Source organism: Spea bombifrons, chromosome 3, assembly GCF_027358695.1.
Source record: "Spea bombifrons isolate aSpeBom1 chromosome 3, aSpeBom1.2.pri, whole genome shotgun sequence".
Classification (NCBI taxonomy): Eukaryota; Metazoa; Chordata; class Amphibia; order Anura; family Pelobatidae; genus Spea; species Spea bombifrons.
Window position 1 is genome coordinate 69,082,181 of NC_071089.1, and position 52,221 is coordinate 69,134,401.

The 52,221-nt window shown below is 39.1% G+C and overlaps 3 protein-coding genes across 3 annotated transcripts; all 3 read right to left on the bottom strand.

Moving 5' to 3' along the window:
• Nucleotides 1–19,381: 19,381 nt before the first annotated feature.
• FAXC (failed axon connections homolog, metaxin like GST domain containing) lies at nucleotides 19,382–29,840 on the bottom strand. The gene is made up of 6 exons (XM_053458603.1): nucleotides 29,401–29,840; nucleotides 26,939–27,074; nucleotides 23,239–23,435; nucleotides 22,445–22,662; nucleotides 20,568–20,684; nucleotides 19,382–20,287 (listed from the first exon to the last, which is right to left on the bottom strand). The coding sequence occupies exons 1-6, from the start codon at nucleotides 29,661–29,663 to the stop codon at nucleotides 19,998–20,000; spliced, it is 1,221 nt and encodes a 406-aa protein (XP_053314578.1). The 5' UTR covers nucleotides 29,664–29,840; the 3' UTR covers nucleotides 19,382–19,997.
• Nucleotides 29,841–30,921: 1,081 nt separating this feature from the next.
• Nucleotides 30,922–36,262, bottom strand: COQ3 (coenzyme Q3, methyltransferase). Its single transcript, XM_053458606.1, has 7 exons — nucleotides 36,129–36,262; nucleotides 34,800–34,890; nucleotides 34,133–34,282; nucleotides 33,621–33,720; nucleotides 32,660–32,902; nucleotides 32,057–32,216; nucleotides 30,922–31,971 (listed from the first exon to the last, which is right to left on the bottom strand). The coding sequence occupies exons 1-7, from the start codon at nucleotides 36,199–36,201 to the stop codon at nucleotides 31,784–31,786; spliced, it is 1,005 nt and encodes a 334-aa protein (XP_053314581.1). The 5' UTR covers nucleotides 36,202–36,262; the 3' UTR covers nucleotides 30,922–31,783.
• A 1,770-nt stretch (nucleotides 36,263–38,032) lies between these two features.
• On the bottom strand, nucleotides 38,033–46,330 carry PNISR (PNN interacting serine and arginine rich protein). Its single transcript, XM_053458596.1, has 12 exons — nucleotides 46,168–46,330; nucleotides 45,258–45,360; nucleotides 44,326–44,508; nucleotides 44,010–44,245; nucleotides 43,452–43,629; nucleotides 43,049–43,230; nucleotides 42,779–42,919; nucleotides 42,566–42,665; nucleotides 41,986–42,039; nucleotides 40,666–40,833; nucleotides 39,122–40,157; nucleotides 38,033–38,937 (listed from the first exon to the last, which is right to left on the bottom strand). The coding sequence occupies exons 2-12, from the start codon at nucleotides 45,343–45,345 to the stop codon at nucleotides 38,907–38,909; spliced, it is 2,397 nt and encodes a 798-aa protein (XP_053314571.1). The 5' UTR covers nucleotides 45,346–45,360; nucleotides 46,168–46,330; the 3' UTR covers nucleotides 38,033–38,906.
• Nucleotides 46,331–52,221: the final 5,891 nt, after the last annotated feature.

Genomic DNA, 52,221 nt, shown 5'->3' on the forward strand with positions numbered 1-52,221 from the left:
CGGGCTAGCAGCCTGCAGTCACAGTAGCAGAGACATTATGTGCAGATAGGCCAGGATCCATGTGTATGATAGTCAATGTGTATGCATGTCTGTACCAAGCCATCTCTGAATGAATGTGCTTGTTCCTCTTAAGTGGCTTCCTATCTGCATATGCAAAAGTATGCAAGTATACATATTATGCCACTGTGTGTCTATGTATTTCAGCTAAGTGGCACAGAGAAGCAGTATTTCTTTTTACAATGTGTTGTCTAATATATTACTTGTCATGTATGGCCGTCCATCTAGCTTTCATTCAGGGTTCTAGGAATAAAACCTGCATGACAATCCCCCCCGATTTGTCTATAGTCCTCTTCATGTCATATTAAATATAATTCCTGGGAATATAAACATTTTTTTTTATATTATCCTGTTGTAAATTTAAAACTAAAGCAAAACACAAAGGCATGTATACTTTAAAAATGTTTAGATTTTAATACACAGTAAATTGAAGACAGGGTCTAAGTAAGGTTTGAGGTATTGACAACAGAAGTAAAGGATAACGAGAAGGGATGAAGAACTCTAATCTGCCATCACGTTCAATGTTATTACTTGCCAAGAGTCCATTAAACTAGAGTCAATTAACTTGGTAGAGTTCTACATGCGAGTGTTATCTGTTCTTCCTGTGACCTCTCTGGGTATAGCTCCACCTCTACATATTAGCGCCCTCATATATTTAATTCTGCTTAGTTATTGGAAAGCTGTGTACCATGTATCAAAAAGTTAAGTAGACGTATCTTTAAAAAATTGGATTCAAGGGTGACCAGATTTCCCTCTTTTTAGGGAACAGTCCCCCGATTAAGATTTTTGTCCATGTTTATTATTTGTTCTCATTAGTGTCCCCTGAACCCCTATTAAACCTTAACGGTATTTCATTATTAACTTTATAAACTTTAACTGTTTATTAGTGATTCATTATATAAAAAAAAAATCTGTAAAAAATATAGTAGCAATAAGGAATTTGAAATCAAAATATGTACTTTAGCATACTTACCAGATGTCAAGGTTAGATTAATTATTGTGAATGGAGGATAACACAAAATCAGGCCTCATTCACATATGTCACATTCTGTGCTGACAGACCACAACTAAATGGTGGCAGCTAGGTAGAAGATCCTTTAATACTTGCATAAAAAAAGTCCCCAGACTTTACGTGAAAATCTGGCCATCTTAATTGATTTGCATATCATCAATATGACTTTGTTAAAGTTATATGCGCAGGGCAAAGAACAATATCACAGATCGCATTCTTTTTTCTCCATTCATTCACAGTGAATCGACTGTTAATGTCCATAACCTTTCTTAAATAGATTATCTTCACATAAAGCACTAGCCTGCTGTAGAGATTTGAAATTGGAGAAGCATGCTCCGTCAGGCGCGTGTGCCAGAACAGCAAGCCTCTTTAAATACAGGCTTCTTTAAAGATCACATATTACACAATCCACCGACATTTCTCTGGTTGTTTTTTTTTTTTCCTCAGATTCAGAAAGCCCCAGAAATATATTCACAGATGTTCCCTTGTTTATTTGTTGACTCTGTGTAATTTGTTTGCCCTAATTTGTTTTTGTCTACCCTGGGACTTCTCTTTTTAATTTCCCTTTCTCTGTTTACCACTCTTTGTAGAGCAGCGGTCTGTTAAGCTGTGAGAGGCACATGCCAAATTAAAAAAAAGGCACTGCAGATTGTTCTAAGCATCGGCTGCCCCCGTGGGCCTGAAGGCCTTGCTTGAAGCCTGCACCTGCTCCTCCTCCTGAGACACAGGGCTCCTGATCTTTATCCCCTGCCTTTAAGCTGCCTGATTCCTATTATCCAAAGTCAAACAGCGTTCTCTACATTCACGCCTCTAGCACTTGGCATGAAATTAATAAGGCTGGCTGATATATTTCCCTGGAAGCCTGCCAATCTTTAACAGTGGTGTTAGATTAAAAATGTTGGCATGGTTAATGAACATGGAAAAACAAGAGCCAAAAGTTTTTCACAGTAATGCAAAAATCCTCTAAAAGGAAGGAGGTGAAAATAAAAGAACATCAACTTTCTTCTCCTTTTGTTCTGTGACAGTTTTATTGTGGAGAGACAAAGATATGAGAAATAATGTAAAGTAAATTGTAATATATATATATACATACATACATTATACAACACTCATTCGCAGACAAAGTGACCAAATAATGTGGGCACTGGACTATAATTGGACATCTAATTGTATCTAATACTTTGCCGCTTGGGCCCTGGAACTGTACAATACATAATTTCTCATAATTGTGTAATCGTTGACTTCAGTAATAGCTTTTATTTATCAAATACTCCAAATATCATACATCTTATATAATTTCTTTCCTACCTGATGCTATTCATTGCAAAAGTTAAGTTCTTAACTACTTCCAGGCCCACTTAAGTGCCCTGCTGGTAACATGTAGGGTAGGATGAGAAACTCTGCTATAAAAGACAAGTTCTCCTATGTTATTGATGTCTATGCTAGGGTAACAGAGTATTGTCTAAAATCCAGATTGCATGTCTTAAGGTACGAGAGGGAATTGTTAGTTCATTCATTTGCATTTGATACTTGAAGTGCCAAGGGAATGATGACAGTATCCCATCCATGCACCTTCTCTAGCACTGACAGAGATGCCTGTAAAATAGTAGTATTTAAAGATGGTTTTTGCTCACTCGGGTACATGCATATTATTTTAAGTGACAGGCACACTTAATTTACATTGAATGGGTTAAATATGTAAGCAGGAGGTACAGTTTAGATACTTTTAATATTGAAGTTCAGCATGGCATCATTAACCCAACTCACGTATACATAAATTACTTTCCAAAAAATTAGATTTTGCCATATTTATACATTTCATATGAGGCCAAACTGGAAGCTTCCAAGCTGATGGGACCATTTGAGTAGCAAAGTGTTAAATAATGCCTATGAACAACAGTACTCCCATTAAAACATTTAAAGCAGTTATAAGTATTATTTCTTCTCCAAATGTTTAATTGTATGCTATTCTGCATTATATTGTCTTACATTTTTAATGGAGTGTAGTCTCTCAGTTATGTAATAGAGTTTCCTGTAAACCTCCTTATATGATTGTATATGGTTGTCTCACAAAGCAGATGGCTGGAAGTCAAGCAAGTTATCACTCATTTATACATTTCTTGTATTTCTTGTAGAACCCAACAGAACTTTAGCATAACCCTGATCATTTCTTTGTATCTTAGGACTATCGTGACCTTGCTCTTCGTTCTGCTACTTTACTTCTGTCCTTTCAATCAGTCATACACAGTCCTCTATATTTATTCTCTGGAAGAGGTTAGTACAATTAATTAACTAATGCATGTCAGTGAATAAGATTGATTATCTATTTTGCATGTACATGGAAATAACATTGCTTTGTTTATTAAGGAGCTGAAATGTCAGATGAGCACCTAATATATTTTACATTTTATTATATTAGGAAACCAGTTACAATAAAGAGTAAGATTTATACAGTATACATTTGTATTTTGAATATACCGTTATAATATTTATACAAGGTAAGCATACATGCTCCTATGCATATTGCATAAAAAAATGTACAAGAAACAAAATTTGTGAATATCAAAATGGAATGCTTTGTACTGTTTAATGAAATATGTAATGATCAAAAATACAAAAATGGCTGCTGAAATTAATCAATGTACAGCAAACCTATCCAGCCACAAGTCTTCTATAGCCAATTGCCAACTAAACCCGTGGAATACTGGAGTTCTTGGCAGATGTCCCTTTTTTGTCCTGACTGTAAGACTACCCACATCTAGATGGTTCTTTTGATGGGTCTTCTTTTTGATTATTGTTGCAATTTAAGGATATGGCTCTCAACTTTTTACTCCTCTATAGTCATCACGACACTACGTGCTGGGCTTCTCTTAGAATTTACTTTGTTTACTGCAACTTTAGTTTCTGGTCATTTCTTCAGAAGCTCTCTGTAGCGGGTTTTCTGTATTGTTACTGCCCATTTATTTATGCTGTGCCTGCCTTGACCTTGGATTGTGAATGTCACCTTAGATGTTGTCCTCTTGCATTAGATGTTTCTACAGTAACTCTTCATGCTGTAGGAGGGTAGCCATGGAAAACAGACATATAAGCCGAGAAAACAACTATATTTATCTATTATTAAATCAAACAAAATCAAAGTTGATATACAGAATATAATATGATCTAGCCATATTATGGCCTATTAATATGATTAATATGAATACCATATGTTCATATTGGATGGGTAATATAATAATAATGTAGAGAAAGGTGGTCTAGTCTTTTAGGACATGATATCTGTCTTATTCCTGTCCCTGCACTAAGCATATTTTTCTAAACCTTGACTTCTTTAATGTCAATTATGGCACCTTATGAACCATAGGGAGGCCCAGGCATGAGGTGATCTGTTTCAGCTATCGTCTGAAAAGGTCCAGAGCACCATCCAATAGGTATAAGCTTCCCTTACTCAGCTGCACATATGTAGTCAGAGAGTTGGCCACAGCTGTGTAGAAAGGAAATGTGTCTGTTAACCCATCCCTTTGGAAATTTGGAGCTAAGCCCACCAACTGGAATTTAACACAAAACAATATTGATATCTCTGCCACCATTCACATTTTGTATTAATCAGGTAATCAACTTTGGGAATAATTCATTGAATTGAAACAATATATGGAAGAGGTCTTCACCAGGTGAAGAACAGGTTTACTAGTATCAGACACATGAAGCAGTTTCTTGTTAGGTAGTAAGGTTTAGTTGGTGCCAGGTTTAATGTACTATCTTTAGAATGAGCCATAAATCTACTCCATCAAGAATGATCTGTGTTCCTACCTCCTCCTCCTCACTCTGCATCTAGCTTCCTGTCATTTATATCTATTGACGCCCTATGATTTGTTCACATTTGGAAGAATATCACGGACTACTCTAAAACATTTATTGGGAATCCTATTATTCAATTCATTATTTTACCAGGGAATAAAGGGGACAGGATTTCATTAAAGTGAGAGTCATTCCAGTTATTCTCTGTCAAATGTCTGGAAAATAATATAGTGCGGTACATTTAACATCATGAGTGCTAGATGGAAGTTCCCTTCCAAAGCCCAAACGTAATTATTAGGTTCCTTCAGCTATAAACTATAATAAGTAAAGCATGTATTATTTAATCACTGTATGATCACTATGATTTTTATATATATAAATATATATATATAGATATACACTTCATAAGTTTGGGGTCACTTAGAAATGTCCTTGTTTTTAAAATGAAACTCAAATTCTGTCCATTAAAGTAACATCGAATTGATCAGAAATACAGTATAGATACTGTTAATGTTGTAAATGACTATCGTAGCTGGAAACGGCTGTTTTTTAATGGAATATCTTCATAGGCGTACAGAGGCCCTTTATCAGCAACCATCACTCCGGTGTTCCAATGGCACATTGTGTTAGCTAATTCAAGTTTAATCTTAAAAGGCTAATTTATCAATTGAAAAAACACTTTTGGAATTATGTTTGCATAGCTAGATATTATCTTGTTTTCCATAGTGTGTGTGTGTATGTGTATATATATATATATATATATATATATTATAATTGCATCAACTAAATTAAAATAATATAATGTAAAACAAAGGACGAGCAAGTAACCTTTGTTAAAATCGCAGCAGTGTCTCATATTAATCATGATATACAGCATTGACAACAATTTTCTCATTCAGGGTCAGCAGGATCCTCTGTTGAATTTAATTTGTGTTAACCGGACATAAAAATAATTTCCATCTTTCTATGCATATTTTATAAACACCATCTATATATTGTCATATATGCATTCTTATATTGCTTTACTCATTCCTTTAATGGAAAACAATTTGACACGTGAATGGTGAATGAACCATTTTATTTGATCCTACACTTATTTGTACACAAAACACAAAATTGTTCACAAAGTCACTTCTGTTATTAAATCCAGTGCTTGACACTGAGTAATCATCATACAATACAAGAATTAATACAAGTGACAAACGCACGTGGCACATAATACAATTAGATTTTTATTTTTGAACACTGGCATATGTGTCACTGGCATTTATTATACGTAAATTGCTCCAGTACATGGTGAATTTTCTCTAATGAATAACATCATGGCTATTTCTGTAACAGAGCTTCTATAGCCAGGAACAGCAGCTGTCACCTCTCCACCAGGTTAATGTACCTGATCCATCAAACTCAATTACAATAAGAAGCGGAACTGCAGCTTTATGGATGAGGTCTCTCATTAGGTCTGTCAAAACTTTAGCCCAAATTTCAGAAATGGCTGGATAAAAAAAGACCAAAAAAGTTTCAGCTTAATAAATAAGGAGGAAAATAAAAAAGTACAATTTAACTACAGAGTGCAGTTTTTCTGTAAACCTAAGCTTCCCTTAAATAAAATATACATTCTCAACTGGAGCAGTTTTTGGTTGTGTGTTTTTTTTTTAATACAAATATATAGAAAACATATTTGGTTTTTTTAATACCTTTGTTGCAATAGAAACAACATTGTGATAAATAATTAACATAACATAAAAAAATAAAATGTCCACATAGTTCAGATTAAATGAGTATTCTAAGCCATTCATTTTATTTGAGAAATAAAATAGCCCTATAGGGCCACTTTATGCTGTACGTGTGTGGATATTAGAGTTAGGGGGAGTGTTAGTGTGTGTATGTTTAAGTTGATGGGGGTGAATAACTACTGGAGTTCATTTGCCAAGCAACAGATCCTTCTTTCAGTAGAAGCTCATCAAAGCTGGCACTTCATAGTACACAATGTGAATTAATTAGGTTTAGATGTGTGTTCCTTATATACATAACTGTGCGCTGTTTTCACAGTTAACCATTTCTTTTCCTACACCCATATTTGAGTTATAATAAATTTATGCCTTTGTCGTATAAAACTTGTGTTGTCCATGCATTTAGTTTCGTGTTGCTTACAAACATATTAATCGGTAGCTGTACAAACACATTTCTCCCAGTGGGAGTGCTGTTTTTTCTTCAGTATCATGTTTGCAAAGTTTGTTTTATGCTATAACAAAAGGCGTCTTTTCTCTTTGTTCAAACGCTCCAAGGACTGTAGCTGAAGCGATATTTGTATTCCTCCCAATTAATGTAAAACATAGTACCAACAAATGCATGCATTATTTTCCAGGAAAATGTTTTACATAAATGTGGGTTCACCAAAAACAAGAACACATTTATAAAAAAATAGGTATTATTACTTTAATAGTGAATTTTGTTTCATAGTGAAAAATAGTAAGATTTTTTTGGAAAATTTGCTCCTTTATATTTGATTCCACTAGCGTAACTACAGGGGTTGCAGCGGTCGCAACTGATACAGGGCTCGTGCCTCAAGGGGGTCCAGTGAGACCCCTGTGACCCCTTGTTTCTGTCTCCTTATACCGATTCACACCGGTCCTGGTGGGAAGGGCCCTTTCTAAATTATTTTGAAGCGGCATGTGGAGACAGAAGCGTATCGCGTTCACATAACATTCAGTCAAGTCACCCCATAGTGAAATCGAGGCTGCCCGCACAGAGATAAAGCTGCAGGAGCAGTGAGAGGTAAGCAGGGGTGTGGGTGGTTTGTTTGTATGTATGTATGAATGGTGTGTGTGAGCATGGATGTGTACTTGTGTGTATGAGCATGAATGTGTAATTGTGTGTGTGAGCACGAATTTGTAGGTTTCTGTGTATGAGCATGAATTTGTAGATGTTTGTGTATAAGCATGTATGTGTAAATGGGATGAGATCCAGTGTGTGTTAGAATGAATGTGTGTGTTAGTGAGTACGAGTAAGTGAGTGTAATTTGTGTAAGTGTGTAAGTGTGTTTACATATGTGTGCAAGAGTGTATGTTGTAAAGGGGGAGCAAGGGGCAAAGAAAGCACAGACCAGCTTCTGTCTCTGCCGACCACTTCCTCTTCTGCTTGTTTTTGATCAACTATGTTTTCTCTTTCATGTTTTATCTTCTATGGTCTTTTTTGTCTGTATGTACCCGGACATCCTCCAATAAGGGGACATCACCAGAAGCGCCACCATTTTCAGAGAAGATAGAAGATGAAGAACAAGAAGATGCGGAAGTGGTTGGCAGAGAAGGTACGGAAACATTTAGAGAGGGTGGAAGAATCAAGAGTGAATGATAGCGAATGTGGGCACCGGGTAATTAAAAATCCCCCCCCCCTGATTTTTGTCCGAAGCGAAAGGGCAGGGAAAGTAATTTGTTATATTTGTCCAAATAGTATTTGGCCCAGTTGGATATGTAAAAAAAAAAGACCAAATAAATCATGCTGGCGTGATCTCTGGCCCATTGTTAAATGTTGCATAACATTACAGTACAAAAATGTTAAATACTAAGATCAGCCTTCTATAACCTCATCCCTCCATCACCTAATGTGTTAATGTACCACCTACAATGGCATGTAATCATGTATTAGTTGACTTAAAAATGTATATTGTCCCACTCCACATATTAACTGTTGAAACTCTTTGTCCCCTCTTCTTAGTGGCATCTAGTTGTGGGAGCAAGTTACAGCTGACACTTGCTGAAAACAAAATTGTTATAAGGAGATTATGTACCTAGCATAACATTAAGGCAGTCCGTAAACTATTCATGCTTAGCTTTCATGGTTAACTGACATCAGCATGGCCCCTCGGTACTGCATTAGCTCTCTAATCTACTTCTAACCATCCATTATCCCCCCAGTTTGCAGACAGAAGCCCTGCTCTCATTTGGTATTGCTGTACGAGAGCCGCAGGAGCAGCAGGATATGTTGGTATAGCTTGGCACGACATGTGTTTATTTCCCCTTGCTTTCTTCTTGTTTAACACTACTTAAGCCTTCTGCTGCTGGTGGGATGTGAAATACTTCCGTCTCAGCTCACCTCTGTATCCATATGAATAAACCTGCATCGCTGGCTGCCGTACAAAACATTTCTCCATCTGTATCAAAATTTTAAATTACAAACTCAACTCAGTATTTTTCCAGCTATCTGTGTATGCAAAGAACGAAGGATCGTGTTATTTTTTTAATAGAATTTAAGCTTCTTGTTCTTGAAAAAATGAATGACAATCTACATTTTTTTTACTATTTTATTGCAAAAAAACACCATATTTTGGATCTTCACACACATACTTCAATCCATGAATACATAGTCCATAAGCCATAGTCTAAAACTAACTTTTAGTAGAGGATAGTGGTTAAATGAATAACTGACATAGCATTGCCCAAAGTGTCTTGTTATGTCCCCAGCATAACAACATATTTTCAACAATGCTATGTTTTCAACTTTGTGGAAACAGTTTGGGAAAGGCCATTTTCTTTTCTAGCATGACAATTCCCCAATGCTCCATAAAGACATGGTTGGATGAGTTTGGTGTGGAAGAACTTGGCCTGCACAGAGCTTTGACCTCAACCCCATTAAACACCTTTGGGATGGACTCGAAAAGAGATTGTGAGCCAGGCCTTTCCATTCGACATCAGTGCCTGACCTCACAAATGCTCTAGGGGATGAATGGGCACAAATTCCCAGAGAAACACTCCAAAATCTTGTGGAAAAAGCCTTCCCAGAAGAGTAGAAAGCATTATAGCTGCAAAAGGTAAACTTACTACATACTAATGTCTATGTTTTTGGAATGCAATGCCATAAAAGTCCTTGTTGGTGTAATGATCAAGCTTTCCCAATACTTTTGTCCATATAGTGTACTTGTGATTATCTATTATTTATGTGTAATAAACCAAATATTTAGGTTTGGAATTTTATTTTATTCTGTGATGCTGATACTTACCATAGGGTTAGTATGGGTAACACATTCACAATTCTTTACCCTTATCCATTTGGAATGGTTACATTAGTTTACGTTAAAAGGCTCACGCATATTAAATGTGTGTTACGATTGATTGATTAAATATGCACAATTCCTTCACGGATATGCCCATGGGTGGCATGTCTGCTGGCTTTACGTTAGCATACATCATTACTCAATTATTATTGCTTGATTTCTATCGATAGATCAATCTATCTAGCTAGCTATCTAATCTTTAAAAGGGTTTGTGTATAGACACATTTCAGTGTGTGTAATCATTGAAAATCTGTTAGTTTTTATTTATGGACCCAATTATTTAGCTATTAGCAAACTGCCTACAGGAAGCTTAATTGGCTCGGTTGTGTTTCGTCACCATTTACACTAATACCCACACAGACACTTGATGGATGCCAGTTTCTGGATATCCACAGCAAGCAATGAGCAACAGAGATACTTTTATATTTCCTGTTCCCACAAATTAATGCTTGCATTTGTTGTCATTGGGTAGTAAGTTTAAAAAAGTAATTTAAGAAATTAGATAATATAATCTTCTTTAAATCATGTATGTCTGCAAAAATTACATTTTGATATAGAGGATAGCTTGCTGAAAGTCTCTCCCATGGGACATTAACAACGGTCCTCTGTAACAGTAAGCTTCCATGAAGGAAGCGTGAACGTCGTGTTCCCAAGTGCCATTAATACTCCATTTCAACACTGGGGGTGCTGCTGAGTCCATCAACAACAGAGATATGCATTGCTCAGTCAATGAGTCCAAATCAAGGGTTAAAAATAACATTTTGTTTTCTTTTTCTGTATGGAAACATTGGAGTCAAGCCAATTGGTATAACAATATCCTTATCGGTAGATCTGTCTCACATCAGTGTATTGCTCTTAAAATTGCGTAATGATCACCACCTTTGTTTAGTTGTCCATTTTATTTTTTCGGTGCAACTACAAATAAATGAGAATTTTAAGCAACAATAAAGACACGCATATAATGTTAATGTAATACGTATTTTTTGCTATACTGCACAAAAAAATATTTCATAGTTCTTAAAAAAAATACAAATTAAAATTAAAAAGACGATATTAAGTGTAGGTCTGTTGTACTGTAACCAAGAATAGGTAACGCAGTACAATGCGCATCCCACGTCTAACCAATGAAAGGGGAGAACCTTTTACCCCACTCTCTAGAAATGCTGTCCACAACACAAAAGTGTTTAACCCCTTAAGGACAATGGGCGGTCCCTAAACCCATTGAAAACAATGCATTTTGAGCCCATATTTGTACGGGCTTTGTCATTAAGGGGTTAAAATAATAATGTTTAGCACCACTTCTGTTTTCTGTACTATGGCCCACTCTGCTTTCTGACTTTGCATGTGCCAAAGGTTCTGGTAGCCAAATTTGAAGTGACCAAGAGCATATCTGCCTTTCTAGTAGGAACAAAAGAGATCACGGTGAAGGTTATTTCATTAACAACGATTACACGACTCTAAATGCATTGACCAATATTTTTCTGGTTCACACATTTTTAACTTAATTGAAAAAATGAGGGACCCACTACACATAATTAGAAGAATAAACAGAATCCATAAAAGAACAAATTAGCTGGATTTGGTTTCCCTCGCTGAAATTAAGAAACCTTACAGCCAATTAATCCAATTAACCTATAGACTCAATGCCTTCCCTGATCCTGGGAATAGTTACCATATCTTTTTTGGATCATTATATGATCTTTACTCTAAATAACTAATTTGTTGAGGGGATAGAAACATGTATTTCTGCTTTGCACCTGCCTTAGTACAAAGTTGAAGATAAGACAGATATGTTAAAGTAGTGATCAATCAAACATATGGTATATTTCACATGATCTATTGAAGCATCAAATACATATTCTTCTGTGACAGCATCTTTGAGTGTTAGATGTATGGGAATGTTTGAAGAGCATGTTATTATTATGAATGAGATGAGGTATATCTACCTGTACACAAGGGGTCATCTTGTGAAGTGCTGGATTTCGAACATGCTCTGAAAAACTTCAAACTTAAAACATGAGTAGCAAGCCTGCATATATTTTTACATAGATAGAACACCATTTTTTTTTCAATAGATTTTTTGTTTGTTTTGGTCCTAGATGAACTATGTTTTTAATTAAATAATAATAAACAGGGCCAGCCTAGACGATAAAATATGCAGGATTGCACTGTGAATACGTTTAAGTGAACAAATTGATTCTTGCATATCCAGGGACTAAGTGAGGGATGCAAAAATGTTACTGAACTGTTCTACTCGTTATATTGATATAAAGCATAGGAGGATGCGCAACCTTAAAAACTTTGTAGTAAATGAGTTCCTCGTAGAAAAAATTGTTGGCATTACTTTGCAGAACAGAGTCTTTAAACATGGCTAAGCAATCAAATGCAGAAACATAGTAAGAAGCTGACACATTTTTACATTACCTAGTTAGTTGCAGTCTTCTGCTGCCATCTAATGGTGTCAAGCAGAATAACATTTTCAGTAGATCAAAAAAAACTAAAATAAACAATATATATACAGTTTAAAAAAAGACATCTTATGTGTATAGTATAGGCATGGGGGGGCAACCATATTAAATTCATTTTTGATCTGCATGATTATTGCGCCTTTTCCCTTTTGTGTGAGGATAAAAGCAGAACTGATTTTCTAGAACAGGTACCAGGTCATCAAATATTCAAACATGTCAACCCAAAATAACTTATTAGCTAGATGCAAAGCAGCAGAGGGGTTGACTCTTTTATATTTGAGCAAGAATGGAAAAATGGGAATATTAGTGGGTTCTAAGATTTGATAGACTTAAATCGGTGATGTTCCAGTTTGTTTGAATCCACTTCCCTAAAAACAATGGGTATTCATTACTGAATTCAAGGATGTGGACCAGGGCTCCTTTTAGAGGATGGAGATCATCATTACAAAGAAGATCCATGAAGCATTACTTATGATAAAACTGTAAGTGTGTAATGTGATTGCACAGAGCTGTGGAATATGATGGCTGTATATAAAACAATAAATAATTATGTGATGATACCAGTCTTACTGGGGCCTTGGCTCCCTTAAGCATCACCATTGCTGCTCCCTTCCCTAGCTGGCTGGACCCTTGCACCTCTGGAGGTCCTGAAAAGCACTGTAATTTTGCTATTTTGTAAATTGTGAAAACCCACCCAAAAGCTAGTTGAAACATTGTTAAGGGGTTTCCATTAGGAGGTGCAGCTGACCATAAAGACAATGAGATTGGTTGATTTTAATGAACCAATAATAAACCAACCGATCAGATAACTGCCTACTTTTGCTCCATGCATACAGAGAACCAGTGCCGGCAGCTGGGATTAACATTTATTGTGGAAGGCTGCACTGTGCCAATTCCCCTGTTGTTTCCTGCATCTGCTGGCATGGACCTTAGTCAGGTTCCATCACGTCACTGTTCTTACAGTCGCCTTTACAGATTTACTTTTAGTAGCAGGCATAAAGGAGTCCACGTAACAGTGGTTAAGGAATGATCAACTCTTTTTTGCTCTGCATAGAAATATACCAACAGCATGTCATTGATGAGGTCTAGAAGTCCAAAATATAGTATGTTTGGGCTTATTATCCTTACATACAGGAAAAATACCAACAGCATGTGATTAATGAGGTCTAGAAGTGGCCAAAATATGTGTTTGGGCTTATTATCCTCACATACAACCTCACATTTTGGATGCAGAGGGATCAGTATGATAAAATGCTTCCAGGTAGGGACAGCATACGTAAAATTATTAAGATTTGTATGTTCTAGGTTGAGCTGGTTCTAGACAACTTTGCACTATTCTGTTCTTTTTCCTCTGGTTCACATCAATAGAATGACAATAGAATTGAATAGAATGACAAATGTTCTGCTAAAAATACAGAAACCTCTACCAAAGAGATCTTTATCTCTTTATCTACTTTATTTTGTTTTACAAATAGAATATGGTTTTTGTACCCATACATTTGCACCCACAAAAGATGTGAATTCAAGCATGATTTTATTAACTATTTCCTTCTTTATCCATTTTTTTTTATTTTACGATCATCTAATTTAGAAAATTAAAAGTATTCAGTATTTGCTAGTCTTTGATATTGAGCGCAGTATCTCATTTGGCCACTGGATGTCAGTATAATTCTATAATATGAATTTTCTGCAAGGTAGAAGTCCTAAATTATCTTGGCATTCAGCTTTATTTTTATAATATCTTTTCTTTTCTCAGTATAAGTGCATGCTATTTTAATAGCTTCTTGTGTCTACTTTAAGGGAGCTAGCCTAAGATATAACGATAGCAGTAACCATAAGTGGCCCATATCAAAAGGCACTGGCCCACCAGGCATTTGCAACACTGTCTTTCCAGTAACCCGGCTCAATTCAGGTGCATTATGTTCTTTTTACTTATCGTATGATATTACAAGATACATCATGGACCGCAGAATAATTCAATTATATATTTTGATCCAGACTTTGCATAATGTTACTCAAACACAGTACTACTCATAGTAGTTTAGTATGTATATTCTATATATTTATATCAAGTATACATCAACTATTCAATCTATAAGTTGCCGTATAAATTTGCATGTTATATACAGGAAAAACGACCCACGATTCAAAATACAAGTTTGGTTAATATATACATTTCTAAATATGGCTTATTAAAAACTATTGACACTAGTGCTAAACACTGTTTCTATTTCATTTAAATTAACCCCTTTCACACATCGACAATTAAAATACCAAATATATGACTGTGTTGGAAAAAGTGGCCAGAAAAGTATTATCCCAGTTAGATTATATGACAAGCTTCATTGCAATGTTCTCTTATTTGGTTTTGGGAATCATCTGCATTGGCAGATCTAAAAGAAATTCTGGAAGAAGCAGAAAAATAACCAAAAAATACTAAATTTCCATTCGCTCTTTTAGTCACACCACCCAGAGTGATGACTTTTTGCACTGAAACATATAAACAGGAGAAGTTGTACTGTTGTAGTATTGGAGCCCCTGTTCTCCTGCTACATGATTAGGCTTAAACAAAGAACAATAAATGACACAGTATTTTTTTATCACCAGCAAACCTCTGCATAGTTCCCATTAATGTTTTTTTTAATGTATTGAATTAATTAAAGTCACACTCCAGCCATCATATGCGCATTAATGCAAATGATAGCTAAGAGGATCCTGCAAAACACCCCATATGCATTTTCCCCTTCCCTTTCCCTTTCCCTTCCCCATCCATGATGCGTGGAAAGCACCCCCTACTAATTTCAATGGGAATGTTTTCCTGCCACTGATTGGCTGCTTCAAGCAACCAATCGGGGGCAAGAATCATCAGATCATGGTGAAGTAGGGAATTGGCAGCTGCAGATGTTACTTCAGATAAGTACTTTTTTGAAGAATTAATATTAAAGTACTCACCTTTTATCTGAAAATCCGATTGGTGTCTAGACATGTGGTTGCCTAGTTTTCCAGTAGACAATGTCACAGAAAGTATGCATGGCTACAGACATTTCACTCTGGGTTGTCCAGGGAGTAGCTAGCCAAGCTTACTACAAAATATTTGTCTGTACATATTTGCCTAGTGAATTCTCTATCATACATATAGGAAAATGTATATTGTTGTATTAGCCCAAGAGAAAATGTTCCCGTTCCATCTGATTCCGTCTGAAGAAGAGACCTCCATGTTCACCCAATAAAAGGGCTTCAACTCCGAAATGTACATTTAAAATATTTGGCTCCTCTAAAAGGGACTACCAATGCTTTTTCTTCTGATACATTGTTTTGGGAACACTCCACTGTTAAAGTGAATGTTATTTTAGTCTAGATGTACCTCAGATTTTTGCAAACAAGAAAAAATAAATATGAGAATTAAACATCTGTATAATGTATAATGAAAAGATGGGAAATTATTACTCATGTTACTAATTATTGCAAAAATTAATGCAAAAATGTGTTCTAATGCCACAGGCACAATTTATGTTATTAAATAAGATGTCAGCTACAAATGCTCCGTAACAGCAAATACAAATTAGAAAATCAGCACTATATGGAAAGGCACACTTATGTTGTTATCAACAGTAAGCATTTTGTGAATGCATTTTTTTTTTATTATAAAAGATGCCAATCTTATATGTGACCTTCACACACTGCACACCACAACAGATACAGGTTCACAGAAATATATTTTTTTAAATATGAGTGTTCTTTTTTACTTTGATCTAGAATTTTATAATATGGGTATTAACCAATACCCATATTATATCAGGAGGGGCAATTGGACAGCCCAGGCTGGTCCAGAATTCAGGTTCATGTTGGATCAGCCCTCTAGCAGAGGTAGGAACGCAATAACGCAACCCCGCAGTAAAAGGAAGGTTTCTCACATACTGTGCACAAGCAGCTAGAAAGAATACTAGATAAAAAGAATAAGTGAGTGGGTGGGTAAGGGAGTTAGGGGGATAAGTGAGTATATAATGTGTAAATTTATGTTGGAGTATGTGTGTGTAGGCATTTATGTATGTTAGAGCGAGTGTGTATGTATGTATGTAAGCATGAGTGTGTATGTGTTAGCATGACTGCGTATGTTTAACTGTGTATGTTTGTTAACATGAATGTGCATGTGGGACAATGTTCATGCGTGTTTTAGAGTAAGCATGTGTATCTTTTAGCATGTGTGTGTGTGTGTGTGTGTGTGTGTGTGTTTAGTGTGAGTATGTGTGCCAGGGCATATGTTAGTTACCAGGAGGGCTTTATCAGCCGGATACAGCTGAAAGTAAGGGATTCATCGGTTTAAGCTTTAATGAGACTGTAAACACTTTAAATTCTCCATTAAACAAAAAATAAACCTTACTTATATTGAAAGTAAAGTTTGCACAATCATTATCTAAAGAGATTCAACAGAAGTGCAAACTTACTTACTTAGAAATGCATGCATTCTCTCCGTCCGAGTTGGACATTGACAGTACAGGACATCTACCATAATGTGCATAACTATGTTTAAACTGAAGTCTCCATGCGAAGCCCTGATTCCCTGGATCAGTTTCTTCCTTCTCTGAACATGGGAGCAGCATTTGGCCATGTCCACCCACTAAAGGTTGTCTGGGGCTAGAATTGCCGCTGTCCCAAAAGAGGGAAAGCGCGATGTAACACCAAGAAGAATACATTGTGCAGGTATTAAAGGTTTTTTTTTCTATATTTCATTCATAGTTTAAACTAGATATTATGATGAGAAGGATCCCTAGTGATATTGTTTCCATAATTCTAGGGACAAAAGTATTGTTATGCCAACATATAACATATTACACAAATTTAACATTTGTGTAAAAAATATTTGTTGCTAAGAACAAATAAACAGACCCAGGCATATCATCTTATATCAACATACATTAGCATGCACTCCTGGAACCTGAAGACAAAATCAAGGCGGTATGATTGTGGTCATACCATATGGTGGTCCCCATTTTTAGGGGAAAACATCTTGATTAAGACTTCTGCACCTACTAATTTTTTGTCTCCTGAAAAACTCTTAAGCGTAAAGGATATTGCATTAAAGGGTTCAAGCATCATCAACCATAAGCAATGGCATTATAAAAACCCCACCGAATATTTATTATATTGGATATCACCATTAAATAACACATTAGCTATACAAGAAGTTGAGAGAAAATACAAAGCTGCAGTTCCACATAAGCAAAACATTAGTTGCTTTCTCAAGTATGGCAAGGAAATAAACCACGGCAGATCTGTCGATTTATTCTTTCTTCTTAAGGTTTAAGTGATACGTAATCTGTTTACGTTTCTATGAAGAAAAACAGTACCTGCTTGCCACAAGGCAATTAAGTGTTTCTGGAGAAAAGTATGAATGAAGCGAAACTTTCTATGTGATTAAATAAGTATTTCTGGACAGGGTTTAGGCATTCAACATTACTAGGGATGATGTCTCTAAAGCTATGTTTAGTAAGTGTTAGTAATAGCACATTTAACCATAGTTACCCAATGTTCCAGTAAGGTTAAGGGATGGAGATGAAAGAGGGATGCACACGCCACATCCATGTAGTCACATTCTGTCCTGATTGTGATATACATTCTGTGACGGTAACCCTTTAAGGCTCATGACCCATGGGGGTATGTTTGAGTTTAGGAGGGGGGCACTGGTGGATTCCTGGGGAGACTCCTTACTTGCCTGCCCAATCCCCTTATGTCTAAGGCAGACCAGACAGGGCTCTTTTAATGTTACATTAAGCTTGTGGTGGTTACAGAGAGGGAGGTCATTTGGGAACCCTGGTTTTATTATTAATCTTTAGGACCGAGGTTTACCCAGCTGCGGTTATGGAACTCGGGGCTGGCTACCTGCACAGACTATTCCAGGGAGATTTCCAACATTATCTCTCAGGGTCCTGACGTCAGATTGCTTCGCTTTTTGGATCATAACATCATCGGGTCCTGAGCTCTCCATTGCTACCCCTGGATTGAGGCCACTCTTTCGGGACTCTTTTTCGGGTGTGAATTGCTGGCTATAGAACTGTACGGAGGCGCTGGCTGTTTGGTAGTTGATGGAATAAAACTCCTGATCTGATCTTGTTTGGTATATAAATATCTGTTTACTCCTACACTAAGTTTCAGCTAGTGCTTTGGGGGAATATGAAGGGTTAATCCCTTGAGCAATTAAGCTTTCAACGACTAGGAAGATTTCTACGGCAGAGCTACTCAGTCCAATTACAGGTCCTGTCACACATTCCTGGAAGGTCTCTGGGTTTGACCCGGAGGCTCCGGGTGAAGCGCTGCTTCCACCACTTCCGGGTCACTCTTCTCTTGCTCTAGAGCATGCCTACTCTCCACTCAGCCCTGACCATGTCAGCAGTTAACCCCGCTCATCACATAGCTAACTTCTGCCTTTGTGCTTGGCTAGCCCTGCCCCCTCCCTAAGCCCCTCCCCCTCTAGAGGGAGAGCGCCGGATAGCTCACTCAGGGAAGTTCCCAGGTATGCTTATATAACTGCATTGAACTGTCCCCATATTTTGCTAGAAATATCTGGTTGGCTTAAAGAACTTAATTTGCTAAAATAATCTTTCCCATAATTATAAAAAAAAAATATTCATATAGTGCTTTTTATGTGAACTAAATATCACACTCACAAGTATACAACATTATTTTCCTGAAAGAAAAACATACTGCATTGTTTTCTTATGAATATTCATTAAGAATATTAAACATAGATTAAACATTTGCCCCACAAACCATACACTAGGTGGTCATATAATTAGGTACTCTTGCACCAGGCTTTGCTTGTCTCTTGGATTCGGTATGCAAAATGGAATACTTTACCCGGCTGACAAGACATGAAGGTTAAAGTATGGATGCGCATTAATCTTCCAGTCTACCCAACTATATTCCTAACCCCTTCCATAGACTGTAATGCACGACATAGACTCAAAGAGAGGTTATTTTCACAACACATCGAACATGATCGTTTGTGAAGTCTGTATCTATTTCATATACTGTATAATTAACAGATTTCATTGATTAATGAACATCTAACAACTCTCATGTGCCTACAGGTGATCTGTACGTTGACTCAGTAACTACCATGCACAAAACACCAATCTGTGAATAGTATTGGAACATTTTGAAATTAATTTTTTTTTTTTTTTGGTCAGGTGGCATTCCTGCTACAAATATATTTTTCACTGATATCATATGAAAGTGCAAGTTAAACATTTACTATTGATAGCACACTCATAACATTGACGCTCTGATATAGTGCCACAGTAACATCTGCTTATTCACATCCCTCACAAGAAGCTTAAATAGGGCAATCTAGGCTTATTTGGAAAAATAACCTTCTATTATGATAATGTTTTAAGCGCTTATACCTAGTTTTAACTCATAAACCGTTATAATAGTCAACCATTATTCAATATAATCAGTATTTCACAAAGCCTACGGGATACGAGTCCAAAATGTTTTCCCAAGTAGAAGTAAGGCTTCTTGAAATCAATGACATGTGCAAAACCTGGATAATTAAAATAAACTAACTAATCTATGCAGCTGGCCTCAGCTCTTGGAAAGAAGGCAATGTGCTCTACTTCAATTGTTCATGATCCGTAAACTCATCCATGTCCACATCCGAGTCAAACAGAGATTGACCTGTGAAATCAGTGTCTGGTGTTTGTGATATACTGTTCTCGGCCCCATCATCTTCAAAGGTCCCTGTCCTTGAATAAAAGCTGAAGTCGGGCAGTGGGGTTTGGGTTTTGCTGTCCTCACTGTTATCGTCTGTTTCATAAAATGTGTTATCGTTGTCATCGTGCCATTCTGGCCAGAATTTCCTTCTGATTCTTTCACAGTACATAGCTAGGTTGATGAGTTCACCTGCAAAGGTATAAATAAAGCCTTTGTTGGTCATCATACTTTTTTTTGTCAACAGTAGAACTCCAAGATCATCAGTTTTCACAATAAGAACCACTGTGACATTTTATGCAGTACATCGAGGTGTGGTCTTAGTCGAGGAAAACTTTGGTCAACATTTGCTGTTTGGATTGCAAAACTAAATTAAGTCAAAGAACAAATGGTCATTGTATCATCTTTAATACTTGCAGAAGTACATATCAGAACAAAAATACATTTCATTCTAAAAACAATTTGTATTTACCTTTGATTAGTCTCTCAGGCCTTGTCCCAGGTAAGGTCCACATGGCTTGAGCCAGATGGCCAAAAACTGTAGCATCTAATGTTGAAACCTTAGGTCCCATGATGTATTTCTTATCACCTGTGTACAATACAGCATGATCTTAATTTAGTTCATCAATGTACTGGTGGTTACATGTGTATTTGTTTTTCTGATATAACCTTATTGGTTATTTAAGAGAAGAGTTAATAGAATAACACTAATGACAACTAACATTAGAAAACAAGACATGTTCATAAATAGTATGGAAAGATAAGGCCCTACTTCAAGTGATTTGTAACACATATGCAAACTTTGAGAAGAAATCCTCTTTGACTCAACATCTCTCTGAAGAAGGTCCAAAGGGCTTACTGAATTGGAGATCAGATATAGGTTAGAATTATGTTATTTGCTTTAGGGTTAGATATACAGAACAAGAGACAGCTAATGAGCATTAGGATGAGAGTTTACACAGCAGTATTAGAGTCTACACAAATCCCATGACTAAAATTATCCAGTGGTGGCATCAGATGGAGATGGACAACCTGGTGTTGATTCAAGCCCAATGTCTTACTCGACCCAGCATGCCAGCAAGGGAGAATGGAGATAAGTTGGAGCAGTTTCTCCATTTATTCCCTTACTGATCTCACATGCACCCACCCATATACTTGTGTATGCGTGTCTCCAAATGGTGAATCGGATCCTTCTACATCTACCTGACGCACCTCTAAAATGATAATTTGAATATGGCTTCAGCATGCGAGTTTTAATTAGGTATGCTATTAAATGGGTTAAGGTATTTTCCTTTCAGCTATGTTGTATATTTATTTGGAGCATTTTTGTCTCTCAGCATCTTGCCAGGAAACATGGACTAAACAATACATAATATTTTACTTTTATAGTGTAACATTAGATTTAGTATGATCCACATTGGTTATCAGTATGAGTAAAAACAAACTGCACAGTAACCAAAAGGAACCATCCACGTAACATATGTGCAGTAAATTTGAAACCATTTTGCTCATTTTCTAGTGGTCTTGACTGGCTATAAAGCACACAGGGATGTTTGGCCCTTTTTAAATTGCTGACAATATATAACCACATATAATGTGTGACAATATATAACCATATATAATGTGTGAGCATGTTAGTGTATGCATTGGAGAATGTATGTGGAAGTGTATGGTGTTAGAGTGAGTGCCTGCTGTTAATGAGAGTGTGTGGTATTGTATGCTGTTATTAAGAGTGTGTGTGTGTGTGTGTGTAAGCATACGGTGTTGTATAGATTGTACATGTATGTTTACGTATAATGTTAGCATGTGTGTATGATAGCTTTAGTGTCGGCATACATATGTGTGGATGTTGGTGTATTTTAGCTTGAGTGTGTGTTCGCATGTGCTGTTAAAATGGCCAGTTATAGTATGTTACGTTAGTATGTGCGTGTTTTTCCGTAGGATACTGCACTCATGAACCACTAATCCCAGATTCAATGTTGATACAAGAAGTGATTTAGTAATTTTGGGTGTCGATTCATGTAATGATAACTTTAAAATGTTATGTTGCATCTCATTTATGCAACTGCACAGTGCTATACATTATATTTAAGCACTATAAATGAAAGTAAATGCATTAGAGGGCGCATTCACAGACATTAAATATGTGCCTTCTTCCAAATTCTATGTAAGAACGCATGTAGAAGTTGATATTTCAGGATGAAAATAGACAATACCAGGGCATAATGACAGCTCAACCGACAAAAATATTTAATTTATCTGATCTCTTTTTCAGTTCAGCAAGATGACTTCATGCATATATCCCATAAGTTGAAGATGAGATAAGCAAGTTAAATGTTTAAGTGTTACCCAGAAGCCCAGCCAATGATCTCATGTCCTTTTCCATTAGCATGTAAATTTCCTCTTCAGAGAAGCGTCCAATGCCTTGCCCATACATCTCGCGTTTGACAATGCCTTTCGTAAGATGGCACAGAATCCACTTTAGTAAATCACTTAGTGGTCCAGTGATAGAAAGCATTTTCTGGGTCTCGTGGAGGTTGTCAACCCACTGGCAATATGCCAATGTCCTGTAATAAAAAAATAATAATATTACAAATATAAATATTTAAAAAGTCGCATCGACAAGGAAAATTGCGCTTTTTGGCTTGTTCCTGCAGAAATTCCTGCTAAGGCGGTGATAACGATGAAAGAAGCAGAAAGTGTCCCTCAGTGTTTAATAAAAATGAGTGGGGTGTGTAGAGTATATCAACTTAAGTTCTTTTCTGCTCTGGGACATTTAGAAAAACCTTGTTCTCACATTTTAGTTCCCCCAAGGTATACATCACAAGTATTGAAGTGATGAAGAGAATTCTATGACTCGCAACATGCTCATTGGGGATTTTCCATGGAAGTGAGTAAAAAACCCAGGATTTTACAGTAACTCCTGCAAACCATGACAGAATCATCCCGATTGAAATGTAATTTTAGAGCACAGTCTCCATATGATGAAATGGGACTAGGGGACGTTTAAGTAAATTAAAGTTCCCACCTTGGTACACCTTTCCTAAATACCCTTATGGAAATATCCTCTCACTCCGTATTAGTTAGTAAGTTCAGCACTTAGAAAATGGGTTTTGTAGAACATCGTTGTGCCGCGAACTCACCAGTAAAAGTGTTCTTCAACCATTTTTGTGACTGCCCTTGATACAGCTCTCTCATGTGGACTGAGGTTTTTGTTCAAATTAACACCAAGTTTCTCCTCCAAAAAGTCAATAATAAATTCAGTACCAGATACTCGTTTGTGGTTATATTCAATCCAGGGCATTTTCCCTTGAGGAGACAATTTCCCATCAAAGTAGTTCTGAAATACATTGCATTGAACAAGTCACATGAAACAATTCTATTCATTTGGAGGTATACACTATTTAATGTTAGAAAAACAGATTAAATATGTTGTTTAAAGCCGCTTATTGTGAAAAGAGGCCTGCAATCTCAGCAGGCACGAAAAGTGATATACATTTATAGGGCCAGTCCTAGACTAAGTGGCCCCCCAGGCAAGAATATTCTCTTTGCCTCCGTTATTCTTTTACAGAGCAATATTTTTTAAGGCCTAGCAGGATTGAGCAGTGAAAACGTTGATTATGGGGCAGGGCAATTGTTTTCTATGCAGGGGCATGCTGAGTACACAGGGTGCATTATACCCAGGCACAGGAAGAATGCTCTGCCCCTTACTCTGCTCCCTGCATGTCACTCTGCACACCACCTTTCTGGTTCACTGTCACACACTGTAACACCATATTGTAACACACACACACACACCCATACGCTAACGCGCTATACATTGTACACTAACATACACACTAACACCGTACACTCCACATAGTCTAACACTGTATACTGACAACCTCCTCACACAGACATTCAAACACCACACATTGACTCTAAAAAATGTACACTGACCCCCCATACTCATTCTAACACTGTACACTAACAAACACCCCACAAACTTGTTCTAACACTGTACACTGCCACAAACACCTACTCATTCTAACCCTGTACACTATCACCCCCACACACACTTATTCATTCTAACCCTATACACTGTCACCCCCCCCACTCTAATTGTAACAACTGTACACTGACAGTCTATCTCTCTCTCTATATATATATATATATATATATACATATTGTTCCCTTTGTGTGTTCTGCACACATACACACATTACACCCAGCTACATATCGTGCACGTAGCCCTCTTAAGAGCAGCTCTCGTGAGCTGCTGTTCTTTTACTGCCGGGTCACGTAACATTGCGTTAAAAGGGCACTTGGGTGCAGTTCACCCAGCGCATCTGGGTTTCTTAAAGGCGTGCTAGGGACCCTGTGCATCTAGATACTTTTGAACTAGAACTCTCAGCTACAGTATGTGAAGATTACAGCATGACAATTTGATATGTTGTGATTTTCCTTAATGGTTCTAAGACATTTTGATAACACATTTGCGCATCATTGTATCTCTCACTAGTAACCGGATAAACAGGTCAGAAACTGACTGATGTCAAGAGTAACCAGAGATTAATGTCCTTCTCATAATTAAATGGGCAATGTGCATTTACAATAAGCACATGGAGACCAATCATAACAATGGTGAAAACAGCTGCCCAGTGAAACAATTTTGCTATCAGTTTTGTCCCAACCAATCAGAGCAGTTGGCAACTGTGGTTAGAACCTATTCATATTACCCAGTATATACCTGAAGCCTTGCAGTCTCCCTTGACGTAAATATCAATAGAAAATGCAGTGTAACCTCCATCAACTTGGAGCAACAAGTGGACAGCATTATACAGACACTACTGTGTACTCCATTGGCTGCTTCAGAATCCACTGCCATTGGATGCGGAATGGATTATACTTGTTTTTCATATTGTTAGAATGACCCATTTCCTTGCACTGAAGGTGAGTACTGCAGGCTTTGCTGACCTTCAATGGATGTTTTTTATGTAAAACAATTGATGCTAGAGGAGGCCCTGCCGACGACCAATAGAGTTGCTCTTACAGACTTTTAACTCCTGACGTCGAAGCCAATGGTCTCCCTAGGCTAAGTTTTGCCATCAGGAGTTAAAGGTCCGTACGAGTGCCTTCATTGATTGATGCCAGAGGAGCTCCCTGCTGGGGACCAATACAGTCGCTCTTACCGACCTTTAAAATGTAACTCCTGGCACCAAAGCCATTGGTCTCCCCAGGCCACGTTTCTCCTTGGTGTACCTTGCCCTGCACTCTGAGACAACCGCTCTAAGCCACTTGGCTTCAGAGGAACGGGGTTTGGGTTCCCCTGGCAAAGGGCAGGGCAAGGTACACCTCGGAGGTATTTGGCCTAGGGAGACTAATGTCTATGGCGCCAGGGGTTACAGGTCTGCAAGAGCGACTCTATTGGTCACCGCCAGGGGGCTCCTCTGGTATCAACCAATGAAGAGAAGCTGCCCTTCATTGGTTGATGCCAGAGGAGGCCCCTGCTGGCGACCAATAGAGTTGCTCTTACAGACCTTTAAAATCCTGGCACCAAAGCTGCTGCGTACTTTTACTGCGTTAACTCTGTATTAATCCCCTGCTAGAAAACTGTCAGAATGCAACACAACGAACACAAAGAACATACAACAATATTCACCCGAAAAGAACAAGGGAACGGGTGAATATGAAGGGGTTTTTTTTCCATGAAGATGAAGACGAAGTCAAACACATAGTCCACTAGTAACCATAACTGGGAACTCTCCAAATTTGACATTTCCAGGTGAGGTGCTGCTTCACAAGGTCTCCAAGTCTAGGCAAGGGAGTGGCATTTGATCATGCCCATCCCCCCACCCACTTTTCCTCCTAATTCTATGTAATATAACAGTCACTTCTTTAGGACTGAAAAATACCCTACTGAGCTCCATTACTCAGTTCCAGTTACCTACAGACACAAAGTAAGGTGTAGGTGTTGTGCTGTCATGTGGGAAGGGGGCGTTTAACACCATGAAATATACCAAATGGCAGCAGACATTTAAAAAAAAAATCAATATTTAAAATACTTTACTGGTGCGGTTCTTTTAAAATCTTTCCTTGCTCTTAGCAGTCTTATGGATTGTGTATTTTCATCATTTATAATTCATAAAAGAAAGACTCTGAAAATCCATTATCTACTTTCCCCTCTATTCACCTCATAGATTTCTTTGATATCCGTATATGAAACAGGCGGGTTTTTTTAGAGAAGTCGGTGTCTCCCAGCCAGGGCTGTTCTAAGATTAGAGTAACACAAAAACAGCTGCATCGGCCACAGAAAGGATCGGCCAAAGAAGCGTGTAATGAAATGTAAATGTATAACTCTAACCTTTACCGGACCCACAGAAACACTTGTGCTTAAGAAGTTGAATCTGATGTTCAAGAGGTTACACATATCTAAGATTAAAATCCTGTAGAGACTTTTGCCACTGGCTGAAATATATATAAATTGCAAATATGGATGGTCTCTAACAGTCATACTGAAATTGCTGCGTAACACAGAGGAACGCCTAGGGCATCCATGATATTCAACAAAAAAAGGTAATTGTGTTCCTGCAATGAAGAAGAAGAAGCCAGGTACATTCAGCTGAACACAATATGACTCTGGATGTTTGTGGAAATACGCAGGGAATGACTGCAACCCAAACATACAATTTCAAACAGATGCCGTTTTGTAATTGTTGATTTTGGGATAAGACACACCAGTACATCCAAGTGTATTTTGGGAGCTCACTAAATGCAGATTTTAAATTATTATTGTTCCCCAAAAACAACCGATAATATATTAATAAACAACCAATAATATGTGCTTGTGATATAACATTTTACCTGATATGGTAAGTCAGCCATTCTTAAGTAAGTTTCCATTTTAAGACAGAAAGGAGATAAACTAGGGACTCCGCTGTTTGGCCGTGAAAACTGATGGAGAATGATTGCATCTTTGGAATCAACTTCTTGTTCTTTTCTGAAAACACATAAAACATAGGAATCAAAGGTAAAGGCAATAGGAAGGTAGTATGACTGTGAGTCCTTCTTCCGATGACACGTCCTACATTTAATTTACTAAAACCAATGCTGTCACTCAGAGTGACCTTCAATGCGTATAGTATATTGCGGTTCTTTTTACATATCTACTTTCATTTAAAAAATGTAATTATTTCTTTGGAAGAGAAGAAGAAGAGAACTAAACTTCTAGATCACTAGTGCACACAGTATGGTCAAACTGAATACAACTCGTACAATACAAAACCAGCTTAGAATTCAATCAGACACAAAAGTACAGGCTGTCCATCTGCTCAACATTTTGTAACTCAGTATCCTGACTGAATTAAGTAGGACCCTCTCCTGGTATCTGAATTACAAGATTATATGTCCTCTTCCAACATGTCAAATGCATTATATTATGTTTCATCTATAGTGCGAGAAACATTTATTAGTGTACAGTGTTCCTTAAGTGGTTTCTAGCAAAATCCAAGAACACAGGACATTTTCTGAGCTCTAATGCACCACAAATTAGCATTAATATAGATATTACTTATTGTTTTCTACTAGCGAATGTGTATGTTATCTTATTTTATGTTGGTGAAGGTGTAGTAAATATTCATGTTTTCCTATGTTTTTCATTACCTGTTGTTAATGAACAGTTAGAGAAAATAAACATGCTTTCCAGAAACCTTTCCAACAAGATCTAAGCAAACATAGAGAATGGTGGCTTAGCTGTCTGGCTTCTGAGGTCTTTCACCTTTCAGCACCATGGACAGTGGGTGGGACATGCAAGGAGCTCTTACCCCAGGAAAGTCCTACTAGTGGAACCTGAGCGTTCTAGGAGGGCTACCAGTATGGCTACTCCTTCAATACGGGGACTAGTAGAGGTAGTAGTGTCTCAGGGATCAGAACCAGGCTAGAATTGCTTTATCCAAAGCAGGGGTTTGCCTAAGTCCTGTTTGTGGTCCTTGACGCCTGGAATATGACACTTGCTAGACAACAAAGCCTTGGATCCCTATGACACATTTCTTCTTCTTTACTGAACACTATATGGCAATTCAGACATTATTGTTTCAGATATGCAATCACCATCATCATATCAACCATCAGCTACTAAATCCCACACATTAATCATAATTAAACAATTAAACCATACTCAGTACCCCCCATGCTTCATAACTCCCATCACATCAAGCTTGATACTGGTTTCTCCACCCACTGTTGTTTACAGAAGAATTGATAGATGGAGCATAATGGGAAGGGTGGTTCCCAGCAACAGGATTGCCACATGATGCCCAGTAATGAGTTAATGTTTGAATCAAGAATGATTCATTGAGAAGGGCTCATAATACAGCAAAGCACATCAACAAATATCATAAAACCTGGCATGCAGCAACACATCAGATTAACTGTCTTTTATTAAAGGAAATAAGACAACAATGCTTATAGAGAATTAAATCTATAACATGCAGGGTGTCTCTTAAGGCTATGTTTAGTGTGGCATCAAAGTAAATGATGTGTGGGAGGCCAAGTCATCATTTTCTTTATGACCAGAGATGGGACAGACTGAGTCCTATAGTCTCAAGACCGTAACAGCTTATAGGGTTTTAGAATTTGATGAGAGACCCATTTGGCCCACGTAGTCTGCCCATTTTTCTTGTAATGCAACCTTGATCAGTCCTCAGTCTCATCTTAGGCTCAATGAATGCCTGTATTTAATACAAGTAAAGGAAGTACCTCCTATGAGGTCATCAGTGAAGAGAAAAATGGCAGCTTACAGAGAACTTGTTATGGTGGCAATGCTCTAATATATTTGAAGATCGGATTTGCTTTCAGTTCATTTTACAGCAATGTACACATCTACAACTATGATAAAACACCTACAAAAGGGTAACATGTATACATTAATATGGACATTGTATAGTTTTCAAGAGCCTTCATTGAAGCATCTTGTCCCATCACTTGTTGTTTTTTGTCTGAATTAACAATTGGGCAATACATTTGGCCTGTTGTTTACAAAGAAGAGGGCAAGTCGTTGGGTTTTAGCACCATGTTTACACAAGCAGCCCCTACACACAACCTCTGTACCCTCAGTAGGTATTCTGCTGACATGGCAGAGGAGAAGCCCTTCACTGCTTTAGCACACATAGGCTCAATGTCACAAATCAACACCAAACCTAAGGCATGGAGATCCAGGAACCGTGTTCTGGGTGTCACCTTGAAAGGGTTAGAATCAATAAAGCAGGAATCCATGAAACATAAAAGGGATCTGGCCCTGCAGGAACCCTATCCTCCTGCATTCTCACCTGATTGCAAGCAGCTCGTGTAAGAGGTAGGCGGCAGCAGCCAGCAAGGCCCCCCCAGTCAGATAGAGGGTTTTCTTCCACCAGGAATCAGATCCCAGCCCGGACATAACGCCACCGTAATCCTGCAAAGGGAAGGCGATGATGTCCCCATAAAAGGCGTATTGCTCGTCTGATCCCGCACACCAGCACAGAGAGAGGCTCTGATTCCGGCTCAGATCAACCACGCAAGACCTGGACGAGACCAGACCAACACCCCAGTGCATGCTGCGCTCTGTCCTCCTATCCCGCACCCGGAACCATGCATGTAAAACGGGGGGAGAGTGGAGAGCAAGCAGGCTGCTGGGGGAGCCCCGTGGAGGGCGCTGATCTGCCGATCAGGAGCGGGGGTACCGGGAGGAGGAAGCGGCCAGCATCATATGGATGCTTCTCCTCCCCTCCGATGCCTGATCTCCGCTTCCTCTTTGTGCTGCGCTGATGTCATGTCCCTGAGAAAGGATGGATGGGGGGGCTGTGTCTCACCTTCCACCCGCTGCAAGGATCATGTACAGTAACCCATGACAGATCATCTGGGAGAATTCACTGATTGCTGGGCTTTCATGATCAGTAAATATTAATTTATGTCTGGAACTGTGTAAATGGAAAGAAATATAATATACCATGTAATTGTAAAAATATTTGAGTTTATATTCAAAATCCAACTAAGTATTGATGTACTCTCAAAAAAACAGAATCCACCAGGCTTAGTTTAAGTTGAAACTAGCTGTAAAGTTGCATATTTGTTGGTTCCCAGTCCTTTCCATCATGTACTTTCCCCAAGTGGTGCCAGAACTGATAAGCTTCCACCACAGAGGGACAGGAAAAAAAGTCAAACCCTGGAAACAGCATGTCTGGCCACATTTTAAATTGCTAATGGGTTTGCTGTAAAGTTTTACAAAGAAATAAAACTTAACTGGCTATTTTATTTAGAAAAATGATATTTACCCAGTTTGACTTTACACATCTCCTGCTGTTATTTGGACTTTTAAAGCCACATCAGGAGAGGAAAGAGGGGCAGAGGGACTTGGGTCTCAAAGAGGGGATATGGCTCCTGAAGAAAGACGCTTGGGAAGAACGAAAGGTGTCTCCTCCAAGTGGTATAAACATAAAGGTTTCCAATAATGATAATTTAAAGGCACCCTCCAGCACCTGAATGGTCCCTTAAAATGTACTTATGCTCCCCATTGAAAATGCATGGGGGTCTTCTGCAGAATCACTGCATTTGCAGCTTCCACCCATAGGGAGATAAGTTTGGTTGACCTCTAGTCAGCTCCAATACTGCATTTTTGTGGGTCCCACTTGTAAAATATGCACTTGCACCTGTGTTGTCCCCCTAGCTATTTTTTTCCAGCCAAACACATCTCTATGCATGTCATATACTACTAACCGCCAATCAGTTCCAGCGCTGACTTGGGATCTATTCAGACCCCCACGCGGGGAAAGTGCTAACATTGATTTCATATATTGAAATATACATTAATAGGATTTGGCAAATGCACAAACCTTTAATAAACATTTGCCATTACACTTACAGAATATTAACAGTGCATCTATACCGTATGCATAACCCACATGATATGCGTACGATCGGTGACCGTGAGCAATAACGGGAACTGTCTCCATCATAACTAAATTCATTAAGACCAACTATAATTGTGCATTTTGTTTAGCAATCTCAGATTCAAACTAAGCATTTTCAGAACATTTACACTGATTGACAGGCAAAAAAAAAGAAAAAGGTACAGGTAGGTTTCACACATCATGTATTTGGCATGTAAAATACATAGTCTCCTGACACACACAATATATATAATTCAAACACAAATCTAAACATCACCTTTTCAGCATATGTAATATACTGCAGCCAGAAGAACTATACCATGTAAAATTGTTACATCAATAATGTAAAAATGCCAATTGTTGTTCAGAGGTGTGTACTTTGTACAAATTCTTTCCTTTTGTCTTCTTATAAGCAGAGGGGAGGGTGGTTGGGGAAGTCATTTTGGCTTTATCGTGTTTGAAATGCAAACATAGGATAGCACACATTATATTAAGTAACTCTACTACATTGTAGGTATACCATACTCCCCCTTGGCAGTAGTCAGATGTTAAAGATAAGTATATTAAATTAGTAGATTCATTACTACATAGTACAGATAAAGCCAGCTTAGGGTGGCAGAGATTCTTGGGCAAACAGTGAGCACTAGTTAGGCCCATGCTGATTATATACTAATTGGATACTTTTTGTTTGGACAGATGGCACACTGGTCCTATGTCTGGTAACCATCATACACCTCCCGTTGAGTTCATCGAGGCTTTGCTGATGAATGCCGTGACCAGGAAAACTTCACCCAGAGGCTTCTGCTGCCTTTGGCCACTCATCTTTGTTTTCAAGGTCTACGCCTGTAGGCTCTTCATCGGCAAGCGTTTTTACCGCGTGCATTGCGTAGTTAATGCTTGTGTCATCAATCCAGCTCCACGACCCAGAAAGGGGATTGTACAAAATCCCCCTTAGTGTCTCTACAACATAGCCATCTGTTGGGATGATACAATGTGTAAAGTCAGGTACACAGGATATTTGATAAAGTATCAGTGTGCAAAAGGCAAAGGCAATACTTACTTGATTCTAGTATTCGTTCCAGCTCCACGGGAGGGATAAACTTCTCCCAGTCGTGAGTGCCCTTTGGCACGATGCCCATAATGTTTTCAGCTAGCACAATTGCTAATGCATATGATAGTTTGGTTTTGTTGATGGTGGTAATTATAAGAGACCCGCCTGGCTTTCAGAAACAAAATGATACATTCAATTACAATCATCTCTTCAAGTAGCTCAAGTGATTTGAAAAAATACTCTGCAAACTCCCAACATGTTCCAATCCCAAAAACCTGCTTATATGGATCAATTCTATCTTTATTGAAGCCACCCCTCTCTGTCTATTCCCCATAGAAAATCACAACTAGATTATGTCTCTTGCACAGTTTAGTGACAAGGATTCCTGGTCCAGTTCTCTTTCACTGACCATTCAAAAAGTACTACAAGAGATGTTCCTGCTATAAGACTATGTGTGTGTCTTATAAATGAAAGTAGAAGAAAATCAGGTAATGAGCTTGATGCTGGCTCTCAGTGAACACCCAGTCTTACAAGATCAGGTATGAAATCCCCTCTTCCTACTGTAAGTAAAATATACAAAGAAAAAAAATCACTTGCACGATCATGACCTACCTTTAAAATCTGGAAGCAGCTCTGGATAAAAGACTCAATATCAACCACATGCTCCAAAACCTCAGATGCCACAACTGCATCAAAGCACTCCCTGTTTCCTTCCACTAGTTCCTCCAACCAGCAGGACTTGTACTGGATCGCTTTGTCCAGGATCGGGTCAGAGGATTTGTGCATCTGGGCTGTTCTAATGTTATCCTCTAGGGGATCTATTCCCGTAACAGCGGCTCCTAGCCTGGCAAGAGGCTACAAAAGACGTCTTGTTAAACATGAGAAGGCGTGCCCTGTTTTAGTAGTTTCAATGCACACACAAAATGTCACAGCAATATTTTATAACGTATAAAGAGTGAACATCTATTACAGTATACGTAAATACGAGGAGAATAGTTCCATCAGCAAGTAATTTGACCAGCAGGTTCCCAATGACGCCAAAAATATATTTACATTTCTTTAATATTTTTGGAATAATACAAAACAAAATAAAAAAAATAAAAAAAAACATTTGACAAACTAGAGATAAAGTTATAAGAACAACAATTTCATTAAATCACTGCAGGAACCAGTTAATGGGAACAGTGCTGCCTAAACAAAGGCCTCCATACAGGTACTTTAATATCTAGGCTTCTGGGGAGGACTGGCACCTTTTAGCCCTCTCTTTGCAACATCCACCCCTCCACCTCCCGCAACCCCCCAAATGGCAAAAAAGAAACACACCCATCACTCTGGCCATGTGATGAAGGCTGCAGCTATTGTAATGCGGGGCCATGTTACATGACCCTGATGAGCAGTACCCTCTCACAGCAGGCCAGCCCAGTCTTAAGGGTCACACTAGGCTGGCCCCCCATCAACAACATGGAAAAGCCTTCTTTGGTGAAACTTGCCCAGCCCAGGGAGGAATTGCCCCCTGTCCAGCACATCACTGCTGATAATTCACTTGCTGTTTAAAGATGGGGTTCATCCTTACCTCAGACAGCAAACCTCCCCCACAGCCAACATCTAAAATGGTCACACCTGACAGAGGACATCCAACATCATGGTTAAAACTCTTGCTCATAAGTATATCTCTGTAGAGGAAAACAAAATCATGATGGCCCGACGCAATTAAATAATAAAGAAAACATTAATTCTAACCTTATTCTTAATATATAAACAATGCATAAAGGTTGTATCAGCTGCTAGATGCTAGTTGCAGTAGGTTATTAAATGAACAACGGTTTTATGTACTATATTTAATGTTTTCACGAAATAAACTATACCCATATAGATAGTGACCTATAATTACCCAATCTTTTTCACCAGTGTCTGTGCTGATGGCTGGAAAGGGAAAATGTGTGAACATGGGCAGAGAGAGGAACCCTGACTCATTGTTCATCTGCAGAACCTGTGACATCTGGAGCCATCCACACCATAAGCAGGCATGCAATTTCCTATGTTTGGTTTTTAGGATGTGTGTCTAAATTCCAAATGTTCTGGTACCTTACGAAGGGTACGCGAATGTCATTCATGGAATGGAGGGCAGAATAGACACCTTCCTCATCCCACCACTTTGCAGACCATGCCTGGAATTTCTTCATCTCCAGAGGATCCACATATTGTGACGTAGTGTGCATCTGGCTGACCAGACACCTACAATAAAACACATATGTTCACAATGAATAAAATGATTAAAAGTGGGGAACTATATTTAAAAAAAACAATAGTTTGTTAAGACTTGATAGAAAATGCAGTCTAATCATAACTCTACTTTACTTTCAAGGTACAGCTCAATAATGTATGCCAGTGGTATAAAAAGTGTTTTTTTTTTCTTTCTTTCAATGGAATAATGACAATTTTGTTTAATGTAGTCAAGTACAGTAAGATCGGGAGGGGGACAAACCGGTGTAGCCCGGTGTAACCTTGTAGACCACGTCCTTCCTACTGTCCTTTATCACTAAGTTGGCTGTAATTGCTGTCACGGGCTGTCATCTACAATTTTTTTTATACATGAGTTTCCCAATAAGCTCTTCCATTCAAAACAACAGTTTATGCGACCTAGCGTGTACCTATAAGAACGATGTGTCAATATGATCATTTACATTCCACTCGTTGCTTACCTTTAAGCCTTTTTAAAATGCTATTCACATTAAAAGACATAAAAACTTACAATTCTTTGTGCACTCCTAATAAACTGCTTGGCTCGGCTTTTGCGTTCGTACGACATGGTTTCCATCGAATGGCAGTTGGTATGTAAGTAGCTATAAAGAGAAAACAAAACCGGTTCCGATAACAAGCATTCTGTGTCCTGCCGTGTATTTTAATAGCATCTATGTCTTTAGTTCCTCAGATGCTATGAGTGAATTTGTACATTTGTGACAGTTTATGGTAAAGGGGAGGGGCTTAACTGTAGCCCCACCCACTCCCACCACTGTTCCCAACTTTTCTTATCATGCTCCACCCACTTTAAAACCTGTTCTATTTCCCCTAATGCTTAACTTAACCTTCCACTTAAGCCTGCCTAAATAAAACTGTAAATTACAGGGCAAGTGGAGCAGGGGAGGACAAGTTTCTTACAAATAGTTCCCAAAATATACCATAAATGTCATAATTGAAACATCTCATAATTGCTCTAAATCTTTGCATCTGCCCGTATCTGTACCCCATGCAACAACAACAAAAAATTGATTTTATCTACCAATAACGTGTACTTTTGGACTTCAAATTGATTAGTAAATTGACAACCTGCGTCCCGGGCAACATTCTGCACTGAAATCATTTCCTCTACCAGTTACTTTGGTGTCTGCTCTTGTACATTACAAAGTCTGTTAACCACTGGCAATAGCCAAATGTCCCTATTCAGGGGGGTCAGACCCACTTTTGGCCCTAAACCCCCTTTTTCCTCCCCTGATGTCCTCATTTTCTACTATCTCGGAAGGTTTGTTGGGCATGTGTTTATCCCAGTGTTCTAGTGCCCTGAAAGCTACAATAATATGTACAGAAACAGCAGAGGTGTGTTTATAAAGTAAATTGAGTGCCTTATTTGGTTACATTAATAACTTAATATCTATAGAGGTCACAAAGTCACATAACAAGTCCTAGTAAAGCCCCACCCCCCTGCCACGCCCCTTGAAACAAAGCTGTCCCTCTTTGGTCACATGTTGGGAGGTATGCAATAGTTTGTTACATTGTTTCTGCTAACAGGAGGAGGCATGACAGTAGATTTTGTGTGAATTACTGTAGCCTGTTAGGGACATTTGTATGCTTCAGTAGGAACGAGTCCTGTCAGCTGCAGTACTTATGACCTCTAAATATTCACCCCACTGCAGAATAATAGTCTTCCCAAACAGTAACTTTCTAAATGTATGTGCTGTGTAACATGACACCGGGCACTAGCGGGTAACGTGCTGTGTATCCCCCGCTTTACAGGGGGTTAGCATGGTCCTATAAGCACGTGACGTGGTCTGCACCCCCTGAGTACCCGGCCAGCTGGCATTACCTGAGCTGTACCCTCTCCGCCTCACAGCTCTCCGCGCGGAGAGTGCACGCAGGCGGCTCAGCATGGAAAACATTCCCGGAACAAGGTATGTACCGAAAAGGCAACCCCCTCAACCTGAAGCCGGAACAGCAAATCTCGAGCGCTAGCGCACAGGAAGCCGGGGATGATTTTTTTTGGAGCACATCCGGAAAGTTGTATCACGGACAGGAACGTTTCTACAGTGCTTTTCTTTATTGTAGAGCTTGTTGTGGTAATTACTATTATGCAATTACTCGCAATACATGAAGGTTGTGGGCATAAATGCCCCAGGCGTTCACACAAGGTATAAAAATGGATCTTTAGTGCGTGTTTATTTCACAGGCAACTATAACAGCGTGGGTTCTGCATGGAAACAAAATGATGCAAAATATGCAAGGGAGGGGGTTTACTCAAAACCCCAGAACGGGACAAAATACTGTTCTCAAAGAACATTCGGTGCTCTTTACCGGCCGTACTAGATGATGGCTATAGATATGTGATCGTGTAGGTAATGAGTGATTGTGTATCAAAAGCTCTCATTTACCCAAATAAGGAAGAAAAAAAAACTTAAAAAAAGAGAGAACCCCAAATCAATGGTAAGTTATATATGTAGGTATAGTAGATATGAAGTCAGTGGTTAGGCACAGTTTCAAAGAAAGCTTTTGCTTTTCTTTAATTGGGTATATTTAAACTGCAGCTCTTGTGGGGTGTTCCTGGTCTGCAGTGGTCAGTGCCTAACAAAAGTGGCCCAAGGAAGGATACGCCATGAACCGGCAAGAGAGTCACGGGGGGCCAAGGTTCATTGATGCACATGGGGGGGGGGCTGGCCCATGCAGTCAAATCCAACAGATGAGCTACTTTGGCTCAAATTGCTGAAAAAGTTAATGCTGGTTCTGATAAACACGTCTGAACATACAGCGCATCGCAGTTTGTTGCTTATGGGGCGGTGTAGCTGCAGACCAGTCAGGGTGCCCATGCTGACCCCAATCCACTGCCGAAAGCACCCACCATAGGCATGTGAGTGTAAGAACTGGACCACGGCCTGGTCTGATAAATCACATGTCGCTTTCCTGGAGAACACATGGCACCAGGATACATCCATGGAGGCTCCACCTCGCAGCTTACAGGACTTTATAGGACCTGTTGCGAACATCTTGGTGCCAGATACCACAGCACACCTTCAGAAGTCTAGCGGAATCCATTTCTCAACGGGCCAGGACTGTTTTGGCAGCAAAAGGGGACCTACGCAGAATTAGGAAGGTGGCCATAATGTTATGCCTGACTGGTGTGTATCAGAAAGAAAAAAAAAAAAATCTGTGTTTATCAATGTGTGTGATCAGCCAGCAAGGATCCCAACAGGATTTGGACAGAGCCTAAGTCCTACCGGCAGATGACAGCACCGACACCTACCTACCAAAAGTAAATGCCAGATCTAGTGATATGTCATTTATATAATACCAGTATGGCAGCACTGTTATACCCCATCAGTCAGCTGGCTTCTCCTGACCAGGCCATTCTTTTAAAAAGCAGAAAAAAAATCTAAATGGAACCCCTTTTATGTTGCTATAGATGTACAAACATATTCTAAATCTCCTGATCTGTGCTGATGACAATAACTTGCCCAACATCCATTTAACATGTTGGTCACAGGAAGCTTTGATGGATAATGTACTGGGTACACAGCCCCAACATCGTTCGCTTAACAGTGATATAATTTCCAAAATGTACCGTTTACTGTAACCTGTGCCCACCTATCTTTATATTGGCAAATACAAGACATCGAGTCTAGCGGGCTGAAATCAGACAACACAGGAAATGTATTTGATGCTGGCCTGGGTGTGTTTACGTTAAACTGTGTAATATACAGATCAAAAAAAAAAGTCCCATCACGTTGCAAAGTTTTATTTACAGTTTGTACAAATAACTTCCAGGAGTGTCCCATCTACATGAAAGGAAAATAAATTAACTCCCCGCCCCTTTCCACTTTAAAATTCAATTTAAGGACATTCTAGACCAGTGTTTTCACAATGCATGAATTTAACTCTTCCAATTGACTTGCAAGATTTTAGGAGGTTCTAAGCTTTCTCCATGTGTAGCATCACGGAAGCCTCATATGCAAATAAGCCATCCATTATATCTCAATCATTTCCATATAAGGCAGGCGTGATATACACGTAATTTATTAACACTTTATATAGATCTGACACGTGTGCACCCTACCGGGAAGTTAAAGTAAACGCTTCGTACTTTTGCTTTAAAGATACCAAGAAAAATATTATTTGCAGAACACCCACAGAAAACTGATTTCCATAAAAGCACACTGGTGTACCAATCCTGAAGCCTTCGAATGCTTGAAACTAAATCCACCTACAGCGGTGAAATGTGGAAGAATTTTTTTTTAATTCATGAAATTAAATTCTTGAAGGGTTACTGATATTTAGATTCAAAAAAGTAAGCCTATAAAATTATGGGCAGGACTCTCAAACAAAAATAAGCACAGTGCTTTATTATATCACAGCACGGTTAATGGTTATTTTAAGAACATTACAGCTAAAAATAAAGTTACTTATTACTAGTATGTTTTTACATCGGGAAGGCCTTTCAGTGGAAGAATGAAAAAATATGTACATATTTAAAAAGGAAAGAAATGCATTTTTCAAACACCTACGTAGCATAATGTGCCTCTAGAATGAGACAAGCCCTTAAAACTCATGGAATTTTTTTTGTTTAATCGTAATAGAGGCCATGGCCAGCTAATCATCAGCGCTTACGTCGAACAGGAGTCGATGACCTGCAAAACAAAAATAAAACCAATATCAGTACCGCATTGGACAAATTAAAAAATATTTCATTTCTATTTTTTTTTTTTTTTTTTAAAGTGCGACATTCTGGAACCAACATTTATTTACATTTTACAAGTTATACATGTACATATTACACATTCAATTAAGCAAGAAAATGAAAAAGTGTACTACCTTGATCGGGTCTTAGACTTGTGTTTGCGGCTTGCCTTCTTACCAGACCTTTGAGATTTCTCCATGGAACGTGACCGACTACGTTTTGATTTCTTAGACTTTTTATCTTTGAATACAACCGGTGATTCCGAACTGCTCCTCCCACTAGATGGGGTCCGTTTCTTATTCTCCTTGATAGATCCTTTTTTGCCATCTTGCCTAGAGTCCTGCCGGGACATCTTTGATGACGACTCGCTGCGGGAGAAGGTCCTTTCGCTGTCCCTCCTGCTCTTGGGCCTATCCTCTTCCTGACTATATCTACTAGACCTCTCCTCTTTTTTAACTTTATCCCTTTTCCTATCTTTTTCCTGCTCCTTTCTCTTCCTGTCTCGTTCAGCACTCCTACTCCTTGCCCTTTCTCGCTCTCTGCTACTTCCTTTAGGCTTGTGCCTGGTTCTACTAGGACTTCTACGCTGGTCATCACTCCTGCGCCTATCTCTACTTCTACTACGACCAGCATTGCGCTCCTTAGAGCGGTTTGTCCTTCCCTCCCTGCTGTGACTTTGATCTCTACGCCTTTCGCTCTCCACACTGTTCTTGCTGGACCTTCGCCTCTCGCTAATTTTTTCCCTGCTTTTGCTTCTTCCCCTTCTGTTCTTTCGCGTGTCACTCCTACTCCTGCTACGTCTTACTCTAAAAGATGGCGACCTGCTACGGCTACGTCTTTTCTTTCTTTTGGGCGAGTAGTGAAATGAACTATGGCTACTTGAGGAGCTGGAGCTGTATGAGCTAGAGACTGAGCTGCTGCTACTACTACCTGCACTGCTACTGCTGCTAGAGCTACTGCTACTTGAGCTCCTCAACTTACTGACAACTGGCTTATCCTTGTTTTCTTTTTTTATTTCAACCATCGGCAAAGCTTCACTATGAAATTTCTTTTTGTCGCTATCCACTTCTACCTCCACCTTCCTCTTCTCGTTATTTTCTACAGTGATAGATAGGTCTGAGTCAGGCTCAGTCACTTCCCTTTCTTTTGCTTCCTTCTGAAGCTTCTCCTCTGAAATTAAGAGGAAAAAAAACAATTACACACTGAACAAAATGATACTGTTCATATAAAACATTTGCGGATAAAGCTGACCCAATGCTGCCACATCAAGGAGCAAGTTAAACTCAATGTGAAGCAACTTGCAGAAATATGCAAATGTATTTGGCATGCTGGATGCTTTAACATTGAAACTCAAACATTTCAAAGGTAGGACTGTCAGTTTAACAGTAAATTTAATTTAAACAAACATAAATCTTGTATTTATTTCAAGATACTTAATTTAAGAGGTCACCTGCTAACATCAACAGCAGTCTGTGGTTGGGAAAGCATTATTAAACAAATTTGCGGCCCATTACAGTGAGCATTTTATTTATTCTGAGAGGACAGAGCGTCTCTGCTCGCCTCAATCCAGCTAATAAGCTAGTAAGGTTAATACAGTAAACTAGTAACCAAGAAAATATACCTAATGGATGGGGCAAATCACCCTAGTGGAATTCAGCTCAGTTGCTTGACACATTACCTTCAATTTGTCTTTCAAGTATCTGTTGTTCTTTTTCCTTCCTCCGGAAAGCTTCCTGCTTCTGTCGGATTCGGTGCCGCAGTTCCTCGTCATCCGTATCAGAAGACTCTGAGCCTCTTTCGCTGCGCTCGTCTTCACTTTCTGCGGATCCATAACCACCCAGTCCACCTGCATGCATAAAGCCCAATCCATCACCCAGCCAACAGGACACAATTCACAGCTTTCACCGCCACAGTCCCCACTCCACACAAATACTAAGATTCTCACACACGGCTCGCGCTCAAGGGATTTGCTCCAAATTCCCAAAATGGGAGATCAGCGAGCAGAGCGGTGCCGTTAACAAAATACTATCAGCACAATCAGAAGTCTTATACCAATAAAACACAGCTTGGATCAGACTACTTCCAGGGTTGAACAAAGCAAACTATATCGATTTCGTAACTTCAGAATGGTTGGAAAGCAAAATTAAAATAGCAGCCATTTTTGGTAAATCATGGCAAAAGAGCCGTTTAATTAATTGGTAAACAGTATAGTTTTGTTTCTATGAGCCAAACCGCTAGCTACATAAAGAGCCACGTGAAGCCCAGGACCAAGGTTTAGGGTCATTTAATCCAAAAGAAAACTTGTGTATAAAACCGCAACCAGATCATTTCAAATATTCCCACAAGAGATCCACTTAAAATGGAATTAACTACCAGCTACATTCACAAAGAACTCTGAGCCGCAGAGACGGCTGTTAGTAAAACAAATCGGACAGGAATACGCGGAGCCTGTGATGAGGCCATACAATAGAAGTAGTCAAATAAAGATGATTTTACTATCAATAAGGTGTTTTAAGATTCCGGTTGAAGCCAAATTAGGCAAAATGTAAATTCTGGGTTTTTGAGGAGCATTTAGCTACAGATTCCTGATAATAAGCATTTCAATTTTACTGTTACTTCTGTTTTATTGCTTTGTAGACTCCCTCCCTCATGTACATAACACCATGTGTGCACATGTTACCTTCTTTTGTAGAAGTGTTTCAAAATAATTCTTGACACATTAGATTTAATGTATAAATTCCTTTATTAGGAAAACAAACAATATATATATAAATTCTAGCCCAAAGGGGCAATTGTAATCTCTCATTAAATCAGAGTAGAATTCAATCTCTCGCTTGGACAAACTTACACTGAACACACAGTTATACAGTCGTCTAGCTAATTTGTCTGCATTGCCGGTTTAAACGTTCCGGTAGATGCATTACATGCACACACTTTAAAGAGACGGAATCATCCCCAGAAACCCCCACCCCGTCCAGTAATCGCGGAACATACTTACCGAGTCCAGTAAGGGAAGCCAGTGCACTGGACTGTGCCAGCTGCCTTGCAGGAGCTTTGTATCACATCAACAACAGGAACAACATGTTAACACACATAGCCACGACCTCAAAGTCATGAGCCTCTATGCAAAAATTATTACTAGTGCTGCTATTTGGGGGGAGAGAAGAAAAGTTAAAGTGCAAAATCCAACATTAAAACAAGATCTGCGGAAAATCCAAATTTGGCAACAGAACCAAAAGAACTAAATAGCATGGAATCTGCTGAAAACTGGACTACAGCCACACTAGAAGTGAAAATAATATACAAGAAGCCGAGAGACACGGCAAGTGACTACTTTCTATGTCAGAAAATATTGTTTTAGAATCTTGGAGATCTCTATGTATTCTAAAGAAATAATACATTCTAACAGATAGAAGTATTAACTGCACATGCACTGTGCTTTACTGCACCAGGGGGGAGCCAACAACTTAATTCATAAACAATAAGGGGTCGTTCTAAATCTGTAAATGGAGAAACTGTTGTGACATCCAAAATAAAAATAAAGAAGCCATGCTTTCTAAATAAAAACAAGAAGCTACCTTTCGTTGCTTTGCGGTGGGCCTCTTTAGCTATATTAAAGATTTCTTCATTGGTGACATCCAAAAGAATTTCCGTTAACAACATTTTTGTCAGCACCATCTAACAAAGAAAAGCACAGGGTAAGTGGCCAAGAAGGGCGTCATGTAACTAACAATCCAAAGCATTTTAAGCTAAAAAGCTGTAGTCAAACTAAAGATTAGAAAAATACGTGCCACTTGGTAAGCCCGCTCTTCTTCTGTCATTTCGGAGTCGCTGTTCTCCTCCTGTGGGGCTGGTGAAGGACTGCGGCTCTCTCTAGCACTATTCTGGTCCTCCTCGTTCTCATTGTTTTCATCATCATCTTCTTCGCTGTCCTGTTTAGTTACAACACAACGAAATTGTTTATTTGAAATGCTTCACTCCACCTCATGCCATTTTTGGAGCCCCGGCTCTGTGTGCAAGGACACGCATCCACTGTAATTGTGCGGCTTTTTGAAACTCACAAATTTGCTTTTTTGCGGTAGATGAGGACCACCTCCATCTGCAGCATTAACGCTTTTCTCCTTTTTCATCTGTGATCGCTGCTGCTCTAATCTCTCTCGTTCCAACTTCTTCTGTTTCTCCCTTTCCATCTTTTCAAGTCCTTCCCGAATCCACGCAGGCAGTGTTCTCCGCTTAACAGCATCTGAAAAAAGAACATGTGTGCACATATTGAACAAAAATGTAATTCTAGATCAGTTACACTGGACAGTTGGTAGTTAAGTAATGCTTCAAAATGGTTCAAATTGCCACTGCTCCATCAATATTGTTGTGGTAAAGATAATGCTAGGAAGCATTAGGTAAAAATGACCTAGGTTAAACCCCATCTACAAACATGGGTCAGTGAAACAAATCATTTAGACATACCAATTTGTAGAGGCTCTTGTTTGGGTGGCACTGGTATAGGTGACCTCTGTCGTTCTCGGAAGGATGGTCTCTCTCTCCGATTTGGAGGGGGAGCTGGTGGACATGGAGGTCCAGGTGGTCCTTGCTGCCAGTATGGGGGATGGAATCCTCCTTGAGGTGGGCCATACCCAGATCCATGCTGAAAAAGTAAACGGCACCGAAATCAAGACCACGGGAAGCCGCACACTATAACTGCCATCTATTGAATTCAAAGTCTAGACAATACTAAATACATTATTAAAAGCCTTTATATCAATTTGTATGCAATACACTGCATATGAATGTCAATCTCACTCCACTATATTCCGTGCTTGTTTGTATATGTAAACATATACGCAAACTAAATAATATAGTATAGTCTACATCAAGTTAGGACAAGCACATAGTGGTACCAGCATCTAACATTTGTACATGGGACAGATCAGCAACTTTATACCTAAAAACAGTCGGCTTAATGGTTCGCTACAAAGTTGCCTGTCTGGTGACATTTTCAGAACCGTACAGTTTTGTGCAGACTACCTGGTAATCATACTGGTTTACAGGTGGCATTGGAAAGTTATCTGGCGGCCCCCCAAAGCCATGATTGTTCTGGTTGAACATATGTCTGTTGTCAGCTGTAAACTCTCCGCTGTCCTGGCTATTGTTGTCTTCACTTCCAGGAACTATATCCATTGGGCCTGGAGCTGGAGGTATCCACGGCTGCTCTGGAGGAGGAGGATGGTGTGGCGGTGGCTGATGATGCATTCCTCCCCATTCTACAGATATGACACAAATGTTAAGGTTCACCTTACAAACAGGTTTCACAGAACAGCAGCACACATGAACAGATATTTACCAGGCGGCCACATTCGATTAAAATTGGGCTCCATTGGAAAATTAGCATGATTGTTTGGGCCTGGCTCAAGCGGTGGTATGTCCTGTCCATTGTGCATCATGCCTTGGGGCTCCACCACGCTTTGTCCTGTAGCTTCGCGTTGTGCAATCCATGCTTGTGCCAATGCAGCCCAGTCAATCTGACCTAAGACAAGAAAATATATCTTAGTACTAATGATATGAAAAGACCATCATTCTCAAACATTTCTGGGTACCCTCACAAGACCACATGGAGAGGGTTCTATGCAAATCTTTTTTTCCCATTAACATCAAAAGTAACAACATAAGACACAATTTTGAATGTTCTAAAAACAGCAGTTCAAAGAAGACAGTCTTGATTCAAAAATAGATTTTTTTTTAGTATGGAGTCACCTTTGCAACTAAGGAACTGTTCAACTGTAATTTTAACGTACCGGGAGTGTGGTAGATAAAGGGAACGGCCTCCCAGAGGTGGTAGACTTTACTACAATGATGGAATGTAAATATGCATGGGACAGGCATAAATCCACCCTGAATCTAAGTCAAGACCAAGGACTGATTAAGGCCTGAGGTCCTTACATCAGGAAAAATGGGCAGACTAGAATTGTTCTTATCAAACTCTACGCTTCTATGCATTGAAACATACCAATACAAAGGTTATCCAGGATCTATTGTGATCATTCCAACATGACAGAGAATGTACTATCGGAAATAAGCTAGAAAATACAGAGACTGGTAACCAAAGCGGAATTGCGTACACAAGAAAAGAAATCGGATGATTGCTATGATGCGAGTTTCCTATAATCACGTGTAATTAGAACACGGACATGAAGATGCCACATGTTCCAAGGATCCATTTAATCATTGAATATAACTTAGTGTATTGCCTTGCAAAACATGGGTTAAGACTCTTACTTGGATCTTGTTGATGCTGAAACGATTCCATCCATTGCTGCTGATTGAGTGGCCATTGCTGCCAAGGTTGTCCACCTTGATCCCACATCTCTGCCGGCTTCACCTGTAGTCAACGACACCATCAAGGTTTATCTAAACTGCCTTTCTTGAAAGGGTATTGATATAAACGGTTTGAATAACACCCCTAAATGAAAAAAATGTGGGAGAGGTGCATAAACTTTTTTGGGCCAAGATGGATTTCCAAAAGCTTGTTGAGTGCTCAATTACACAGACATCCATAAACCGTTGAAATCAGCGCCCAAATCATATTTCCCTTTAGCTTAGATGATGGATGTGTGATATCCCCTGCAACAGATCTAAGCAACAGGGGGCATTCAAACATGGTTTGTGTAGATTTCAGGATTCACAACAGGTTGTCAAGGCAGCACTTCTATACTTCAAAGATACGCAATAACAAATTCCATATAGAAAGGAATGCGAAATATTTCGCAATTTACCAATTCTTACGATCTAAACACAACTGGGTCTCCAAGGTGCGACTGCCTACTCGGCACAACGCAGACCCATCCTACTGTTATAGTATATAATGGTCAGCTACATGAATCGACTACACGGTCGCTTTTGGATGGAATGCACCGTTGCCTCAGATCTGCAGGGGACGGTTATAATTCCACGGGACTGATCAGCTTGTCACGCCAGATTCCACGTGCAGCGAATGGTGCCTGCTCGCAGCCTCCTGCACGACGCGGCTGCTGGTGCACACAGATAGCCATTCATCTCTGTATGAGAGATCGGTTCTGGAAACCGCTGTAACAGGTCGGAAGACCGCGCTTGCATGCCAGGCCTAGGGGTGGCTATAATACTGAAGCCCACCGCGCCTGCCGACTGCCCTTCGCTCCCCCGTACTTACATGCGCAGCGTGCAGAATTGTTTATCTCCTTCGGCCCTTCACCCGCCGACCCCGAGGCTTAACTCGCTTATTTAATTTTATTATTTTTCTAAGGCTCGCTTCACCCACAACCTCCCTCCTCTTCACACTAGCAAACAAAATGGCGTCCGGAGGAGCTCCGCCGGAAGTAATCTCTAGCAAGCCCTACAGAGGAAGTCACAGAGACTTGGCAAGCTAGACCCTGACGTCATCAGACCGCGCCGCACGCTCGAGCGGGGATGCAGGCTGAGTTTCCGCAGTTTTCGAGCCGCCCGGTGTTCTGAGGATCCAATACCAGACTAGACAGAAAAAAACATTTATTTGTTTTAAAACACTCTCTCCGCAAAAAAAAAAAAAATAGCCGCTGTACCTGGGAAAGCGGCGCGTCGGGATTCGTTTTTAAAAGCAGATTAACTATTGCGCGCGGGCTTTGTTACTATTAGCTCTTAATAACATCTAGAATGCTAGCGGTGTGAGATGTTTCGTAGTGTCTGTAGAATGTCAGATCGTTTTGATACACCGATTTGCATTATAAGGGAGTTTAAATAAAAAAGTAGAACGTACTTTGTTTATAATTTTATTGTTAACTTATCACCATGGCAACAAATCAAGTGCACCAATCAGCAGAAGCGTTACTTGGGTAGTTTTGTTTATAAAACCACTTTGTACCTTTTGTGACAATGGCTGTTTTAACATTTTTTGGGTGTTTTTGTTAACTGTAACTCTCACGATGTGATAGCACCGCATTGCAGGTTACAATAATCAGCCAGCACAGAGAGCATTCCTTAAATGACAAACACCACTACACACAGTCTGCGACAAGTCACCAAAGATAGACATCCTGATCTTCCATATAGTGGCAGGGAGATGTCCCTGCCGCTGCAACAAAGTCAGGATGTAACTGTACGTTCTAAAGGGCTTCTTGCTCCATGGAAGGAAGTACAGGTATGTCTGAAGGACACTCGACTGGTTACATTCCCTCACTCTATTAGCCTCTATGGCTTTCGATGTGACACTGTTCCATTTATCTACCACCCTCTCAGTAAAGTAAAACGTCCTTCATCCTTCATCACACCTAAAACACTCTGTACCCAGTTGCTAGCTGTTCCAGAGCATGTCCCTATAGAATCCACTTACTCCTGATGGTAAATTATATTTCACAAGTCACTTCCTTTTTTCTCCTGTAAATTCCATGAAATACAATAAAAGTTATGCACCATAACTATTCGTTCAAAGAATTTAGAATCCAGTGGGATAGTACCAACTTGTGACCTGAGTGTTGCTGTCACAGGTAATTCCTCCAATATTCCACCTATAGGGGATTGTACTGCCAAAGGTAAAACATATTTTGTCACACACCCCAGGAAATTAAGTACAAAGCTTCATACAAAAAAATTGTTCAAATCAACAAAATCTCAAAGAAACAACTATAAAACGCAAATCTATCCGACTAATAAGACATCGATTCCATGCATACCAAGCACGGCAAGTGGGCAGAGAAACCAGTGGCCTTCTTCACCAAAGTTGGCTCACAAAGGTCTTCCCCTAAATCCAACACATTGAGTGATGAAGCAGTCCATCCCATCTCTGGAAAAATACAGCCCCTAGGTAAACACACATTACATATAGAAGACAAGATGGATGAATACAGTGAAGCCCACAATACCCTTGGAAGAAGACTATGAACAATTAAGAAATGGGGAGTCTAGAACACTGACAAATGCCACAACATATGAGTACGTGGCATCAACAAATTTATTCAAACGCAACAACTACCTTCCTACCTCAAATAATTGACCTAGATCAGACCTAGAATAGCACCTACAGGCTTCCAAAGCTCAATACTATGCCACCCACTACCCCCAGACACATTATCACCAGATTGCACTTCCACAACACTAAAGAAGAAATCAGGGGGTAAGGGCAACACCAGAGGGGGGGGGGTTGTTGAAACTTGAGGTTCCTAGGGCCTCTGTCTTAAGTTTTTGTATGATCAAGCTTTATACGAGTGGATGATTAGGAGGAAAACAAGATGTTAAGACAACACATATCTTAAAGAGGTGAAACATTTTATTGATATAAGTCAGCATGTTAAATGTTTCTCTTGTGTTTTAGAATGCCCATAACTTTCTTCCTTCCACATGCACAATACAACTTTTCATCATAGGATAAATGGATGCCTGCATTTTTCCTGATATTTCATGTATTCCATGTTGTCCTTAAATTAAACATTTTGAAAAAAAAAAACATTGTTGCTGCCTTTTACCGAAATGTATACAATTTAAGAAATGATCTGAACCTATAACATTCAGATTTAAACAATATCTGCACATTTTTAAACAGCATAGTCCTACCTACAGTCCCACAACCAGAAGCCACCCAACTTGTTGATCCCATTACCCTGAAAGAGGTCCACCTAGCCATCTCCACTCTCAAGCCACACCAGGCCCTGGGCCGGAGAGCTTTACAAACCAATACTACTCCACGTTTAAGAATATTCTGACCTCACAGATGAGAAAACTGTTCAACCAAATATTTACCCTGACCAACCCATCACAGTCGTCCCCTCCACTCATGCAGCTTTTGGACTCCTATGGGTCAATTTACTATTATAAAAATAATACCTCAAAATCTCGAGCGCTACCCATCAACTTTCCACAAAGACAAATCGTACAGTTAAAAAAACCAAACTCACCAAATATAAGCAAACTTCAATGAAATTTGACTGCAAATAAAATAGGCAATACAAATCTGGACAAAGTTTGAAATCTCCTGGCAAATATCGGCGGAAAAATGGCAGCTCTTCCCAGACTCAAGTATCTTTTTTTTAACTCTGCCGATACAAATCCCTACAGGAACCCTCAAACTATATCAATGCACTTTTAACTCATTAGGCAAAGAAAAGGTGCAGAATAGCTGCTAACATACTTCATCTACCAAAAAAGGAGGTGGCCTAGCGCTACCAAACATAACGCTATACTCCAAAAATCTAGTAATAGCACAACTTCTCTCAGCAACTCCATTATGGGTTGAGTTGGAATCTATTCTTCTCTGCACACTACCACCTCCTGGATCTGATATGTCACCCCTCTACACACCCCCCTCAAATCTTCTCTCTCCTACCAAGTACCCTTTGGTCTCTTAAAATATGGAGAAACACCACAGCTACCATTATCCCCTACTCTGTGTTCAATATGCACCTGTGACTGCTATCTCATCTAACTCCAGACCTTGATATGCCTAAATGGAAAACAAAAGGCATCCTGATGAACACCAGCTTCCAACCAAGGTTTTCATTTCTATATCTGAGTATGAAAAACATAATGGGAACAATACCTTTGATACTCTGCCCACAACAAAAGTTGAATACTTACTCAAACGCGAAGTAAGACATCTTCTACTGTTATGACCAATCTGTAGCCTACCTGCTAAGCTTCCATATCTACTCCAATGGAGGAATGGAGCAAAGCCTGCACAAATCACACTGGTGTCTCATGATGCAGTAACCACATCGGAGGAGACAGGAACATACTGATCAGGTATGTAAATGCTAAATCATAAACCCTCCCAATATTGGTCAGAGTAGACTTCTTCAGACTTCTTCAGTTTTTCTTTCAGAATGTTTTGGCAGTTTACTTAAAACGTTTTCCTCCTTTCTGTTCTCCATATTACTACTATCTCTTCTTTTCTCTTCTAAAACGTTTTTTTCCCCAGCAGCTTTCCTCCTTCTATATTACCTTTTTTCTCCCTCGCCCTGACCAATGTACCCTAACTTTTTCATCTCTCTCTGCCCCTTAATCTTGCTTATACTTCTTTCCTCTTATTTTCTTAAACGCTTTTCTTCTTGTGTTTTCTTCTTTTCTCTTAACCTTTAAGGCATATTTTTGCTTACATTTAACCTATTAACCCTTTTTCATTCTCTCTGGTCGTACACTCCTCTCACTTTTGAATTATTTTGTCCCTTAACTTATCCCATTTTGTGATTTAATACATCTACTATTATTCTAGGGGGTAGTAGAAGTATTGTTAAACACTCATCTACAGACACCAGACAAGCCAGAAGGCTCGTTTTTTGCCTCAGAAATCTTATAGTGCTGCCACAACCACAAAGGATTCTGGGTAGGTGCATGCAAATAAGGTCAACAATGATCACCTTTTGCCTCCATATCCACTTTATACTATTATTCTATAAACCAGGGAAAGCAAAGTGTAAGAATATTGTGAGCCACCAGAGCGCAGTGTCATAAAGTTATAGAAGACCAACAGTGTAAAAACAGCAGGGTGTATCAGACAAAGAACTGGAATCATGATAATTCCATTCTTGTTTTTCTTCTGATTTTTCTTCTGTTCACTTACTTTCCATTTCGTTAAATTATGGAAATAAATTATTATTTTCGAGAGCACTTTACAGCATTTTTTCACACATCTAAAACTTTTGCACAGTACATCACTGCCACAATATTCATATTATACTTTGAAATATAAACCGTAGACCTGATAGATAGCTTTGATTCAAAAGACCTTTCAACATTCACAACGGTGCATGTTTTCCACCACACCTTAAAAAGTAACCGCTGAACATCTTAATGGTCAGATATAATCAATGAACACCAAGTTGCCAGTCAAGACTCAATATTAACTTAACAAATCCAACTCTGCAGACCATCTTTGGTCCATTCATAATCAAAATGTGCATAAGCAGAGTACTATCATCTAGCACTGATGTCTCCTTTGCAATGTCTCTTAATTGATCCACTCATGGGTTGAAATCAGCGAAATGACGTTGTACCATTCTATATCTAGCAGTGTAAGGATAAACAGTGTTACAGAAGATATTGATGGTATCAGCGGTTAACAGATCTTTGCGTCCATTCAATAAAACACTAAGAATAGTGCTGGCCTGCCTGCCCCAGTACAGTGCATAAGCACTTGGCTATTTGCTTAATGGGACACCATCTCCAATGAGACCTGAGAGGTCGCTTTAAATATATATATATTTCCATATTCATTAACTCATCTTACCATGCCTGCTCCAGCTTTGACTTGGCCAATGTCCCGTTTGGGGGTCATACAAGACACTCATGTGTATGTGCAAAAAAGCACTCTTACTGATTTAATTGGGAGCACTTTCCTGACACTGATTGGCTGCTTCGAGTTCCATGTCCTGATATTGGAGGGGATGGGAAGCTGCAGTTTGGAAGTCTGGGGTACCGGCGCGTCCCCTTAACAATGCACAGGTAGTATAAGAAATGATTATCGGACTGATCAAAAAAAGATTCCAATGCAATGTGAGTGGGGAAAAAATTAATAAAAATTTGCAGGCACAAATGTCCATGACAAGGCTACCACAATTGCTGTTATGTGGTACAGATTTGTGAAATCTTAAAAAAAAACGAAGATTTGATCTTGAATGTATTGTACAAAATCAACTGAGAAGGCAGCGGAAGTGTTTTTAAGAACGAAATGGGTGAAATTTTCAGCAAATGGGAAAAGCGTATTTGTGTATTTGATTCACCAGTTGTACTTAGCCCAAGCATTTATTTTTATAGTACCCCAGTCTTAATTAAGCCTATGTCACGCCAGACAATAAAAGCACATCAAGTCAGACAGATTACTTTCTATTGGATAAATACCAATTTTCATTATAACCTCACCTCTTGTATTCTTAATTTGCCTTTTTAAGCAATGTAGGTACATTTTCAGAATATTATTATAAATAGTACAGTAGTAATAAAGACTATGGAATGTTAGATGTGGCTCTTTGGTTCCTATTTGTGGTCACAGCAGAGTCAGAGCTGGGAGCTCCAATTTAATCATGTTAGAGGAATAATCATCTTTTCTCAGTATTGTCTCTTATGTATCCTCTTAGACCCCACTTTCACACAGCTCTACAAAGTGTTTCTATGTGAAAACATCTAGAGAGAGAGGTATAAATCTGCTCCTTTTAGTTTGACGCTCAATCTAACATTTAAAATAGACAAAAAGAAATGTAGGGGGTATACTTTAGGAGAGAATCTTATAAAAATCTTGTAACAA

Bases quoted from the DNA above. Each gene is read 5' to 3' on its own strand.
- FAXC (XM_053458603.1), bottom strand. From the start codon at position 29,663: ATGCACTGGGGTGTTGGTCTGGTCTCGTCCAGGTCTTGCGTGGTTGAT. The intron at 23,436-26,938 runs GTAAAATGTTAT...AATGTATTTCAG, and splicing joins TGGCTGACTTACCATATCAG to AACTACTTTGATGGGAAATT. The intron at 22,663-23,238 runs GTGAGTTCGCGG...TTTTTATTACAG, and splicing joins GTTGAAGAACACTTTTACTG to GACATTGGCATATTGCCAGT.
- COQ3 (XM_053458606.1), bottom strand. From the start codon at position 36,201: ATGTTTTCCATGCTGAGCCGCCTGCGTGCACTCTCCGCGCGGAGAGCT. The intron at 34,283-34,799 runs GTAAGTTTTTAT...GTTTTATTGTAG, and splicing joins TTAGGAGTGCACAAAGAATT to GTGTCTGGTCAGCCAGATGC. The intron at 32,903-33,620 runs GTAAGGATGAAC...CGTCTTTTGTAG, and splicing joins GGGGAGGTTTGCTGTCTGAG to CCTCTTGCCAGGCTAGGAGC.
- PNISR (XM_053458596.1), bottom strand. From the start codon at position 45,345: ATGTGGGATCAAGGTGGACAACCTTGGCAGCAATGGCCACTCAATCAG. The intron at 44,246-44,325 runs GTAAATATCTGT...TCATATCTGTAG, and splicing joins TAATCGAATGTGGCCGCCTG to AATGGGGAGGAATGCATCAT. The intron at 43,231-43,451 runs GTATGTCTAAAT...TTCTTTTTTCAG, and splicing joins ACAAGAGCCTCTACAAATTG to ATGCTGTTAAGCGGAGAACA.